The sequence below is a fragment of the Rutidosis leptorrhynchoides genome, chromosome 4 (genome assembly GCF_046630445.1).
Source record: "Rutidosis leptorrhynchoides isolate AG116_Rl617_1_P2 chromosome 4, CSIRO_AGI_Rlap_v1, whole genome shotgun sequence".
In the NCBI taxonomy this organism is placed as follows: domain Eukaryota; kingdom Viridiplantae; phylum Streptophyta; class Magnoliopsida; order Asterales; family Asteraceae; genus Rutidosis; species Rutidosis leptorrhynchoides.
The window spans coordinates 622367034-622439122 of record NC_092336.1 but is presented as its reverse complement, the minus strand read 5'-3'; the positions used below and the strand labels follow the sequence as shown (position 1 = coordinate 622439122).

Genomic DNA, 72089 nt, shown 5'->3' with positions numbered 1-72089 from the left:
ACTCGCCAATGTACATAATACCTTTCACGTCTCAAATCTGAAGAAGTGCTTAGCTAAATAAGATCTCACTATGTGACGACCCGGGAATTTCCGACCAAATTTAAACTTAATCTTTATATGTTTCTGACATGAAAAGCAAAAGTCCGTAATGTTGAGTCTCAAAATATTTGAACTGTTTTCATACAAGCATTTAACCTTCGACTGTTCCCGATAATTCACAAACCATTAATTGTAAATAGATATGTGTATATATATATATATATATATATATATATATATATATACACACATGGAAATTGGAATTATAAATTTGTAATATTATACTGTAATTTATATATATAAATATATATATATATATATATATATCATTAATAATAAATATTAAAGATTCAATATATTATATAAATAGTAAATAGTAATAAATTGTAGTATATTAAATTTAATTACAAGTTTGAATATAAATATCATTACTTTCATTATGAATATTACTAATGATAATATTAATATTAAAATTTGTATTATTTGTATTATTAAATAAAATGAAATTTGACTATTGTTATTATTACTATTGACATTAACAATATTAAGTAGTGTTATTAATATCATTATTAACAATAATATTGTTATCATTCTTATAATGATTATTATTATTAAAGTTATTAAAATTATCATTTTTTTTTCATTATTACCATTAATGATATATTTAATATTATTATTACTATTATTATTATTGATTATTGATTATTGATATTATTATCAGTATAATTAATTTTATTATTACAGTTATGACTAGTAGTAATATTATTATTAAAATATGTATATATTATTAATTATTAATACAGAATATAAACAGATACAAACGCGTACATAAAATTTCTGTTATGTATATATATATAAACAGATAAACTGATATACAGATATTTAAATATATGAACACCGTATATACTTATATAATTACAGCAAGAAACGTATTCTGTTTCCTATCACAATCAACTTTTGCAAAATTCTTCATCTCCTGCTCATGAGTGTATTATATCATATTCAATTCGATCTCCATTCAGATATACAAAACAAAATGTGTCAGATATCAAAATCATAAATTGTACTCCAATATCTTTCTGCTGTATATTCTTGTGTTTTCTTCTTCTTGGCTAGAATATTAGTTGTCGACACCCTTCATTTACTACGAATCAATCAACTCATCTACAGGATGAAATCCACTTTCTGTTAGCTATCAATATCTATCACTATCTATCTTTGAATATATCCCTAGATTCATACATACAAAATAAAAGAAGAGAAACACAGTTCATCAACACCTTCGTTATCAATTTACTCACACTATCTATTTTTTTTCGTTATAAAAATATATACATACACATACATACTGAATATATATATCTACATACCTTCGGTCTCTTTTCTTTTCTTATTTGACATACACGAGCCATTTTTTCTCTCACGACATATTGAAACCATCATCACATACAACCTGCCACCGTAACTGCCATCAAACACACCACCATATACCCTCCTATCTCATGTGCCCTCTTCCATGTTTGAATCGCCACCCTACCACCATAAAACACCGTTGCCATGGTTTCCCAATCATACAATTGTTACATAATTTTCTTTTATGATTCAATCACAACTACAACCATCCACTATGAACACCCACCTTGTTTAACACCCTAAAACCATGCCACCTCATCAAACAGGACACACTTTCATCACCTATAACCGAACCATATATCTCTCTATACTTGTTCGAAAACCAAACCAAAAGCAGCCTATTAAACCGTCATTTTTCTTTCTGTTTTACTGCTGCATACTTCTGCAGTTAATACACCATCGAAGAAACTTTAGACCACCATTGAATATTGATATTGTTGTTACAATTTTTCTGTTATAATCAATAATCAATACGAAATAAACACACAGGACCACATGTATCATCGCTGGGAAACTGCAGACGTTTCTTTTTCTTTTCTGTCAAAGATGACCAACAACCACTTGGTGATATATATAATGATTTTAGTTCATGAGATAAAAGGACCCATTGGAGAAGTGGCAGTAAAAGTGGGTTATTATTTTTGAAATCATACGAGTAATATACTCATTTTGTCCATTGTGATTCAACTGCAAGAAGAAAAAAAAACCAAACATATCGTTTTTCCTTTGGTCCCTACCCGGTAAACAACAAATAACTTTATTAACCACTTGGACGTAAATTGTTTTTCTTTGGTTATTTGTAGGGACATGAATTGGTAAGTGGGATTTAATTACCTTTAGATATTAGGATTAAGTTGATTAATTTGGTGGTACTCTCCTCGAGACAAAAGAAAATAAAGGGCGATGAACCTTTTGGGTTTTGATTTAGTGACTAACTCACAAAAGAAAGATACTCATTTAGTTAATCGTAAAATTAAAAGTGAGGTACACTTACTTGTTGATTTACAAAAGTGAAAAGAAAATTGTGGGACAAGATCACAAGTAGTGGTCGATAAATTAAATCAAGATCATGGTGTCATCTATTAAACCGGTGGGGCGACTTCTTTTTATTAGCCAATCTAGAGTTTTTTTTGTCCCTCCTTTTCTACTTTCCACCGATTGAGGTGATACAAGTTGAGCCTTTACACCTGTTAAACAGCTCCTTATTCGATTCTATTTAAACATTATAACTTCATTTAAACTTGGGCCGAGGATGTATTTAACTGTTGGGCTCATGAAATAGTTGTTGGGCTCCTTAAATCGGGTTAAAGATATTAGGTTACGAATTAATTCAAGAAAACAGAATTGGTGGAGTGGTTTGTGGTGTTATCGGGGTAGCGAGAGGTCACGAGTTCGAGCCCGGGCTGGTGCATTTTTTGAAAACTTGCTACTTTAAGGTAGTAGTCATATTTTATTATTATTATTATTATTATTATTATTATTATTATTATTATTATTATTATTATTATTATTATTATTATTATTATTACAAATATAAAGATTATAGATACAAACATTATTATGAAAATGACTAAAATTACAATTAAACTATAATTTAATGAATTACTAATATTATTATTACTATAATACAATTTTTTTTATTTTATAAACAATAGATATATAAAAATATAACTTAACTATATTAATATTTTTTTTATAAATATTAAGTATTTATTTAAATATATAAAATAAATATAGTTAATTAAGTAATGAAACATTTAATTTATTAATATAAAAAGTATATCACTAATAATATACGAATTTGTTTGATTTCCATTATATGTGTTAATATATATATAAATGATATAGGTTCGTGAATCCAAGGCCAACCCTGCATTGTTCAATATCGTCATATGTATTTTTACTACAAAATACAGTATGGTGAGTTCATTTGATTCCCTTTTACTCTTTACATTTTTGGGACTGAGAATACATGCGCTGTTTTTATAACTGCTTTATTAAGTGCTTTTGAAATATATTTTGAACTGCGAATACATGAAATGCTTTTATAAATATTTGACGAGATAGACACAAGCAAAACATTCCTCGAATGAATTATTATGCAGACAGAAGTTCTGTGAATTATTATTGAATTATGTGGACATGATAATTGCCACCAATTGATGTGAATATTTTCCCCTGATTATTATTGCTTGGTAACCTAAGAATTAGAATCGGGTATGGCCCTAATTCATGCGAATCCTAAAGGTAGCTACCGGGTTTAACACCCCCACCCAGAATCTTCACTAGACGGAAGGGCTAGTGGGCGTGGTGTTTAGTACTTCGAAGTTTATATGATTATTATACAGACGAGATGTTCTGTTTTGGGGATATTATTATGCGCATTATATGTTAAGGTCGGTTACCAAGCCAAGCTATGAAAGAAATGAAAAGTGAATGATATGTTTCGAGAGAATGATTTTATACACAGGTTATGTGTATGTTATTTTTGTGCACGAGATATGTGTACAGTTACTAAGATTTATAAAAGATGATTTCGTACACGAGAAATGTGTACTGTATTTAAAAGATATCATATGTACATTACAGGTGGGTATAGGATTCGGGCCCATTTGTACCATGCACATTTAAATATTGTGGTCTATCAAAATTACAGAATTTTATTGTTTTATGATAAACTTATGAACTCACCAACCTTTTGGTTGATACTTTAAAGCATGTTTATTCTCAGGTATGAAAGAAATCTTCCGCTGTGCATTTGCTCATATTACATGGAGTAGTTCATGGCATATAGAGGTCAGAACCTCGCAATGGGACCAACTGTTTGAAGACTTCGTCCAGATGGATTAGGACGGGTCACTACAGGTGGTATCAGAGTGGTGGTCTTAGCGAACCAGGTCTTGCATTAGTGTGTCTAACTGATAGTTGTTAAGATGCATTAGTGAGTCTGGACTTCGACCGTGTCTGCATGTCAAAAAGTTTTGCTTATCATTTCTAGACGGAAATTATTTATTTACCATCCTTAGGAAATTACCTGCTTATCGTTCTTAGTCTAGACACATCCTATTGTATTGATTGCATAAATAGTGTATAGACAAAATTCATATCTTAGCGTTTCTGCTAATTCATATCTTAGCGTATCTGTTACTGTAAACTTTGCCTGACATATTCCGTAAATTTCTCCGTAATTCCCGAAATCTTTTGCTCTATATATATAGATATTCTATATAGTTAGAATACCATCCGATAGCCAGAAATCATTTCATATCAAAAATCCTTTATCTAACTGTGCAAGATGAATTCTGCAACCAGTTCGAGTCCCTCAGATTTCAATAGCTATTCCGATAGTTATTCTGACAGCTATTCCGACATGGATATTCACCTAAGCTCCGAAAGCGGTGTCATTAGAATGAATCAATCAATCAGCCATCCCCAACTCATCTATTGGGTTCGTAGTTGACTTAATCAATGGAGACGCGAAGAAGGCGATCTTTTCCACCAACCAAATTGCCCTCTTGGCGAAGAACCTGAAACACTTACCGGCGAACCTGTTCGAAACACCATTCTCACATTCATTTCTAGAGTATCTCGCCACGATTATATTCTATCTAAAATTCTAAACCTTATTCATCCGCTCGTTCCGACCGACAATCATTCCGGAATAATAGAAGAAGTCAACGAACTTCGCGCTCAAGTAATCAATTTGGAGAATATGGTGCAAAACTTTCCAACTTCAGCAACATCACCAGCACCAACAGTACCATTAATAACAACACCAGTACCATCAACAATCCATGCCTCAACATCTCATTCTGTACCTCGAGTATGATCATCGTTCTACATGACGTTCTACATCATTTATCTTCGTTCGACATGGCGAATATGTAATCTCTAATGTTTTAGAGATTATATATTCTTGTTCTAACGGTAAAGCAAATGAGATTAATATCATATTAACTCATTAAATCCATGATTACATCTGAAGAAAATATATATGTATATATGTTTTCATAAAGATTGTAATTAAAAATTCTTTTGTACAAACTGATAATAGTGAAAATATTTTAACGGGTAGGTAATAGCCGAGGAATATTTAGTTTCACATTAATAAGTTACAATGTACATTCTTCGAATCTGATTCAACAGTCATTTACTATCCTACTTACATCCGCACATATACGTGTCCGTTCACCAAAGAACAACTATTTTCATTCAAATTTAGTTTCATAATTCGGATTTTGACCGATCAAAATCCAAGTCAAGATTTAACAGAAGACATCACTTTTAGATTCCTACATCCTTTCAAAAGCCATACTTTGAATTCAAAACTGTGCCAGATCCATTGGCGTGTTATCACCGAAAATAACTTTACAATACCTTTCCAAAATTAGCCGATTTTGTCACAGCTCCAGCAAATCAACTCCAACTTTCATTCGAATTAGCCTTATTATAACTTTGATATATAAGTTTGCCACTTGATTTCATCCTAAACAATCATTCGTATCTTGACGATTACCATCCGCGTTTAATCATCTAAAAACACAATTCTCTTGAAACCACCTTGGATTGATAACCGATGATTCAGGTATGGTAGCATTAAATGCAGAGGAAACAGCAAAATTATAGATGGTCTAAATGGCCAAGAGTTTGATGATAAAGAATGGAGTATTGGGAACAATCGATACAAAAATTAGTGCTGAAAAATGGATTGAGCTAACCATGAAGGAGACCAAGGATAAATACAAGGACCAAACTCTATATTCAAAGAATCCAGGTAATTCTGGATCCGATGAAATCTTTAGAGAATATCTTGCTCCCAAGTCATGTTAAAATCTTGCGGAAAATTTTTCTTCATCAACCTTCGAACTTAGAAATTCCAAAATATCATCATAAATATCTTCGATATTTCTGAGGATATTTTCATAAATATTCTTGTCCGAAATTATCTACCTCTTCGTGTTTTCCGTATTCCATTATATTGAAAATTTCTGTAAAATCTAAGTATAAATTATGAATGAATTGTGGAAAAGTGTTGGGAATTGAAGCATGGGTTAGTATAATATAATGACGCTTGGCCAACGTGATTATATTACAGTAAGTCATGCTGAGTTTCTAATAGAACGTGATGATTCATAGATCATACCTTTATCATGTGCCATGTTACATAACTCTTTCATTGTAACTCAACCTCCGAACATATCAAGAAAATGTATTCTTGATAAGTTCTATCTTTTCCCGTGATTTCAGGTAATTTAACAAATGAAGATCGTGCTATTACAATTTCTCTCTTAGAACGTTAGTCATGTTCATTCGAAACTTCATACCTACGAATTCTGGATCATCTTTTGCTTGACTTAAAGTCGGGAAGAGAAAACGAGAGAATGGAACTCCAAAATATAAAGGACACGAAGAGGGTGGAGTTATAATGAAATATCATACAAAGCAATCGAGACAGATCGTCGCATTTAAACAAAGAGGATCCTAATATCCTTAATTTTCAAAGAATCAAATCTTTTATAGATTTCAAAGATTTTCTCTAATTTCCTTGAATTCTGAAAATCAACCATATCTACGTCAAATATTAAGACGAACTTTTATTACCTCATCTCACTCTTTAGTGATAGCTTCACTCGTATTCCTCATATAAACGAATTGTTTTATTCATATTACCCTATAGTAATAAAACTCTATTTTGCAACTCATATTCGTCATAAAACATTTTTATTGTTAGCCATGACCACCTCACTCAAATTTCGGGACGAAATTTCTTTAACGGGTAGGTACTGTGACGACCCGGGAATTTCTGACCAAATTTAAACTTAATCTTTATATGTTTCTGACATGAAAAGCAAAAGTTCGTAATGTTGAGTCTCAAAATATTTGAACTGTTTTCATACAAGCATTTAACCTTCGACTGTTCCCGATGATTCACAAACCATTAATTGTAAATAGATATGTGTGTATATATATATATATATATACACACACATGGAAATTGGAATTATAAATTTGTAATATTATGCTGTAATTTATATATATATATATATATATATATATATATATATATATATATATATATATATATATATATATATATATATATATATATATATCATTAATAATAAATATTAAAGATTCAATATATTATATAAATAGTAAATAGTAATAAATTGTAGTATATTAAATTTAATTACAAGTTTGAATATAAACATCAATACTTTCATTATGAATATTACTAATGATAATATTAATATTAAAATTTGTATTATTTGTATTATTAAATAAAATGAAATTTGACTATTGTTATTATTACTATTGACATTAACAATATTAAGTAGTGTTATTAATATCATTATTAACAATAATATTGTTATCATTCTTATAATGATTATTATTATTAAAGTTATTAAAATTATCATTTTTTTTCATTATTACCATTAATGATATATTTAATATTATTATTATTATTATTATTATTATTATTATTGATTATTGATTATTGATATTATTATCAGTATAATTAATTTTATTATTACAGTTATGACTAGTAGTAATATTATTATTAAAATATATATATATTATTAATTATTAATACAGAATATAAACAGATACAAACGCGTACATAAAATTTCTGTTATATATATATATATATATATATATATATATATATATATATATATATATATATATATATATATATATATATATATATATAAACAGATAAACTGATATACAGATATTTAAATATATGAACACCGTATATACTTATATAATTACAGCAAGAAACGTATTCTGTTTCCTATCACAATCAACTTTTGCAAAATTCTTCATCTCCTGCTCATGAGTGTGTTATATCATATTCAATTCGATCTCCATTCAGAGATACAAAACAAAATGTGTCAGATATCAAAATCATAAATTGTACTCCAATATCTTTCTGCTGTATATTCTTGTGTTTTCTTCTTCTTGGCTAGAATATTAGCTGTCGACACCCTTCATTTACTACGAATCAATCAACTCATCTACAGGATGAAATCCACTTTCTGTTAGCTATCAATATCTATCACTATCTATCTTTGAATATATCCCTAGATGCATACATACAAAATAAAAGAAGAGAAACACAGTTCATCAACACCTTCGTTATCAATTTACTCACACTATATATTTTTTTCGTTATAAAAATATATACATACACATACATACTGAATATATATATCTACATACCTTCTGTCTCTTTTCTTTTCTTATTTGACATACACGAGCCATTTTTTCTCTCACGACATATTGAAACCATCATCACATACAACCTGCCACCGTAACTGCCATCAAACACACCACCATATACCCTCCTATCTCATGTGCCCTCTTCCATGTTTGAATCGCCACCCTACCACCATAAAACACCGTTGCCATGGTTTCCCAATCATACAATTGTTACATAATTTTCTTTTATGATTCAATCACAACTACAACCATCCACTATGAACACCCACCTTGTTTAACAACCTAAAACCATGCCACCTCATCAAACAGGACACACTTTCATCACCTATAACCGAACCATATATCTCTCTATACTTGTTCGAAAACCAAACCAAAAGCAGCCTATTAAACCGTCATTTTTCTTTCTGTTTTACTGCTGCATACTTTTGCAGTTAATACACCATCAAAGAAACTTTAGACCACCATTGAATATTGATATTGTTGTTACAATTTTTCTGTTATAATCAATAATCAATACTAAATAAACACGCAGAACCACATGTATCATCGCTGGGAAACTGCAGACGTTTCTTTTTCTTTTCTGTCAAAGACGACCAACAACCACTTGGTGATATATATAATGATTTTAGTTCATGAGATAAAAGGACCCATTGGAGAAGTGGCAGTAAAAGTGGGTTATTATTTTTGAAATCATACGAGTAATATACTCATTTTGTCCATTGTGATTCAACTGCAAGAAGAAAAAAACCAAACATATCGTTTTTCCTTTGGTCCCTACCCGGTAAACAACAAATAACTTTATTAACCACTTGGACGTAAATTGTTTTTCTTTGGTTATTTGTAGGGACATGAATTGGTAAGTGTGATTTACTTACCTTTAGATATTAGGATTAAGTTGATTAATTTGGTGGTACTCTCCTGGAGATAAAAGAAAATAAAGGGCGATGAACCTTTTGGGTTTTGATTTAGTGACTAACTCACAAAAGAAAGATACTCATTTAGTTAATCGTAAAATTAAAAGTGAGGTACACTTACTTGTTGATTTACAAAAGTGAAAAGAAAATTGTGGGACAAGATCACAAGTAGTGGTCGACAAATTAAATCAAGATCATGGTGTCATCTATTAAACCGGTGGGGGCGACTTCTTTTTATTAGCCAATCTCGAGTTTTTTTTCCCTCCTTTTCTACTTTCCACCGATTGAGGTGATACAATTTGAGCCTTTACACCTGTTAAACAGCTCCTTATTCGATTCTATTTAAACATTATAACTTCATTTAAACTTGGGCCGAGGATGTATTTAACTGTTGGGCTCATGAAATAGTTGTTGGGCTCCTTAAATCGGGTTAAAGATATTAGGTTACGAATTAATTCAAGAAAACAGAATTGGTGGAGTGGTTTGTGGTGTTATCGGGGTAGCGAGAGGTCACGAGTTCGAGCCCGGGCTGGTGCATTTTTTGAAAACTTGCTACTTTAAGGTAGTAGTCATATTTTATTATTATTATTATTATTATTATTATTATTATTATTATTATTATTATTATTATTATTATTATTATTATTATTATTACAAATATAAAGATTATAGATACAAACATTATTATGAAAATGACTAAAATTACAATTAAACTATAATTTAATGAATTACTAATATTATTATTACTATAATACAATTTTTTTTATTTTATAAACAATAGATATATAAAAATATAACTTAACTATATTAATATTTTTTTTATAAATATTAAGTATTTATTTAAATATATAAAATAAATATAGTTAATTAAGTAATGAAACATTTAATTTATTAATATGAAAAGTATATCACTAATAATATACGAATTTGTTTGATTTCCATTATATGTGTTAATATATATATAAATGATATAGGTTTGTGAATCCAAGGCCAACCCTGCATTGTTCAATATCGTCATATGTATTTTTACTACAAAATACAGTATGGTGAGTTCATTTGATTCCCTTTTACTCTTTACATTTTTGGGACTGAGAATACATGCGCTGTTTTTATAACTGCTTTATTAAGTGCTTTTGAAATATATTTTGAACTGCGAATACATGAAATGCTTTTATAAATATTTGACGAGATAGACACAAGCAAAACATTCCTCGAATGAATTATGATGCAGACAGAAGTTCTGTGAATTATTATTGAATTATGTGGACATGATAATTGCCACCAATTTATGTAAATATTTTCCCCTGATTATTATTGCTTGGTAACCTAAGAATTAGAATCGGGTATGGCCCTAATTCACGCGAATCCTAAAGGTAGCTACCGGGTTTAACACCCCCACCCAGAATCTTCACTAGACGGAAGGGCTAGTGGGCGTGGTGTTTAGTACTTCGAAGTTTATATGATTATTATACAGACGAGATATTCTGTTTTGGGGATATTATTATGCGCATTATATGTTAAGGTCGGTTACCAAGCCAAGCTATGAAAGAAATGAAAAGTGAATGTTATGTTTCGAGAGAATGATTTTATACACAGGTTATGTGTATGTTATTTTTGTGCACGAGATATGTGTGCAGTTACTAAGATTTATGAAAGATGATTTCGTACACGAGAAAGGTGTACTGTATTTAAAAGATATCGTATGTACATTACAGGTGGGTATAGGATTCGAGCCCATTTGTACCATGCACATTTAAATCTTGTGGTCTATCAAAATTACAGAATTTTATTGTTTTATGATAAACTTATGAACTCACCAACCTTTTGGTTGACACTTTAAATCATGTTTATTCTCAGGTATGAAAGAAATCTTCCGCTGTGCATTTGCTCATATTACATGGAGTAGTTCATGGCATATAGAGGTCAGAATCTTGCAATGGGACCAACTGTTTGAAGACTTCGTCCAGATGGATTAGGACGGGTCACTACACACTATTCCTTTAGACGAAATTAAAATCAATGAAAAACTACAATTCATTGAAGAACCCGTCGAGATAATGGAACGTGAGGTTAAAAGGCTCAAGCAAAACAAGATACCAATTGTTAAGGTTCGATGGAATGCTCGTAGAGGACCCGAGTTCACCTGGGAACGAGAAGATCAGATGAAGAAGAAATACCCGCATTTATTTCCAGAAGATACGTCAACACTTCCAACTTCTTAAAATTTCGAGACGAAATTTATTTAACGGGTAGGTACTGTAGTGACCCGAACTTTTCCATGTTTATATATATTAAATGAAATTGATATTTATATGATTAAGTGTTTCCAACATGTTAAGCAATCAAACTTGTTAAGACTTGATTAATTTAAATAGGTTTTATATAGACAATTGACCACCCAAGTTGACCGGTGATTCACGAACGTTAAAACTTGTAAAAACTATATGATGTCATATATATGGATATATATATATATATATATATATATATATATATATATATATATATATATATATATATGTATATATATATATATATATATATATATATATATATATATATATAGTTAACATGGTATTATGATAAGTAAACATATCATTATGTATATTAACAATGAACTACATATGTAAAAACAAGACTACTAACTTAATGATTTCGAAACGAGACATATATGTAACGATTATCGTTGTAACGACATTTAATTGTATATATATCATATTAAGATATATTAATATATCATAATATCATGATAATGTAATAATTTAACATCTCATTTGATATAATAAACAATGGGTTAACAACACTTAACATGATCGTTAACCTAAAGGCTTCAAAACAACATTTACATGTAACGACTAACGATGACTTAACGACTCAGTTAAAATGTATATACATGTAGTGTTTTAATATGTATTTATACACTTTGATTTAAAAGTTGTTCTTCTGGGAAAATGATTTTTCTTATGAACATGAAACTATATCCAAAAATCATGATTAAACTCAAAATGGAAGTATGTTTTCCAAAATGGTCATCTAGACGTCGTTCTTTCGACTGAAATGACTACCTTTACAAAAATGACTTGTAACCTGTATTTTTGACTATAAACTTATAATTTTTCTGTATATATTCATAAACTTAAGTTCAATATGAAACCATAGCAATTGGATTCACTCAAAACGGATTTAAAATGAAGAAGTTATGGGTAAAACAAGATTGGATATTTTTACTTGTTGTAGCTATGTGAAAATTGGTAACAAATCTATACAAATCATATCCTAGCTAACTTATATTGTATTATACATGTATTCTAATATATTATGTAATCTTGGGATACCATAGACATGTATGCAAATGTTTTGACATATCATATCGACTCATCTATATATATTATTTGGAACAACCATAGACACTCTATATGCAGTAATGTTGGAGTTAGCTATACAGGGTTGAGGTTGATTCCAAAAATATATATACTTTGAGTTGTGATATAGCCTGAGACATGTATACACTGGGTCGTGGATTGGGTCAAGATAATATATATCAATTTATTTCTGTACATCTAACTATGGACAACTAGTTGTAGGTTACTAACAAGGACAGCTGACTGAAAATATTTAAAACATTAAAACGTATTAAAAAATGTTGTAAATATATTTTGAACATACTTTGATATATATGTACTTATTTGTTATAGGTTCTTGAATCGACCAGTGGCCAAGTCTTACTTCCCGACGAAGTAAAAATCTGTGAAAGTGAGTTATAGTCCCACTTTTAAAATCTATTATTTTTGGGATGAGAATACATGCAGTTTTATAAATGTTTTACAAAATAGACACAAGTGATCAAAATAACATTCTATGGTTGGATTATTAAATCGAATATCTCCCTTCAAGTCTGGTAGCCTAAGAATTTGGGAAATGGCCCCTAATTGACGCGAATCCTAAAGATAGATGTATTGGGCTTAACAACCCCCATTTAGGTTATGGATGGTTTAGTACTTCGAGATTATTATACAGACGAAAGGTTCTGTTTTGGGGATATTCTATGCATTAAGTTAACGTCGGTTACCAGGTGTTCAACATATGAATGATTTTTATCTCTATGCAGTTTGCGAAATGCCTGATAAGAGATGTGTTATAAAAATGAAATCTTGTGGTCTATTATTATGATTTAATAATATGTAGGTTAAACCTATAACTCACCATCAATTTTGTTGACGTTTTAAGCATGTTTATTCTCAGGTGATTATTAAGAGCTTCCGCTGTTGCATACTAAATTAAGGACAAGATTTGGAGTCCATGCTTGTATAATATTGTTTAAAAACTGCATTCGAAGACTTATGTTGATGTGTAATATTATTGTAAACCATTATGTAATGGTCGTGTGAAAAACGCTATATTTTAGATTATCATTATTTGATAATCGTCGTAATATTTTAAAGGTTATGGTTTGTTTTAAAATCGAATGCAGTCTTTGAAAAACGTCTCATATAGAGGTCAAAACCTCGCGACGAAATCAATTAATATGGAACGTTTATAATCAATATGAACGGGACATTTCAGTAGCTACCTTTAGGATTCGCGTCAATTAGGCGTGCACTAATTCTCAAAATTAGTGATGTTCCCTAATTCTTAGGTTACCAAGCAATAATAATCAGGGAAAAAATATTCATATCAATTGTGGCAATTATCACGTCCACATAATTCAATGGTGGCAATTATCACGTCCACATAATTCATTCGAGGAATGTTTTGCTTGTGTCTATCTCGTCAAACATTTATAAAAGCATTTCATGTATTCACAGTTCAAAATGTATTTCAAAAGCATTTAATAAAGCAGTTGTAAAAGTAGCGCATGTATTCTCAGTCCCAAAAATGTAAAGAGTAAAAGGGAATCACCTAATGTATTTTGTAGTAAAAATACATATGACTATATTGAACAATGCAGGGTTGGCCTTGGATTCACGAGCCTATATCAGTTTGCATATATATTAACACATATCCTATTTAATCAACCAAGTTTTCTTATATTTTATAATTTATTAAAATTAGTATCTTTGAATATAATTATACTTATAATAAATATATGATATATAATTTAATTAAAGTTTTATCAATATAAATAGTGATATATTAGTTAAAAACATATTAATATGTAATATTAGTTGTTTTGTAATATATTTTTATATAGATAACATTTGTTTGTTAAAATAATAATTATAATAATACTAAAAATAATAATAAAAATGATAATACTTTTAATAATAATGATAATACTTTTAATAATAATGATAATACTAATAATAAAAGGATAAAAATATATGTTAATAATGATAATAATAATAATAATAAAAGTGATAAAAATAATAGTAATAATAATAATGTTAGTAATGATAAAAAAATAATAATACTTATAATGATAATGAAAATGATAATGATAATGATAATTTTAAAAAATACTTTTGTTAATAATAATAATTTCAACAATGATAATTTTAGAGATAATACTAATAACCATATTATATTAATAATAATAATAATAATAATAATAATAATAATAATAATAATAATAATAATAATAATAATAATAATAATAATAGTAATAATAATCCTAATGCTCATTTTAATGATAATAATAATGAGTATAATATTTACATTGGTGTAATAATAATAATAATATTAATAATAATAATGATAATAATAATAATAATAATATACCTTTAAAATCAAACAAATGGTTGAGTTGGGGATTCGGATTAACACAGAATTATGTAGCATCATTCATCATCACATCGGCATCATCAACATTACATTTAACCTAATCTAATCATAATTATAATCATAACATAACATTATCATTATTTCTCATGATCATCATCGCTACTCCTTATCCAACATCAACGCTTCATAATCACGATTATCACCTTCTTAATTCTTAATCATGATTATCATTACTGTAATCCAAGCTCGCTCACCATAGATAGTTTGGCGATTTAAGTAGGAACGTAATATGGCAGCAGTCTAGGTTCAACAGCAAAGTCTAACAGGCTCTCGGCCCAATGACACATATATAAACACGGCTCAATTTCCCCTTGGCCCAAAATCTGTTTAATAAACCCAACCATTCATAAGCCCAATACTTATTTAAGGTGCATTAACATATATGTGTATTCAATTGGTTAATCGCTCAGGAACAAAAGGTGGGGTTAATATTTGTTGACCATGAAAGGTTCCTAATCCCACTTTTCAATTGATTAAACGTCATGATATCACTCATCTTCTCTCATCGTTAACGTTCTCCGTCGATATCGTCATCATCCTTCTTCATTGTAACAATATTTTGTGATCATCATTAAAGTATCATCATAATCGTGTACTCGTCATCTTCATTGTTTCATAAGTGGTTTCGAGCAGGATAAAACAACAAGGGGTGAGGGTTGTTTGCGAGGGTTAAGGTGATGGTTTTGATGATGGAAATAGAAAATAAATAACGTAGCAGTAGTAGTCATGGGTGGTGACGGTTTTGGATGGTTTGAAAACATAGTTGATGATGGTCGTTGTAACTAAGTTTATTCGAATGTCACCATGGCTGTAGTAGTATGATCACATAGATGCTTAAATGGTGTTTGGATTAGTAGACTGTAACAACCCATGTGAGTTTCGATGTGATGATGTAAGTTGAACATTAAACAACAAGTTAAGTAGCAATACCTAATGGTGGTTTCTTTAGAAACAGAGAGCGTATGCAGCAACCACAATAAATAACAGAAGGTGATATGGGTTTGTGGGTTTCGGTCCACATAGAAAAATATAGTAATATGGTTTCGCATAGCAAAAGGTGGTGTCGGTTTAAAATAGGTACAGGAAGCAAAAAAAAAATGATTTTTGGTGGGTTTAATGCCAAAACAGAGAACAGTTTCTAAACCGAGCAGTTGATGGTAGTTTGTTGTTGTGTTATTCATCGGTTAAGAAACAGAAAACAATTAGTATTGAAATGGTTATGGTGTACGGTGGTGTAAGTGGTGGTGTATGGTGATGGTTTGTTGGTGAACTTGTCTCGTTCGAGTAGCAGGAAGGATATCAAAAAGATGATGACGATGACTGATGGTTTGTGATTGTACCCGAAAACGGTTTGGTTGATGATGATTATGCATGGTGGTTGATGGTGAGATTGTTGAACAAACACTAAGAGTGAAAAAAAAAATGGTGAAGTAGGTATTGGATATGAGGAAGAGAAAGAAATTTAGGTGTGTTATAACATAATCTACAACTTGTATATATATATATATATATATAAATAATCGATGCAGATGTACATATGTATATTTGATAGGCTAAGTCAAAAGCAACACAGTGATAGATATTATAAATAAGGTAAAGGTAATATGAAAACCAAAACACAGTCCACATATCTAATCTAATCTAATAATTGTATATATTATATAATAATAATAATAATAATAATAATAATAATAATAATAATAATAATAATAATAATAATAATAATAATATTATTATTAAATTAAATAGTTACTTAAAACGTGTGACACTAAAACAAGTAGCCCATTTGATCGGTCGACAGTTTTTTTTTTTACGGGTGTTATATCGTGTCCATTGCTAAACAGTTAAAATATAAAAGTGTTCATAAAAATTCTAAATTTTAACTTAATTATATTTATTTATTTTGATCAATATGATATAAAATTCAGTCACTATCTATTAAATAAAAATTACATTAATTATTCACTCCCAACCCTAAGTAAAATATAAAAAGTTTTAAAATTCAACAAATAGTTTCTAAATATAATTTAAATAAGCTTATAATTGATATAACTTATTTTCGGATCACCGTTTATTTTAAATTCATATAAATTCATATTTAGCTTAGTTTAATATCCAATGAATGACAATTGAGTGCTACTGATGATTACAAAAATGAATTTGAAACTATATATACTTATTCAATATACTTTATATAGATATTTTTAAATAATATTTATTTTATTTTATTTTACATAGTAAATTCTAATAATTGAATCATATAACATTTCAAATTAATATATTAAATATGTACATATCTATTTACAAATAGTTGTTCGTGAATCGTCGGGAACAGTCGAAGGGTAAATGAATACATGAACACAGTTCAAAGTTTTTGAGACTCAAGTTAACAGACTTTGCTTATCGTGTCGAAATCATATATAGATTATGTTTAAATTTGGTCGAAAATTCCCGGGTCGTCACACATATCAATATCGTCCTGGTATTCGGGTCGATAAAATGCAGTGTTGCCATATGTTGTCTAATTTGTTTAAGATACGCCAAACTTGGCCCGATTCATTTTGTGACGGTACACATACGTCCGTTTTGTGCAGTATTAGTAATAAGGTATTTTAAATTAGGGGAGGAGAATGAAGTTAAGGTTTTAAGTTTAATGATCGAAGGTGGAGATGAAAGAGATGTGACAAGGAAATGTGAGTTGACAAAAATACCCTCACTTGTCTTGCACATGATTCCACTTAGCGAAACAATATTCACGATCGTTAACTCAAGTACATCCGTGAAATATTTTAATAGCTTGAGTTCAACGAAATAAAGAAAATAGTTTAAGGTCACCTACACTGTTTGGTACAAAGTTGAAGGATCAACTACGAAATTGTGTCTTTTCTTTAAAACTAGTTGTTGAACCCTCGCTTCGCGCCGGGGGTTCGGTTTTCAATGTATTTTATTGCGTTTAGTTTGTAAATTATTCCGTGGCTAAAGAATGATGTCGTTGAAGCGCAACTAGAGACGAACTAAAAGGTATAACCCGTGAAAGATTTAATGTTATTTTAAATTAACAATATATGTCCATCTTCGCGTTTAGCTATGTAATTATCGACTTGTAAAAATTTAACGCAAAATCAATGTGTATGAAAAGTACCCCAAATATTTAGCGTTTTTTAAAAAAACGTCCGTTTTGCGTATAGTTAGTGACATTGTGTTCCTAAAATTATTTCAAGTTTAACGATGGTGTCGGAAAAATTTAACTCGTTGCGAGCGAGAAGATATGACCCGTTGAATATTTGGGTGATGTTTATTTAAGATTTTTTTGTTATTTGACACTTTACCCCCTAGGGGGGTCGATTTGAATATTTGAAAAAAGTGTGAGGGTCTTTATTGGTGTAGTAAAATTTAATTAGAATTAAAAAAAAAAGTAAAAGGATAAAAATGTAGTAATTACTATTCACCATTTTTGTCTATTAAATAATGTAGTAATAGTAAAGTAATAGTAATATCTTATTGTTTGTATTTTTATATTTCCTTATTTTAGTAAAGAAGAAAAGTGTAAGGGCTTATTATGTAACTTATATCGAATCAAATGAGGGGTCGAAACGAATCTACATGGCGATAAGGGTTTTACATACTCTAAAAACCCCGCATTTTAATTTTTGGTTTTCTGCTTCCAATGGCTTGCAGACTCGCAGATTCATGTGTTCTTTTCAAGGTAATTTGTTATTTGTTATGTAAATATTTTATAAGGAAAATCATGCATTAACAACAGACAGTGTTTTGATATTGTTGTTTACTACTATTGATTAATTATAGGGTCCTCAACAACAAAAGCCAATTCATAGGCATAAATTAGTGTCATTGTATCCAACAGGTATGAAACTATGAATACTTGCTCAATAAATGCGAATCCTTCATAACTTTCATGTTCGGGATATTGCTAATTTTAGTGCTTACATGTTTATTCATTATTGTTTTTATAGTAGTCGATAAGCAAATTACAATCCTCTATTGAAAAGTGTAGTAATTATACATTTATGTAAAATTGCATAAACACCTAAAATTAAGTAAGTTAATAGTTGCTTTATTTTCAAGCCACAAGCATTCTTAAATTTTTTATAATTTGGAGATTTGGGGCTTCAGGGTTGCCCATGTGATTACACATGACCTGTTGTTAATATGACAGCTGCTTTAGAGGTAACAATTTGAACCTGTTAACCTGAAAATTGGTCAATGTTAGCCTGTTGACCGATAAATCGGCATGTTGACTGAGAAATTGTTTGTTGACCGATTATTTCAAGTGAGCTGGGAAAAAGTTCTCGGTCGGTCTGTTTTGGCGATATCTCGTCGATAAATATGGAGATCTGCAACCTTGATATCGATAACGTTGAAAATATCTGGTCAAGTGTAGGACAATAGTTGTAATTGAAACTTGCCAATTAGTTCAAAACAGGTCAAAACTGTGTCATCTATTCACCATTTAATACATTTACGCTTACATTTTAAGAGTACTTCCTCTTAAGTTTTCTACGATTGAGAATCTTGTGATAGGAATTGCGTTTGTACGCATTGTTGTCTTAATATAAATTTGTATGAGAATTAAATCCATTAATTTCCATATATATATTTTGTTTTTGGGTTAATTTTTAAACGGAGGATTAACCGACACTTATGGCTCTATGTATTACCATTAGGTAGCCCAATGAGTGTAATTTCGTTAATACCTTAAAATTTTCAACTTCATGCATTGTCACTTTTTTTAATTGATACATGATGTTTTATGATACTTACTGGATTAGACAGGCACATCTTATCTGGCGTGGCAAGCTCTATCCCAATGTAAAACCAAACACCAAAGATATGTAATCCCATTGAAAAGGACTAAAATCATAAAAGCAGTTGCCAGCCCTGTTATTTCACCATTTCCAGCAGACAGTGCAGAAAGGAGACAAGAATTATGTGAAAGTTACGGTTTCAGGCAAATTGGGGAACCGCTCCCAGATAATATCACGTTAAAGAACGTTATCGACACCCTTCCTAAAACGGTACCACATACGCTAAACGCTTAAACATCTGCTTATCTGACTATTACAACTTCAATCTACATACATAAATACAAACACGTACATGTGGTTTTTTCAAGACTGGTTATCTGTATCATGGTTATTTTATTTCACATAATCATTTTTAAAATACAAATCCAAATACCCCCTAACATTTTTTTTATATTAAAGGTGTTTGAGATTGATGATGTTAAAGCATGGAAGTCAGTTTTGATATCTGCCACTTCATATGCACTTGGCCTTTTCATGATCGCCAAATCTCCTTGGTATCTTCTTCCACTGGCTTGGGCATGGACAGGAACTGCAGTTACAGGGGTAAACTATATTATCTTTTCTGCATTTTTGGCATGGTATTATTATTATTATTATTTTCATTAGGCCCTTCGAGATCTTTGGTATTGTTTCCCAAGCCTATATTAGCGCCAAGTTTTTTCATTCATGATTTGATCGCTTTGCGAATGTATTTTATTAGATAACATATTTCTTTTACTAGAAGTAGTAGAGTGTTTTCCCAATCCGGTTCTGGATCCTAGATGAGCTTAATCATTTATTTATTTATTTATTTTATTTTTATTTAATTGAATTATTTGCATTATATTGTATCTTGAATTAATCTAAAGTTAATGTTTGTTTGTCAATTTCCTCTCAAAAGTTCTTTGTGATAGGTCATGATTGTGCACACAAATCTTTCTCGAAGAACAAACTGTTGGAAGATATTGTTGGTACTTTGGCTTTCATGCCATTGATATACCCATATGAGCCTTGGCGATTTAAACATGACCGACATCATGCCAAAACAAACATGTATGTATCAGATCATCCTCTAAATTTTGTGTCAATCGACTTTTGTGCACGTTTTATGTTTGATGGGAGAAACCGTTAAACAAAATTGCTCCATTTTTTTTTATCATATGTGGTAAGTTGTAATACTCTTCCACAATGACAAACAAGTGAATCTTGTGAGCCAAAATCAACGTTTTCTTTACTTTCTAATATTGTCTAAGCATAGAATTCTCACCTTAATGCAGCAAGTGGTTTGTATTAAGCATCTAAATTGGGGACACATGAGCATACACACGCACACATATTAGAGATATATTAGTTTACATCAGTCATTACTTATGGCTAGAGTAATATGATCTTTTTTATTATTATTTTGATGTGTGACTTGTTTTTACTAGGTTATAAATTACCACACTTCTTTGTTTTACATTTGTTAAATCTTTAGGTTGAATGAAGATACGGCTTGGCACCCTGTAATGAAAAAACATTTCGAGGAGTCACCAATTTTCAAGAAGGCAATTGTATTCGGATATGGTCCTATTCGTCCCATCATGTCTATATCACACTGGTAATTGTTCTTATATGTATGATTTTTCATTTTGCATGTTCACTTACGCATTTGTTACGTATGCACAATTGTCCACATTTTTCATCCCGCTAGTTCCCAAAAAGGGTAACGGATATTTCAAGAAAACTCAATAATGGGTACATAAATTAATTTGCATGCTAAAATAAACAAATTCCCAGTTTTTCTCATAAAAATGTAACTTAAAATGAGATGATCGCTGTCAGCAACCCGATATCTTAACTTTTTTGTAAATCTTAACTTTCAATTCTTTATATGAGCAAAATAAAAACTTTAGTTCTTTTAACACGAAAATGAACTTAGTCACTTACGTCCCCCTTACTGAATTTTTTTCGAACTTCCGTTACCTTTTCTTGAAATTTGTCATTTTCATCCTCATCTCTACAGGTGGAAATATCAACACAGTTACTTATGAATGGACTATATGAGTTGTGTTTCATTTGAGATGGGTTGAATCAAAACGTTTAGCTAAAAATTGTAACTGAGTAAGTTGGTCAAACTGGTGAAATAGGTTGTAAATTACTCAGTGACCTCCTGAATTGTACTAGTTAATGGTTCAGAATATTAATTGTTATTATTATTATTATAATTATTATAATTATAATTATAATATAATATTGTCTTTATTCTAAATTAACACTATTATTGCTACAAGTAAATGGACAAAAATGTGCTCCACCACTAGTCATTTGATATCAATGGATCTTGTAGTTATTAACCGTCCTCTTTTCAGGTTAATATGGCATTTTGATTTAAAAAAATTCAGACCAAGTGAAATTGGAAGAGTAAAGATCAGCCTTGCTTGCGTGTTTGCATTTATGGCAATCGGATGGCCATTAATTGTGTACAAGGCGGGGATAGTTGGATGGATAAAGTTCTGGCTAATGCCGTGGCTCGGCTATCATTTTTGGGTATACACTATACTATCCCAATAACCGATAATACAAAATCTTGCAAGTTTACTTTCATGATCATGAATTCAAAGAGCTACACCCGTGTAGCGTTTTGCATTCATATTTGATCTCGGTCAATTGCATTGGAAAAAAACTTATTAACCAGGTCTTCCTTTTCGTATTTAGAAATTATTTTAATTTCTCCATTGAAATGTTTTTGGTTTGATTTACAGATGAGCACTTTCACAATGGTTCACCATACTGCACCGCACATACCTTTTAAATCATCAGAGAAATGGAATGCGGCTCAGGCCCAACTGAGTGGCACCGTGCACTGTGATTATCCTCGCTGGTATCTCTCTTCTACATTTGGGCTCAGGCCTAAATGTAGTGATTTTGGAACACGTGTTTTTCAAGTTAGCTAATGGCTTATTTTACATTTTTTCCATTATTAACAATTTTGATTATTGTATACAATACAGGATAGAAATCCTTTGTCATGATATCAACGTTCATATTCCTCACCATGTTTCCTCAAAGATTCCAAGCTACAATCTGCGAGCAGCTCATAAATCTCTTCAAGAGAATTGGGGAAAAGTAAGATTCGTATATTTAATATACGTTTGGCTAACTGATATCATTTAATTAACATCGTTCTTGTTCGTATAATTATGATTTGTGACGCAGTATATGAATGAGGCGTCATGGAACTGGCGTTTAATGAAGACAATCTTGACGATATGTCATGTATACAACGAGGAGCGTAATTACATCTCATTTGAAGAGGTTGCTCCTGAAATATCCCAACCAATTGCATTCGTTAGAAAAGTAATGCCCGACTACGCGTGATACAATCATTCAGTTTGTTTTCTATACATACATCTATATTTGATTTGTTAATTATTATTAACCCTATATACTAATAGGCACTAGAAATTTTGTAGTTTCAATTGATTTGGTTTGTTTGTAGTTTTGTGTTTGCGTTCACACTGCATTCGGCCCCTTATCTTTGTCTCAATTTAAACAACGACCCCTCAAATTTACATTTTTTCGGGGGTAAAAAATGTAAATATACAATCTTATTAAAATAAAAAAACTAACTCCACATATTTTTTAAGCGGGTCCTATCTTTTCGCTCGGTGCGAGTTAAATTTTTCCGAGCCCACCGTTCAACTCAAAAAAAACTTACGAACACAACGGGACTAACTATACGCGAAACGGACACTTAAAAAAACGCTCAATACCTCGGACTATATTCAATACACATACACACACCTATAACACACTCCGTTAACTATGAATACGCAACTCAAAGGCCCCGCAGCATCGCGCGGGCTCATTTTCTAGTTGGTCATCAATTATAAAGTTCACTTTGTGCAAGACAAGCTGGACACTTTTTAATATGAACTAAGCTTTTCGTTTGTTCATACCTGATACTTGTGGAATACTGCTACTGTATTGGATTAAGATTCATAAATATTAAAGGCAGACATTTTGAATTCGTATGATTGATTGTTTTTGAGATGAAAAGGAAATAATAATTAAAAAAAAACAATGGTAAATTTGGTCAAAGTTAGAATTGCGATATTGTTCAAATTAAATAATTTCAACAACGATTACTCGATTATTCAAACATCATGAAATTGTAGAATTTTTTTTCAAAATAGTAATATATTTATAGGTTTTATAGAAATAGTTTTTAAAATAGGTAAACCGAGCATTGATTTGCCGGTTTGTCTGTTTCGACACCAAACCGGCTATTCAAATGCCGGTTTGGGTGTTTTTATACGAAACTGGCATAAGGTATTTAGGTTTTCGATGTGGACCCGTAGAAATAATCAAACCGGCATTTGAAAGGCCGGTTTGCATGCTATTTTTTTTTTTTTTTTGATTTATTTAAAATTGATGCTAATTCATCCTTTTTTTTTTTTGAGTTTTATTTATTTTTTTTTTTTTTTTTAAATTGCATCTCAAACTATAAGTTGTAATAGGTTTGAGTTATTTCATTATTATTATTGTCATTATTACGAACAACACTTTTATTGAAAACATAAGTACGGTTACAACAACATAACTACGCTTACAACAATTGATCACAAATAACTACGGTTACAACTACTTCATATCTTAACCGAACCTAGTAGGACACGAGTTATGACCTGGTTGTGAGCAAAAACCACACTTAGGTGGACATGTATCTCTGTTGTGCCTTTCATCCATTTCATTATGGTGTCGTCGTGATTGTCTCCTACCCCTATGTGTGATAAGTCGTGTTGGATCGGCCTTCATTGTCCAGTTTGTTGTGGTCCAGTATGTGGCATCTCTTAGTGGATATAAGTGATAACTATATTGTTCCCTCCACGTGGTAGTAGTGTAGCATATACTGATCAAGGTTTTTGGATCTTTATTTCTCATGCGACATACTGCAATGCCATGAGAGCAAGGCATTCTTTGATGAAAGGACCCGTCCTAATCCATCCAGACGAAGTCCATATCGATTATAAACGATTCACAACAGTTGATTACATCGCGAGGTACTTGACCTCTATATGATACATTTTACAAACATTGCATTCGTTTTTGAAAAGACAATCTTTCATTACATCGAAAGTTGACGGCATGCATACCATTTCATAATATATCTAACTATAATTGACTTAATAATAATCTTGATGAAATCGACGACTCAAATGCAACGTCTTTTGAAATATGTCATGAATGACTCCAAGTAATATCTCTAAGATGAGCAAATGTACAGCGGAAGATTTCTTTCATACCTGAGAATAAATATGTTTTAAAGTGTCAACCAAAAGGTTGGTGAATTCATTAGTTTATCATAATAATTCATTTCCAACATTTTAATAGACCACAAGATTTTCATTTTCAGTTCTCATAAGTATACGTCCCATGCATAGAGACAAAAATAATCATTCATATGGATTGAACACCAGGTAACCGACATTAACAAGATGCATATAAGAATATCCCCTATCATTCCGGGAAATCCTTCGGACATGATAAAAACAACATCGAAGTACTAAAGCATCCGGTACTTTGGATGGGGTTCGTTAGGCCCAATAGATCTATCTTTAGGATTCGCGTCAATTAGTAGACTGGTTTACTAATTCTTAGGTTACCAAGTAAAAAGGGGCATATTCGGCTTCGATCATTCACCTATATAATGTAGTTTCATTTACTTGTGTCTATTTCGTAAAACATTTATAAAAGCAGCGCATGTATTCTCAGTCCCAAAAATATATATTGCAAAAGCATTTAAAAAGGGAGCAAATGAAACTCACCTAATGTATTCTGTAGTAAAAAATACATATTACTATATTGAACAACTGAACAATGCAGGGTTGGCCTCGGATTCACGAACCTATATCATTTGTATATTTATTAATATACATAAATGTAATCAAACACACATACACACACACACACACACACTGTAACGACCCGGAAATTTCCGACCAAATTTAAACCTTAATCTTTACATGTTTCCGACATGATAAGCAAAATCTGTAATGTTGAGTCTAGAAAGTCTAAAATCTGTATTCATGAAATCCGTTACCCTTTGACTATGCTCGACGATTCACGAACGGTTGTGTGTAAATAAATATATAAATTGTTATATTGATATTATTACTAATATTATTATTATCAATATTAATATTATAAGTAGTATTATTATTACTACTCTTATTATTATTAAGTATCATTAATATTATTAACATTATTAAGAATTTTATGATTATTATTATCTTTATTAATAGTATTTATCTATTATTAAGACATTTATATTATTGACAATAATACTGAATATAATCAATCAAATGATTTCCAAATTCTGTTATAGGTTGACTTCAGTTTTTATTTTATTTTTATTTCTATCTGTTTTTTTTTATGTCATAGATTGATACTGTTTTGTTTCATATTATATATACATATTTACATATGGGTTTAATGGACACAAACCACCACTATTTGATATTCGATCATTATTGCTAACATATTACTAAATATGTTTAAACATTCCAAGTATAAGACCCACCATCTTCTATTTTTCTGCCCTTACCTTTTCCAATTACTAAACCCACTAACTTAATTTCGCCCGTGATTGAGAATTTGCAATCAAGATTTCTAAGAGGTGTCCCTTTATCATAATTTATATTATATAAATAACTATACATGTATGATCAAACCAAATCAACTCACCACCAATACCTTTCCTGTTTACTAATTTTGGCCACAATATTATCAACAACTTTTGATTTATATAAACCATTTTTTTTTTTTTTTGTGCTGCATCTGTTTCGATAGAAACATATCACCAAACCCCTTTCTTTTGCTATTGCTCTCCTTTGTTTTTATTCCATCTTTTCTATATTTATAGGATCCAAGAATACATTTGAATCACCATCTCTAGCATAAACCATTGCCACTCTTGCAACCATAACTGAGCCACCACTTCATCACACCACCATCTCCAACCCATGACTATCGGATAACCACTTTTGTTAATCACCACCAAAGCTCATCACCATTCAGTGATTTTGTTACAACAACCGGCCACCTCCTTCTACTCTATCTTATTCCTCTTCGGCGATCAAACCACCTTTTCTTCCTTTCTTTTCGTGACCTGCACAAAACGATCATTACCAACATCACATAATTATTCCTGCTTTTCCCGTTAAAACACCACCAACATAAACCACAATGGAAACGTTTATTTTTTTTGTTACCGCAAAAGAACTCAAACAAATTCATTTTTGTTACTGTAACTACGGTTACCATTTTCACAGTTCAAGTTGCAGACTTTACTGCTACTACTCGAATGTTGATGTCAAATAACCTGTTTCTAACTCGCTGTCATAAACAACCCGAACCCTAACACTTACTGCAGGTTACTACAGCTACTTTTCTATTACAAACCATCAACAGACACCAATGAAATACAAGGTACCTGCAACCTTCTACTGATTTTTGTTACACGATAACACCACACTGAGACTATCGAATCTGATTCTTTTCTGCTGCTGTTTACGGTCTCAAATCATCAGCACCTGCAAAAAAAAAAAAAAAAAAAAAAAAAAAAACAATCTTCACAATAACCAAATACCAAGTACACTATTAAGAAATTTCTAAATCTATTTTTTTACTCAAATCTAGAATCCATTGTTGTTGCTGGCAGTTCCTATATTGTTTCGATCTAGAACCAAACAATTTCATCACCTTTTCGATTAACATCATCAATACATCAAGAACAACAATCATCACTACTCTTGTTCGACCCAATTATAAATACAGAAAATTTATTGAGGGATGAAGGAAAATTAAAAGAAAAATTAAATAATAAATTACCTATATCATCGATTGAAAATCGATTACTTGATCGATTGAACGAGGGTGATGACAATCGACGACCTGCTGCCATCGAAGATTGTTGAGTGATCGATTAATTAATCGATGAACCTAGGAATTTTGAAATTCTTCTGCGGTTGTACTCTGTTACTCGATCTGCTTGTGAACACAACCAATAGCCATCGATCCCCTTTAAATTAAGTATTAGGTATTATAATTTTAATAATAATAATAATCATTATTAATTTTTATTACAAATTATTATTATTATTATTATTATTATTATTATTATTATTATTATTATTATTATTATTATTATTATTACTAATATAAATATTATACTCATTATTATTATTATCATTAAAATGAGCAATTGGATTATTATTACTATTATTTTTACTATTTTTATTATTGTTATTTTATATAACATTTTTAACATTTTATTTTCATTAAAAGAATTATCATTATTATTATTATTATTATTATTATTATTATTATTATTATTATTATTATTATTATTATTATTATTATTTTTAGTATTATTGTAATTAATTTTAGCAAACAAATGATATCTATACATGACAACTAGTATTACATACTAATATGTTTTCAACTAATATACTACCAATTATATTAATAAAACTTTAATTAAATTATATATCATATATTTATTATAAGTATGATTATATTTAAAGATACTAATTTCAATAAATTATAAAATATAAGTACACTTATCTGATTACATGGGATGTGTATTAATATATATGCAACTGATATAGGTTCGTGAATCCGAGGCCAACCTTATACGTGTTCAATGATGTTATATGTATTTTTACTACAAAATACAGTATGGTGAGTATATAGTCCCTTTTAAGCTCATATTTTTGGGCTGAGAATACATGCGCTGTTTTTATAAATGATTTACGTTATGGACACAAGTGATAAAAAAATAAATTATACGTTGAGTTGTACCATGGCATATTTCTTTATACTTGGTAGCTAATATTTACATGAGGAGCGTAAACGCGAATCCTGTTGATAGATCTATCGGGCCTGACAACCCCAACCGGGCTGGACGACCAGTTTTAAACGGTTGCACAGTACTTCGTTTCTGTATACTACAATTGGTACGGTGTAGTAGTTATTTAAGAATATGCTGCTGTGATTTAAATGTTAAGTATGGTTACCAAGTGCTCAACAACTTTTCCATACACTTGCGAGTGTATTATGTATGTATATGAAATCTTGTGGTCCATAGTTATAATGCTGCTAGCAATAAAACCTATATCTCACCAACTTTATGTTGACGTTTTAAAGCATGTTATCCTCAGGTACGAATTAAGTCTTCCGCTGTGCATTAGCTCATTTTAAGGACATTACTTGGAGTGGATCATCGCAATGGGACCAAATGTTGAAGATTTCATCTGGATGGATAAGGACGGGTCTTTACAGGTGGTATCAGAGCGTTGGTCTTAGCGAACCAGGTCTTGCATGAGTGTGTCTAAATGGTAGTTGGTTAGATGCACTAGTGAGTCTGGACTTGGACCTAGTGTTGTTAGGTTATATTAGTAAGTCTGGATTAGAACCTGGTGTACGTGTCAAAAGTTTTGCTTATCATATCTTGTCGGAAACCATACTTATCATCTTAAGTCTAGACACGTCTTACTGCATTTAGTGCATCGATAGTGTATAGACAAATTCATATCTTAGCGTATCTGATAATTCATATCTTAGCATATCTGTAGACTTGACTGACATATGCTGTAGATTCCTCTGTGGTTTGGAAATCTTTAGGATTATATATATATATATAGATATTCTATATAATTAGAATATCATTCGATATCCGAAAATCATTTCACATCAAAGATCTCTTCCATCCACCAAATTGCTCACTTGGAGATGAACCTGAAAGCACTTACCGGCGAACCTGTTCGAGAAATCATTTACCCTCTCATTTCTAGAGTATCCTGTCACGATTATATATTATCCTATATTTGAAACTTACTCACCTGCTCATTTCAATCGTCAATCATCTCGACATAATATAAGAAGTTAACGAACTACGTGCTCGAGTAATGACTTTGGAAAAATCTGGTGCGAAGGTTACAAACACCAGCAGCAGCACCAGCAACATAAACCGTACCACCATCATCAACGCCGACAATACTCTTATCACCTCAACCACAATCACGTCATAAATCTCAACGTCACTATCTGTACCTCGGATATCAACATCATACGCCTCAATATCATCATCTGTACTTCAAGTATAATCCTTGTTTTACATATCGTTCTACATCGATTAATTTCGTTCTACGTATTGTTCTACCTCATTTACCTTCGTCCGACATGGCAATTATGTAATCTCTAAAGTTTTGGAGATCATGTAATCAAGTGCTAACAATAAATCAAATGAGTATAAAATCTTATTGACTCATTAAATCCATAATTACATCTGAAGAAAATATATATGCAAGTATATTTTCATAAAGATCGTAATTAAAAATTCTTTCGTACAAACTGTTAATGATGAAAATATTTTAACGGGTGGGTAGTACCCAAGGAATATTTAAAATTCACATTAACAAGTTGCACTGTACATTCTTCGAATCTGATTCAACGGTCATTTACTATTCTACTTATAATCACCGATATACGTATCCGTTCATCACAGAATAACCATTTCCATTCAAATTTCATATTTGGATTTTTACCTATCCGAATCCAACAAGTGGCATAAAAAAAAAAAACATTGGACAAATTAAAAATTGTTAGAAACACACGGATTAACTATGATGAATATTGTTAAGATTCCACGCTAACTGTTCCGGCTAACTGTTCCCAGCTAACTGATTAACATTTAATTTATCGCAATTTACATTCTCGCAATTTTAATTTCTGCACTGTACATACTGTCGGGACACATGTACAACAATACGTCGGATTAATTCTGAGACAACACGTTGTATAATGGGTCATGATATATATTTATTTATTTTACGCATTTAAATAACGGGACACGTATACAAGGTTTCGACTTATCATATTGACCCATCTATATATATATTTCGGAACGACCATAGACACTCTATAGTTGGCTATACAGGGTTGAGGTGGATTCCAAAATACATATATACTTTGAGTTGTGATCAATACTGAGACCGGTGCACGGGTCACGATACGTATTATTTAATTCGAATATTATATATTAAATTATATATGAATCATTGAACTATTGAACTATTGGACTATCGGACTGCTAACTTTGGACAATTAAAATGAATTAAAATATTGATTATAACATATGAAATTAAACAATTCTTCAAGTTTGCCACTTGATTTCATTCTAAACCTCATTTGTACCTCGACAATTACAATTCGCGTTCAAACCTATTATGATTCTTAAAAACACCTCGATCGAGAAATTGAACCAGCCGCACCTCGTCTATGGAAGAAAGATTTATGCATACAGTTATGCACCTGAAAAACTTTCGAAATCGAAGTTATAGTTAAAACGTATCCGCGTCGAATTCCTCATCATTCATTAGCAAAAACAACCTTACAATTTCTTTTCAAAGTAGACAATTTTGTCACAGCTCCACTTCGACTTCTCAGTAAGACTATTCTTATTATAATCTTGATATATATATTTTGTCCTTTCGCCGTCGTTACCGGAGAACCTTTTATATTCCACCATACTACCATCAGCATTTAATCATCTAAAAACACAATTCTCTTGAAACCACCTCAGTTTGAAAACCAATGACCCAGATTCGTTAACTTTGAAAATGCTGACGAAGCAGTATGTTATAGATGGTCATAATGACCAAAAGTTGATGATAAAAGAAGGAAGTGCTAGAAACGCTCGATAGAAAATTTGGTACTGAAAACCGGATTGAGCAAACCATGAAGGAGACTCCGAACAAAATACAAGGACTAAACTTGTACATAAAGAATCATGACGATTCTGTAGCCAACACCTTGCTTCTGAATCTAAACCCTTACGGGTAAAACTTCATCATCATCCTTCGATATTAAAAATTCCAAGATGTTATCGTATCTTTCATTGAACATATCCTCAATAATTCCGAAAATATCTTCAAAGTATTCTCGTCCGATATTAATTATCTTTCTACGCTATCTGCGTTATGACATAAAAGAAACTGTGTTAGTTTCTAAATTCTAAAACCTTCGAGTTTAAAATAGGAATGTTCTGAAGCAGTGTTGGGAACTGATGCATGAATTATTACAATATAATGAAACTTGATCAACTTCATTATATTACAGTAAGTCATGTTAAGTTTCTAATGGAATGTGATGATTCATAGTACCGTCATCATGTGCCATGTTACACGGCTCTTACATTCTATATAAATTCTAAAAATATCAAGAAAATATTTCTTGATGATTCGGTCTTTCCAGGATATTCTGGTAATTCGACAAATCAAAATCGTGTCATTACCAATTCTTTCTTAGAACATTAACTATGTTCATTTCGAATTTCGTACCTACGAATTTCGGATCATTGCTCGCTTGACTTGAGGACTGGAAGATATAAAACCCAACAACCACCCAGAAATTACAAACCGTGTATATCAATACGTATTGCAACGTAAAGACACGGGAGAATTAAAAACATTATAATTCCAAGGAAATAATAGAAGTGAATAGATCCTTCTGGCAATAGATGAAAGAGAAGAATGACAGATATAAAAGTTAGAAGTATAACAAGAATCAGAACGGGATGGAGCATTTTAAAGAATACTTTAAGGTATGAATTGAGGGAGAAAGGATAGAAGATGTGAGGTATGGAAGTAAGGAAGGGAAGGAGGTGAATTTATAGTGAAATATCCGACAGGGAAATCAAGACACATTGCCGCAGTAAATCAAAGAAAATCCTGATCGCCGAAGAACCAAATTTTATTACATAAGATTTTCTTTAGATCCCTTAAATTCCGAAAATTAATCCTAACCACATCACCGGTTAAAATAATTCTCTATTTACTCGTTTCATCCATTTGTGATAGCTTCACTCGTACGCTTCATATAATCAAATCGTTTTATCTATATCTCTCAATAATGATAAAACTCCATTATTACCTCATATTCGTCATGAAAACATTCCTATTGTTATCCATGACAACCTCTATCAAATTTCGGGGACGAAATTTCTTTAACGGGTGGGTACTGTAACGACCCGGAAATTTCCGACCAAATTTAAACCTTAATCTTTACATGTTTCCGACATGATAAGCAAAATCTGTAATGTTGAGTCTAGAAAGTCTAAAATCTGTATTCATGAAATCCGTTACCCTTTGACTATGCTCGACGATTCACGAACGGTTGTGTGTAAATAAATATATAAATTGTTATATTGATATTATTACTAATATTATTATTATCAATATTAATATTATAAGTAGTATTATTATTACTACTCTTATTATTATTAAGTATCATTAATATTATTAACATTATTAAGAATTTTATGATTATTATTATCTTTATTAATAGTATTTATCTATTATTAAGACATTTATATTATTGACAATAATACTGAATATAATCAATCAAATGATTTCCAAATTCTGTTATAGGTTGACTTCAGTTTTTATTTTATTTTTATTTCTATCTGTTTTTTTTATGTCATAGATTGATACTGTTTTGTTTCATATTATATATACATATTTACATATGGGTTTAATGGACACAAACCACCACTATTTGATATTCGATCATTATTGCTAACATATTACTAAATATGTTTAAACATTCCAAGTATAAGACCCACCATCTTCTATTTTTCTGCCCTTACCTTTTCCAATTACTAAACCCACTAACTTAATTTCGCCCGTGATTGAGAATTTGCAATCAAGATTTCTAAGAGGTGTCCCTTTATCATAATTTATATTATATAAATAACTATACATGTATGATCAAACCAAATCAACTCACCACCAATACCTTTCCTGTTTACTAATTTTGGCCACAATATTATCAACAACTTTTGATTTATATAAACCATTTTTTTTTTGTTTGTTTTTGTGCTGCATCTGTTTCGATAGAAACATATCACCAAACCCCTTTCTTTTGCTATTGCTCTCCTTTGTTTTTATTCCATCTTTTCTATATTTATAGGATCCAAGAATACATTTGAATCACCATCTCTAGCATAAACCATTGCCACTCTTGCAACCATAACTGAGCCACCACTTCATCACACCACCATCTCCAACCCATGACTATCGGATAACCACTTTTGTTAATCACCACCAAAGCTCATCACCATTCAGTGATTTTGTTACAACAACCGGCCACCTCCTTCTACTCTATCTTATTCCTCTTCGGCGATCAAACCACCTTTTCTTCCTTTCTTTTCGTGACCTGCACAAAACGATCATTACCAACATCACATAATTATTCCTGCTTTTCCCGTTAAAACACCACCAACATAAACCACAATGGAAACGTTTATTTTTTTTGTTACCGCAAAAGAACTCAAACAAATTCATTTTTGTTACTGTAACTACGGTTACCATTTTCACAGTTCAAGTTGCAGACTTTACTGCTACTACTCGAATGTTGATGTCAAATAACCTGTTTCTAACTCGCTGTCATAAACAACCCGAACCCTAACACTTACTGCAGGTTACTACAGCTACTTTTCTATTACAAACCATCAACAGACACCAATGAAATACAAGGTACCTGCAACCTTCTACTGATTTTTGTTACACGATAACACCACACTGAGACTATCGAATCTGATTCTTTTCTGCTGCTGTTTACGGTCTCAAATCATCAGCACCTGCAAAAAAAAAAAAAAAAAAAAAAAAAAAAAACAATCTTCACAATAACCAAATACCAAGTACACTATTAAGAAATTTCTAAATCTATTTTTTTACTCAAATCTAGAATCCATTGTTGTTGCTGGCAGTTCCTATATTGTTTCGATCTAGAACCAAACAATTTCATCACCTTTTCGATTAACATCATCAATACATCAAGAACAACAATCATCACTACTCTTGTTCGACCCAATTATAAATACAGAAAATTTATTGAGGGATGAAGGAAAATTAAAAGAAAAATTAAATAATAAATTACCTATATCATCGATTGAAAATCGATTACTTGATCGATTGAACGAGGGTGATGACAATCGACGACCTGCTGCCATCGAAGATTGTTGAGTGATCGATTAATTAATCGATGAACCTAGGAATTTTGAAATTCTTCTGCGGTTGTACTCTGTTACTCGATCTGCTTGTGAACACAACCAATAGCCATCGATCCCCTTTAAATTAAGTATTAGGTATTATAATTTTAATAATAATAATTATCATTATTAATTTTTATTACAAATTATTATTATTATTATTATTATTATTATTATTATTATTATTATTATTATTATTATTATTATTACTAATATAAATATTATACTCATTATTATTATTATCATTAAAATGAGCAATTGGATTATTATTACTATTATTTTTACTATTTTTATTATTGTTATTTTATATAACATTTTTAACATTTTATTTTCATTAAAAGAATTATCATTATTATTATTATTATTATTATTATTATTATTATTATTATTATTATTATTATTATTATTATTATTATTTTTAGTATTATTGTAATTAATTTTAGCAAACAAATGATATCTATACATGACAACTAGTATTACATACTAATATGTTTTCAACTAATATACTACCAATTATATTAATAAAACTTTAATTAAATTATATATCATATATTTATTATAAGTATGATTATATTTAAAGATACTAATTTCAATAAATTATAAAATATAAGTACACTTATCTGATTACATGGGATGTGTATTAATATATATGCAACTGATATAGGTTCGTGAATCCGAGGCCAACCTTATACGTGTTCAATGATGTTATATGTATTTTTACTACAAAATACAGTATGGTGAGTATATAGTCCCTTTTAAGCTCATATTTTTGGGCTGAGAATACATGCGCTGTTTTTATAAATGATTTACGTTATGGACACAAGTGATAAAAAAATAAATTATACGTTGAGTTGTACCATGGCATATTTCTTTATACTTGGTAGCTAATATTTACATGAGGAGCGTAAACGCGAATCCTGTTGATAGATCTATCGGGCCTGACAACCCCAACCGGGCTGGACGACCAGTTTTAAACGGTTGCACAGTACTTCGTTTCTGTATACTACAATTGGTACGGTGTAGTAGTTATTTAAGAATATGCTGCTGTGATTTAAATGTTAAGTATGGTTACCAAGTGCTCAACGACTTTTCCATACACTTGCGAGTGTATTATGTATGTATATGAAATCTTGTGGTCCATAGTTATAATGCTGCTAGCAATAAAACCTATATCTCACCAACTTTATGTTGACGTTTTAAAGCATGTTATCCTCAGGTACGAATTAAGTCTTCCGCTGTGCATTAGCTCATTTTAAGGACATTACTTGGAGTGGATCATCGCAATGGGACCAAATGTTGAAGATTTCGTCTGGATGGATAAGGACGGGTCTTTACACACACACACACACACACACACACACACACACACACACACACATATATATATATATATATATATATATATATATATATATATATATATATATATATATATATAAATTTATTAGTTATATCCTTTTTATATATCTTTGTAGTTATTTAGGATTTATTCTAAACTTCATTAGAAACATATTCTTTATTTATGTAAATCATATCTTAACTTATATATTATATGAGATATTATTTTAATTATAGTAAATGTAATAAGTATCTTTTACGAAACTAATATTTATTTGATAAAAATGGTAGTTTTGAAAATAATGATTTACTAATAATAATAATAATAATAATAATAATAATAATAATAATAATAATAATAACTTTATTAATAATGATAATACTAATAATAAAAATGATATTGTTAATAATGATACTTATGTTAATAATAATAATAATAATAATAATAATAATAATGCTAATGATGATAAAAATGATATTAATACTTATGTTAAAAATAATAATTTGTATTGTTTTTAAAATAATAATAATAATATTAAGTTATTTTATTTTTATAATAAAATCAATAATATTGATACTAATACCTAATACTAATACTAATACTAAGTAATAACAATACTAATTATGATAATAATGATAAAAATAATAATTTTACTAATAATGTTAGTCTTAATGAAATGACAATTTTAGTTAATAATAATGATAATAATAATACTTACATTCCTAGTAATAATAATAATAATAATAAAAATAAATAAATAAAAAGAAAGCTACCTCCTAAGCCCTTCATAAAAAGAAATGCCTCGAGCAGAGCTCGAACCCGCGACCTCTCGCTTAACAATTACTACTTACTTAACTGATTTAATCCCATCCTAAATCTAATTAATCCTTATTTTTCTATTTCACTTTCTTCTTCCTCATCTTCATCTCAATCATCATTTAATATCATCATAGAACCTCAAATATACGTATTATCATCACAGCTCATTACCTTCGTTGTACAAAGAAACAGATACGAGTAACAGCAACACAACAGAATCATCATCGTACCCTATTCCTTATCTTCTTCATTCTTCATCAACATCGTTACCATCAATAATATGAAATTTCTATCATCATCATAACTATTCATCAACTTATCATTCATCATAAGTTTTATTATAACATCATCATAAACTTAATCTAATTCTAATCCAAACATCCTCGTTACTAATTCTTACATAAAATCACGATACTTATCATCTAATCTTATCAATAAACACGATCACTTCACCATCACCATTATCATGATATCAACATCAACGATCTTATGGTACGTATCCCTTGCCATCACAGTCCCGAAAATCTTGTACCATAATATCATTTTTTTTTAATAATAAACAATAACCACTTGATCACAATTATGCGTGATTATAAAAAATAATGGACATCGAATTTTTTTTTTTTTTGTGACCCATTTCGTCAACCATGTAGTGCCAATGATCGACCCACTAGCTTGATTATAATACGCCTTTAATTGGAATCCTAGAACCAATTGTCACAATTGTCGGTCACAAATGATTTCCTAGTCCCCACTTGATTATTCATTATCACCATTTATATATACTTACTTAACAAAGTTTGTCAAACTTAGAATTCTATCTTGTTGCTTCTTTAAACAGCTCAACCAAAAAAGAAAAAAAAAAGGCTGCAGTGGTTCGTAGATATGTGGCTTGTTCACGGTTCAAAACAGAAAACATAAGACAGCATCGACTAGCAAAAAAATGAGGTGGGTTTCGTGATTTTTTATCGTGTGATCAGTTAACGAAGAAGAAAGAAAGAAAAGAAATATATGAGGTGGTGATTCTTTGAGAGCTTAGTCGATCAACAATATCTAGCAGTTAAAAGTGATTATGGTAGCGGATTCACTTAAAGAAGAATTAAGGTTCAGTGGTGGATTTCGATATGATGAGTTTTGGTTTTTTTGTTGTTTACGAAGAGAGAAACAAGGAAATAGTGTAGTTGTGGTGCTCGAGAGTGATTTGTGGTGGCGAAGTAGTTTTAGATTAATTGCTAAACTCATTAGGTGTAAAAGGTATTATGAATTTGTTAGTTGATAACATAAGGTCAATTGGTTCCCTTTAACTACTGGAATTGATCAGATTAATTAATATTTGATTGTCGACAGGTTTACTCACTCGGGTACAAAAAGGAAGAGAAAAAATTTAAAAAAAAATAAAAGTTGATATCAACCCCTAACTGATTTTGGATATAAGTGTGTTTGATTTCGAATCTTACTATATGATTGGGGACATGAAACAAATTGGAGTACAGTTGGATTGACAAATTTTGATTCCCTAATAGTACGCAAGATTTTATATATTAGAAATTGATAATTAATTAAAAAATTTAAAAAATATTAATAATATAATTAATAATAATAAATATAATATTATCAAATAATACTAAAATTTGATATTAATAATATTATTAAAGTTAAATGTAATAAATTGTATTATTTTCTAATAACTATAATAATGATAATAATAAATTTATATTAATAATGATATTTCTTAATGATAATAGTAATAATATCTAATAATAATAACTATAATTAATAACAATTATAATAGTAATTATAACATTGATAATTATAATAATAACTATAAATAATAACAATTATAATAGTTCCAAAATCTCTGAGACTCAACATTACAGACTTTGCTTAACATGTCGAAATCATAAAAAGATTAAGTTTAAATTTAGTCGGAAATTCCCGGGTCGTCACAGTACCTACCCGTTAAAGAAATTTCGTCCCGAAATTTGAGTGAGGTGGTCATGGCTAATAATAAAAATGTTTTCATGACGAATATGATTTGATAAATAGAGTTTTATCATCATTGAGTAATATGGATAAAACAATTCGATTATTCGAAGAGTACGAGTGAAGCTATCACAAAAGAATGAAATGAAGAAATAGAGATTTGCTTTAACTTTTGACGTAGACTGGTTTGAATTCCGAAATTCCAGGGATTTAAAGAAAATCTTCGAAATCTAAAAGATTTGATTCTTCGGTAATTAAGGAAATTAGGATCCTCTTCGATTAAATGCGATATTCCGTCCCGATTGCTCTGTCGGACCTGTCGCTATAAATTCACTCCCTTTGTTTCCTTATTTCCATACTCCCATCTTCTATACTTTTTTTCCCAATTCGTATTTTTAAAACATTTTTCAATATGCTCCATCGAGTTCTGATTCTTGATCTACTCCTAACTTTTATATCTGTCTTTCTTCTTTTTCATCTGCCACCGAAAGAATCTATTTACTTCTACTATACTCTTGGATTTATAGTGTTTTTAGTTCTCCCGTGTCTTTACGTTGCATTAAATATTGATATACACGATTTGTAATTGATGTGTTGTTATCGGGCTTTATATTCTCCCTTTTATTTCGGAGTTCCATGCTTTTGTTTCTTCTTCCCGATTTCAAGTCAAGCGAATAATGGTACAGAATTTGTAGGTATGAAGTTTCGAATGAACCTGACTAATGTTCTAAGAAATAAATTGTATTAGCACAATTTGACTTGTGAAATTTCCAGAATTCAAGAGAAAAGCTAGAACTATCAAGAGAATATGTTCTTGATATATTTAGGGATTAGGTAGAATGTAAGAGTCGTGTAAATGGCACATGATGACGTTATAGTCTGTGAATCATCACGTCCCATTAGAAACTCAGCATGACTTACTGTAATATAATTACGTTGATCAAGTGTCATTATATTATACTAATTCATGCATCAATTTCTTTACATTTCTCCAGAATTCATTCATAAATTAAACTTAGATTTTACAGAAGTTTCCAATATAATGAAACACAGGAAACACGAAGAGGTATATAATTTCGGACAAGAATATTTATGAAAATATCCTCAGAAATATCGAAGATATTTATGATGATATTTTGGAATTTCCAAGTTCGAAGGTTGATGAAGAAAAATTTTTCGCAAGATTTTAACATGACTTCGGAGCAAGATATTCTCTAGAGATTTCAAGGATCCAGAATTACCTGGATTCTTTGAATATAGGGTATGGTCCTTGTATTTGTCCTTGGTCTCCTTCGTGGTTAACTCAATCCTTTTTCCAGTTCCAACTTTTCTGAGCTTTTTCAACATACTATTCTTTATCATCAAACTTCCGATGATTAAGGTCGCTTACGGTTGTCTACGGTTTTTACTGCTTCATTCAGCTTTTTTTCAATATTCAGAGTATTGATTTGTAGACTGAGTGCTTTTCAGAATTTCAGAATGAAAGATCATAATTCTAAGTGATAAATGTCATACATATAACTATTGATGTAGATATGCTGTGAGTTTTCAAAGTACTGATTGCTGATTTCAGGTAATTGGTATGGCAGTTCTCGTTACAAGATGCGGATGAGTATATGATAGGGTTTCAACGAATAAATATAATGATTTATCATAGAGATTTAAGCCAAGAAGCAACGAGGTTGCTGGTACGTCTGCTGGTAATATGGTGGAATATAAAAGGTTCCCTGGTAACAATAAAAGAGCATGCATATAAATCAAGGTGATAATAAGGTTGTTTCGAACGAAAAGTCGAAGTTGACTTGCTGGAGATGTGACAAAATTTGCTACTTTAAAAGGAATTACCAAGTTATTTTGGGTAATAATAATACTAAAGGAATTAGCACAGATACGTGTTAAACTTTTACTCAGATTCCAAGAGTTTTCAAGTGCATAACTATATTCATCAATCTCTTCTTACGTAGATGAAGTGCGGTTGCTTCATCCTCTCATTTGAGGTGTTTTCAAGAATCATAAAAGGTTTTAACGCAGATTGTAATCGTCAAGATACAAATGAGGTTTAAGATGAAATCAAATGGTAAACTTGAAGAATTATTTAGTTTCATATGTAATAATCAATATTTTAATTCATTTTAATTTGTCCAATGTTGGCAGTCCACAGTTGATAGTCCACAGTTAACAGTCCAATAATTCATATATAGTTTAAATTATAATATTCAAATTAATTAATACGTATCGTGACCCGTGTACATGTCTCAGACTCGATCACAACTCAAAGTATATATATTATTATAGAATCAACCTCAACCCTGTATAGAGAACTCGATCATTACTGCATATAGAGTGTCTATGGTTATTCCAAATAATATATATATATATATATATATATATATATATATATATATATATATATATATATATATATATATATATATATATATATATGATATGTCAAAACCTTGTATACGTGTCCCGATATTTAAAGTGCGTAAAATAAATACAGAAATTAAATGACGATAAATAAAATGCGTAAAGTAAATAACAGAAATTAATTGACGATAAATAAAATTGCGATAAATAAACTGCGATAAATAAAATGTAATCAGTTAGCTAGGAACAGTTAGCTAGGATTTTGTTAGCGTGGATTCTTAACAAAATGTTCTCATGGTTAATTTGTTTGTTTCTAACAAATTTTTATTTTTGTCCAATGTTTTCTTCATTATGCCATTTGTTGGATTATGATAAGTCAAAATCCAAATATGAAATTGAATGAAAATGGTTATTCTGCGGTGAACGGATACGTATATCGATGGATGTAAGTAGGATCGTAAATGACTGTTGAATTAGATTCGAAGAATGTACAGTATAACATGTTAATATGAAAGTTAAATATTTTCTCGGGTATTACCTACCCGTTAAAATATTTTCACCATTAACAGTTTGTACAAAAGAATTTTTAATTACCATCCTTATGAAAAACATATATACATGTATATTTTCTTCAGATGTAATCATGGATTTATGAGTTAATATGATATTAATCTCATTTGCTTTTTGGTTTGAGCTAAAATAAATAATCTCTAAAACTTTAGAGATTACATAATCACCGCATAATAGTTCTCCAATGAAGTTATGAATCAATATTTCATCGTTGATTCTTATTAGTACTCCTTGGTATCTATGGTAAATACGATGTTGATGCTCGAGGTACAGATTGTGATGTCGAGGTGTGGGATGCGGATGTTGCTGTTGGTGTACTGGTGTTGCCGGTTGTAATGACCCGGAAAATTTCGACTTATTTAAACCAATTCTCTATACGATTTATTATTTTGACACGTTAAACAAAGTCTGTTAGATTGAGTCTCAAAAATTTTAGAACTGTTTCATATATACAATTACCTTTGACTACTCTCGACGATTCATGAACAATTATATGTATGTATGTATATATATATATATATATATATATATATATATATATATATATATATATATATATATATATATATATATTATAAGATGTACAAGTAAAAACGACTTTTCTACAGTAAAAATGACTTTGCTACAGTAAAACACTATTTGCTACAGTAAACACTATTTGCTACAGTGAAACCGTACTTTGCTACAGTGCTACAGTAAACACTATTTGCTGCAGTGAACAGTATTTGCTACAGTACACACTATTTGCTATAGTAAATACTATTTGATGTCGACGAACTAGCAAACAAAAACGGATAAGGCGGCCATGCGATCGCATGGCAAAAACACTGAAAACTCATGCGATCGCATGAGCTACAGTAAATGGAAATATGCCTATAAAAGGCCAGTTTGCTCGACGAAGTAATACACATTTCAATCTCTCTGATTCTTACTTATATTTATATTATATTTATATTTTTAATTTTTAATTTTAAGTTTAATAATAATAAAGTATATTCGAGGGTGTTTTAATTCGGGTTTCAAACCGCTTTAAGCTAAGGAAATATTGGGTATTGTTCGGGGTATTGTTCTTGAATCCAAGGCCAACCATATAGTCGTCTACCATCATTACGTCTACGCAATTTACCTACAATATTGAGTCTCAATATTGAACCGTGAGTTTATAGTCTCCCTTTTTAAATGCTTTAAATATTTTTGGGCTGAGAATACGTGCAATTTATTTTAAACGCAATAAGACACAAGTACATACTAAATTCTACACTGAGTTAAACCGAAAATCCCCTAGCTTTGGTAACTAGTAGCTTCCAGTACATAGGATATGGACTGGTGGGCGCGAATAATTGTATATGGATCCATAGGGCTTGACATCCCCGTCCGAGCTAGAGCGCTAGCCTTTTAACGGACGTATGTTATTTGAGTTTATGACACGTTGGTTTGCGTGTATTAAAACGAATGGGGTAATTATCCTTATAGCGTTAAGTTTAGTTACCAGGGTGCTCTGTTACGTAGAATCTATTGATAAACTTTTGATGAAATCTTGTGGTATATCTTTATATATTTATGACTCGAGCAATTAAACCTATAACTCACTAACATTCGTGTTGACCTTTTTATCATGTTTTATTCTCAGGTCCTTAGACTGCTTCCGCTGTGATGTGCTTGTTGCCTGCATGAAGTCTTTCATGCTTTGTATAAAGTTTATTGCATTCTAAATAAAACTGCGTTGTGTAATAAATAATTGGAATGTGATGTCAACCTGTAAATTAAATACTTATGTATTTTGGGGTTTTGCTTATACCTAAGCACTCGCCCACATGATTATGACTTTCTATGTTTAGAAAGTCACGTATTTTAATGAATGCAATATTTTATCAAAACGTATCATATAGAGGTCAAAACCTCACTGTGGAATCAATGATTAACGTGTCGCGTCAATAGAAATTTTGACGGATCGTTACAGTTGGTATCCGAGCTTGAGGTCATAGGGAACCAGAAATAACATTAGTGTGTTTAACTGGTAATTGTTAGGATGCATTAGTGAGTCTGGACTATGACCATATCTGTTTTTACTGATTTTTGTTTATCATTTGGTCAAAAACATTATATGTGATATATTTATATGCTAACATAATTGTTGTTTCAATTATGTTATAGATGACTTCTTCTAATCCTATCATTTTGTACGACTCGGAATCGGACACTGAATCTATTATATCCACAACTGAAAAGGGCGTTCCAATACCTATTAAAGAAGAAATTGTGTTAGCCGGGGAATCTCAACTTCAGGTTAACCCAGAGGAGGTTCCAGCTCCACCCCGCTCTAGTTTTCCAGAGCCACAGTATCGTTGGCATGGACCCATGATCCCTGGAATAAACGAAGATCGTCCATTTCTAAATGAACATGGACATTGGGCCAGATACACCGCCGACGGGCGGGTTGTGCAAATTACGCCTGGCAGATTTCGATTCATGACCACCGGTACATATTCTCGTACACATGATTCAGACAGTACGTCATCATATTCTCCTACACATGACTCAGACAGTTCGTCATCAGACGAGATCAGTAAGGAAGAGGATTTCGCTAATGAAATAAAAGAAGTCACTAAGGAGAAATTCCAACTTGCTATAGATAATAAAAACAACTACAATAATAAAATGTCCTTAATTATTAAAAAGGAACAGGACCATTCGATCCGTAACCACCCTTATTGTATTAAACCCACTGAGGCAACGGGTACCTCAAAACCCCAACCAAAAATTAAATACACTGTGATGTCGAACGAGGTGTATATAAAATAGCTTATATTTTACTAGTAAAAACTATTAAATACGATACAATTTTACACAAGATATTTATTTATTTATAGAATGGATATACTTAAACCTTGCTACAACACTTATAGGCAGTGTACCTAATCGTACAGTAGTGTAGTTTTTAGTAAGTCCGGTTCGTTCCACAGGGAAATCTTTAAACAAAGCTCAACGCTATATTAGTTTACTTTTATAAAAATACAAATATATATATAAGTGATATTATTATTATAAAGGGGGGTTTTTTACCGTTTAATGACCGGTTTGTCGATTTTAAAACTTTAGTCGCAGTTAAAACCTAATGTAAAATATAAAATAAATACAAGACTTTAAATTAAAGCGTAAAGTAAATAACGATAATGAAATTGCGAATAATAAAAATGCGATAAAATTAAATTGCGATAATTAAAAGTACGATAATTAAAAGTGCGATTAAATAAAATAACAATAAATAAAAGTGCGATAATTAGAAGTGCAATTAAATATAAAATAAAGGAAATTAAATATGAAATAAAAGAATTATGCTTATTTAAACTTCCGTAATCATGATGTTTGACGTGTTGATTTTAGTTTTATGCCCATGGGTTAATTGTCCTTTGTCCTGGATTATTCAATATGTCCGTCTGGTTTTTGTCCATAACAGTCCATCAGTCATAAATATAAATTGCAAGTGTCCTTGTCAAATTATTATTATACCCGAAGTTAAATATTCCAACTAATTGGGGATTCGAATTGTAACAAGGTTTTAATACTTTGTTTAATGAATACACCAGGTTATCGACTGCGTGTAAACCAAGGTTTTACTACTTTGTTAACAATTACACCAATTACCCTTGAATGTAATTTCACCCCTGTTTTAATTATTCTAGTGGCTATTAATCCATTCCCGTGTCCGGTTAAATGAACGATTATTCGTACATATAAATACCCCGCCCATCGTGTCCGATCGAGTGTATATGGTAATTTATAGGGACGCCCAATTGTAAATCTTTATATTAACATTAACAAACTTTCATTTAGTTAAACAAATATAAAGCCCATTAATAGCCCATAGTCTAATTTCCACAAGTGTCGTTCTTTTGTTCAAACCCCAATTATGGTACAAAGCCCAATTACCCAATTTTAGTAATTAGCCCAACATCATGATTACTTCGTTTTAAATAAGCATAATAATAACTTAGCTACGAGACATTAATATAAATAGGTTGAACATAACTTACAATGATTAAAAATAGCGTAGCGTTACACGGACAGAATTTCGACTTACACCCTTACAACATTCGCTAACATACCCTTATTATTAGAATTATAATTAAAATTAAAATATAAATTATAAATATAAATATATTTACGTATGAAGAGGAAGAAAAAAGATGATTAAAACTCGGTACAAAACTGGCTTTATATAGGACCTGACCAGCAATCTCACTCCATGCGACTCGCATGGTTTTGTGCCTTTGGCCATGCGAGTCGCATGGCCACCCTGGATCCAGCCAAATTGGTTTGTTTTCTTCTTGCCGACGTAATATAATAATAATAATATATATAATATATAATTATATATAATTATATATATATTATATTATATTCTTGTGCATAGTAGACTAGATATTTTTGGTCCGTTGCGTCGGGCGTTTCTTCTTGGCTCAGGTCCCGGTTCCGGATTTTCGGACGTCTTCGCGTATTATTTTATATCGCGTACTTTGCGTCTTGTAACTTGTACTCTTGTCATTTTGAGACGTTCCTCATCAATATTTTGAACCTTTTTAGTTGTATCTTGTACTTTTTAGCTCTTTGGACCTTTTTGTCTTCAATTTGTCGAATCTGCCTTTTGTCTTCACTTTTTAATATTTAAACGAATATTGCTTGTAAATCGAACAATTGCAACTAAAAGCTTGTCTTTCTTGAGGAGTAATGCTATGAAATATATGTTCGTTTTTAGCATTATCAAATATTCCCACACTTGAGCGTTGCTTGTCCTCAAGCAATATTGTCTTGAAATACTAGAATCACTTCTTTATTCTTCACACTTTGTACATCAGTGATTTCTATACGGCGGTATAAACAATGACAGTAATGATGGTTAAAGGTGGGTGTGTCATCCACAGTTGCCTTGGGTTTAGGTCAACGACACTTGCAATCAAATAGCCGATTTACTTTCGGTTTCCAAAGCAAAGTGCACATTTGAAAGGCGGTTTACAGTCCCACATGACTATAAAAATTTAGATCCTTTAGGAAATAGGATCTTTATGAAAACATTTGATCTTTTGAAAATTCAATCTAGCTTTTACCCTAGATAAGTTTTCCGGAATAACCCTTTACCGGTGTTTGCAAAATATTTTTGTGGGTTTGGTGGGTTTCAGATTTGAAAATTTTAGCTCAAAACTTGCGGTTTTGTGTCACCCACTTGCTAACCTTGTATTTGGAAAGCAACACGTCCAGTTTACTTGTTCCGTATATTACCTTTCGGCAAACTACCGTCCGGTTGTAAAGGAAAGTGTTGAACAAGCAACTGTTAAGGCAATGTCCCGTGACATGCTTTTGATTATGGTCTATAACGTGTCGGACGCAATTACTATCCTTGGTAGGAGCAATAGTAAAGCTTACCCTTATAATTTGTCGGTTTGGCACAAGGTCCTGTCTTTGACCATGCTATGCAACCACCGTTCTTACGGTTGACACCCGATTTAGTTCAGGTGACCTAATAAATTCCAGGTGAATTCCTAGGATTTTACGTTCAATGGTAATGAACGCATTGAAAATAGGGTTTTTAGAAAACAAATCGGTTTGTAATTTGATCAAAATATTTTCTCGTTTAAGCTCGAGTTTAGATATCATTGAATTCCATGAGTTTGAATTCTCAATCTTTAAGGTCAATCTCTAGGATTGAGTAATATCAGTCTTAAAAGCTGATTTTTAATCTTTAAGGAGATTATCCTTTCTGGGGATCTGATTCATTAGTCTTATCCAGCTAATTTGCATGGTGCCCCCCATTGTACGAGATAAATCCTTCTCATGGTTAGGATAAATCTGACCACTTGGCGACCCTGTTTAATGCTGAGGTCCGTGGATTTCCTGCTGATTTTAGTGATGACTTTTCTAGATTTTTCGTCAACCTACAGCTGGTCTGAACGACAACTTCATGACCTAAATCAAGAAGCGCGTGTCTTTTTCGGAAGACTTTACTTCCTTTTAGTGATGGAATTGATTCATCGTGTAGATCCATCTCTTCTTTTCTTTCATTGGGTAAAACAGTTTAGTTTAGTCCAAAGCAAAAGTATTTTCAGTTATTTGTTACAAATATATGTGGCATATGTTTAAAATAACTTGGTAAATTTTCCCACACTTGGCTTTTTATTTTTCTTTTTATCGTCCTCTATTCCATTTTAAATGAATTTTAACATTTTAGTTTGTTTCTCAATTTATGTCCTTTCCGAGGTAACAATAATTTCGGTGTTAAAACCTAGTTTTATCGTTCATAAATATGTATAAACATGATTTTGAATTCATTTAATTGAAAATTTTTAAAAATTTTACTAGAATTGGGTAGTCAGTATATAAGACTAGGGCTGTTCTTTTTTATCAGAGAGCACTAGATTCTAATACAACTACTGCTTTACTAGTATTTTTAATGGTAACCAAGTGTATAAAGTAAAAATTTTAAAATCCGAAAGAATTTAACCCCTTCCCACACTTAAGATCTTGCAATGCCCTCATTTGCAAGAAATCAGTAACAATTACAATTATTGAGGGTGATTTGTGTGAAAATGATTAAATTTTTACCAAAGTTTCCAAATATATTGGCGTTTGTTTGCTGAATGATAAATGGTGCACGTCATTTGTTCATTCCGTCTTGTTGTTATTTCACATATATTTTGCATCATTGTCGTCAAAATTACTTGCTTTTGCTGAACTTAATGCCAGTCTTTGAAAACGCGTTGTTTTACCCTGTTTTGTGCATAAAAGAGAATACATACAATACAAATATAATCATACATGCAATTTGAAATGGAACTTTGGCATCCCACTTTCAAACTATAAGAAAAATATTAGTACACAATAATAATAGAAATATCAAACATTACATAAATGTAATTAAAATGTTAAGTGTTTAAAATAAAAATAAAAATTACCAACTTATCTCTACTGATCAGGAGGTGGGTTAGGAGGATAATTAGGATAGGGATCCCAATTCATGTTCGCGTCCGGGTTCCATGGCTGATTATAGGTGAACTGGTATGCTGCGTCATAATCATATGAATCATAGGGTGGTCTCATTTCTGGCTGATGTGCGGGATAGTATGCGGGTCGGGTCGGATAATACATCTCGCCAGGCTGCAACTGGCTTATAATTTGGCGCTGATGATAATCCCATCGGCCATGCTCTCGTTGCCGGGAATGCTCGTAGTCATTCCGACGTTGCCATGCCTCGTACTGCATATGCCTATCATAGTTCGTCATGTATTCATCCTCCATACGAACGCCTAAATCAAGAGCAGTCTCCCGAACAACTCCTATAATGTTGTTCGCCTCCTCCATCTCGTCATCCGAACCTCTCTCTACCTGTCGCTGAGGTCCCTCGTATCGATATACCCGACCACGTCTCATCAATAATACCCTTGCACCGTGATAAAGGTTTGAACTTATAGTTTCACCTCCGTCCTCTATTTCGTTCATTGGACCCCCTTGGTGCTTATCTACACCTAAATACTCTCCAATGAGAGTAATGAAAATACCACCACCTATAATACTCCCCGATTTCATCCCCGAAACTACATTAGCGAGATAATAACCAACACAATAGGGAATGTTAACGAAACTCCTCGGGTCTCTAATACACTTGAGGTAGAACAAATCGTTTACGGTCAATTTCTCCTTATTTCTTCCCCTTTGTGTAATTGTGTTTGCTAAGAATCTATGAATCACCCGGAGTTCAGCTCTGTCTATATCTAAGTATGTATGATTTCCACTGGCGTGAAATTCATTAAAGTGGGACATACGCCTCCAGACAGCGTTAATATCAAATTCCCTATCTACCCTTTCTCCTTGGGCAATCAAGCTATTACAGTCGGGGCTCAAAAGTTCAGCAGGGGTGTAAATCTGTAAGGCTCTAACTAAATCTATCATGGACATTCTGTACATTCGTCCACCTAACAGAAATCTAATAAAGCTTCTATCATCTATCCTCCTAACATCACTGTTTAACTTAATAGTACTAAGTAATTCTATACACCATTCCCTATATATGGTTCTACGAATGGAAAATAGGCGCATCCAATCGTTAAACTGAGAATTACCATACCTTTGCACCAATAATTCCCGAATCGGTTCGGCAAGGTCAACTGTTTCCAAAGGTACCCAGTCAATTGCCCTTGGCATTTCAACAACCTTAAAGTAGAGAATGTGCATGTTCTTTTGATAATCTGGATACTCTATCCAACATCGATCAAATCTCAGATTTGGGTGTAACTGATCTTCATTAATGTCTAAGCTCAGAATCCTTTGATGTGGAGCGAATTGACGAAACTGATTCACGAATAATTGATCTTGATCGTGATAAGGAATATGTTGCTCCTCCTGTTCTTCTTCTTCTTGTTGCATATGTTGTTCTTGTTCATGAAACATTTCCGGTTCGGGCTCTGGTTGCCTGGATGATGATGCTCCTGAACCTCCAGTATCGGCTTTCTTTCTCCTGAAGGGGTTGAGACTACTGAATCTAGGCATGATTATTGTGAAGTTTTGCAAGAAATTTGATGAAAAATGATGAATTTTTGAGAGGGTTTTGTAGATGGTTCGTGTTTGTGTATGTGTGTTTGTGAAAAAGAGCAGCTCGGCTGAATATTTGATCCTGTCCAGTTTTTAACAGCCATGCGAGTCGCATGGTTTCATGCCCATCCCCATGCGACTCGCATGGGGTTAAATTCCAGTTATATATATATATATTTTTTTTTTTTTTTTTTTTTTTTTTTATAAAATCTTATACTTTTAAAACATAAATAAATAAAATTTTAAAAATTTTGTTTCTTTTTAGGACGAGGTCGTTTCGGGACGATGCCCTAGTCCGTCCTTCGACAAAATTTTAAAATTTGTCAATTTCAAGCAATTGTTTTAAAAGCTTAGATTTTTGGGTTTTTTAATGTTTTTGGCATACTTTAAATCAATAAGATTAAAAATAATGATAATAAAAGTTCTCGTCCCTCCCTCGGGTAAAGCAATTTCGGTTCAAAGACCTAGTCTTCAACTTACGACGAATTTTAAAAATCATATTTTTAACTTAATGAGATAAAGTAAATTTTTGTTTTTAAATTCACACAACTTAAATATAAAATTCAAAATTAATAATAATCACACCAAACTTAAAATTTGAAATGCATAAAATTAAAAATTCATATTTTAAAAATTAAAAATTCACACCAAACTTAATTTAAAAATTCATATTATAAATTCACACCAAACTTATATTAATTTTTCAAATATTTACAATTTTAAATATATTGTTTTTATAAAGTTTACAATATTAACTTAAGATTTAAATATTAATTTTAAAAACATGGTAAAAATAAATTTAAAAATCTTTTTGTCTTTTTATCCCACTTTTATCAATCAAATATTATCAAAAATATGCGCCCCTCTTTTCGGTAAAGTAATTTCGGTTCCAAGACCTAATTTAACTCATGACGAATTTTTGAAATATTTTGGGTTGATTGATTAAAGATATTTATACCTTAAGAATAAACGTTAAATTTCGCAGTGATGTAATAAATTTTTGAATGATATCAATAATTTCGGTCGCCAAACCTAATTTTATTCAATACCAATTTAATACTTTTTAGCGAACAAATTAGCGTTTATTATCAAAAGGTTAAAAATAAAAATAAAAATAAAAACTGTACAGACATACCTGTGAAATAGATTTCTTAGTTATATGATCTATTATATTCATAAGATAGTCGGTTTAATTGATTTTCCATGGCTGCATAGGCGTAACCTCGAGCATTCATTGTCTTTTCTTCTAAACATATGAACGGTCCGTCTCTGCATAAAGTAACAAATTCGGTATTTGAATAGGTTTGATTATTTGAACATTTACCTCCATGTGACCATTTTCCGCATTTGTGACATCGTTCTAGGTGTCGTGCTCTTCTTTTCGCTGCGGATTTTGATTTTCCTTTACCAAATTGTAACTTATTATCTTCGCATCTGGATCCTTTTCTAACTCCGTCCATTCTTTCTCTGATTACTGATACTATTTCACTCGGTAGTATGTCATTATTACGTTTAGTGATCAAAGCGTGTAGCATTAGACCATGGTTTAGTTCACAGGCAGTCTTCATTTCGTAAAAACCTAAAAAAAATAAAAATTCAGAATGGGGGGAGAAGACTAGTTCTTTAGGGTCTGCTAGGGAAAGACCATACGTGTTCCATTTTCGAGAACTACACGAAAACAGACAATCTAACTCTAACAGAAATACATATTATCCTTTACAGACTTGATTCTCCCCACACTTAGTTAGCTGTGGTGTCGAAATTGTGATTAACTTCGTTGTCGACTTCCATCGGACCATGTATGTAATGTTTAACTCTGTGACCATTAACTTTAAATTCAATCCCATTTGAATTTATTAATTCTATCGTTCCGTATGGGAAAACTCTTTTGACTATGAATGGTCCAGACCATCTTGATTTCAATTTTCCAGGAAATAGCTTGAATCGTGAATTGAAAAGAAGAACTCTGTCTCCTTCTTTGAATTCTTTTGAACTTCTGATTCTTTTATCATGCCATTTCTTCGTTCTTTCTTTATAGATTAACGAATTTTCGTATGCTTCATGTCTTAATTCTTCTAATTCGTTTAGTTGACTTAATCGTAGACGTCCAGCTTCATGTAAATCAAGATTACATGTCTTCAAAGCCCAAAATGCTTTGTGTTCAATTTCTACTGGAAGATGACATGCTTTTCCATACACAAGTCTAAAAGGTGTGGTTCCAATTGGAGTTTTGTAGGCTGTTCTAAAAGCCCAGAGTGCATCCTCCAATTTAATGGACCATTCCTTCGGATTTGATCCTACGGTTTTCTCTAGAATACGTTTTAAAGCTCGGTTGGTATTTTCAACTTGTCCACTTGTTTGTGGATGATATGCGGTGGAGATTTTATGAGTTACTCCATATCTTTTAAGAACTTTCTCAAGTTGATTATTACAAAAATGAGTACCCCGATCACTTATTAAAGCTTTCGGTGTTCCAAACCTTGCAAAAAGACGTTTTAAAAAGTTGACTACAACTCGTGCATCGTTAGTTGGGAGAGCTTGTGCTTCCGCCCATTTAGATACATAATCAATGGCTACGAGTATATATAAATTATTATGAGATTTTGGAAATGGACCCATAAAGTCAATACCCCAAATGTCAAATACTTCACATACTTGGATGACATTTTGTGGCATTTCATCACGTTGACTTATTTTTCCGGCCCTTTGACATGCATCACAGGATTTGCAAAGAAGGTGTGCGTCTTTGTAAATTGTAGGCCAATAGAATCCAGCTTCATAAACTTTTCTTGCTGTTAGTTGAGGCCCATAATGCCCTCCTGTTGGTCCTGTGTGACAATGGTTTAATATTTTACTAGCTTCATCTCCAAATACACATCGGCGTATTATTCCATCAGGACAACTTTTAAACAGATGTGGATCTTCCCAGAAATAGTGTTTTATATCACTGAAGAATTTCTTTCGTCTTTGGTATGATAATCCTTTTTCAAGGAATCCACATACTAAATAATTTGCATAGTCTGCAAACCATGGGATTTCTTTATAATCTATCTTCAATAGATATTCATCAGGAAAGTTGTCTTGTATGGCTGATTCATTTAGAACTTCTAATTCGGGATTTTCAAGACGAGAAAGATGATCAGCGGCGAGATTTTCTGCTCCCTTTTTATCTCGGATTTCAATATCAAACTCTTGTAAGAGTAAGATCCAACGGATTAATCTTGGTTTAGCATCTTGTTTTGAAAATAGGTATCTAAGAGCAGAATGGTCGGTATAGACCACCGTTTTTGCTAGAACGAGATATGATCGAAATTTGTCAAAAGCAAAGACAATAGCAAGGAGTTCTTTTTCAGTAGTTGTATAGTTCGTTTGTGCTCCTTGTAATGTCTTACTAGCATAATATATAGGTTGAAATCGTTTTTCAATCCTTTGTCCTAAAACGGCTCCCATTGCAAAATCACTTGCATCGCACATTAGTTCAAATGGTAGATTCCAATTTGGTGTTATCATGATCGGTGCATTAGTGAGTTTTTCTTTAAGAATATTAAAAGATTTGATACATTCATCTGAAAAGATGAATGGCGCATCCTTTTCTAGGAGTTTATTCATAGGAGTGGCAATTTTAGAAAAATCTTTTATGAAACGTCGGTAAAAACCGGCATGCCCTAGAAAACTCCTAACTCCTCTAACATTGGTGGGATGTGGAAGTTTAGCAATTACATCTACTTTAGCTCTATCCACTTCAATTCCTTCTTTTGAAATTTTATGTCCAAGAACGATGCCTTTTTTAACCATGAAATGGCATTTCTCCCAATTAAGTACTAGATTTGATTTTTCGCATCTAATTAGCATTCGTTCCAGATTAACTAGACATGATTTAAATGTATCACCGAAGACTGAAAAGTCATCCATGAATACTTCCATGCATTCTTCTATCATGTCGTGAAAAATCGCCATCATACACCTTTGAAAGGTTGCAGGGGCGTTACAAAGTCCAAATGGCATTCTTTTGTAAGCAAAAGTACCATAAGGGCACGTGAATGTGGTTTTCTCTTGATCTTCGGGTGCTATTGGAATTTGAAAATATCCGGAAAATCCATCTAGAAAACAGTAGTAACTATTTCCGGCTAATCTTTCCAACATTTGATCTATGAAAGGTAAGGGAAAGTGATCTTTTCTGGTGGCTTCATTTAATTTTCTATAATCAATACATACACGCCATCCTGTTACAGTCCTAGTAGGAATAAGCTCATTTTTCTCATTTGTGATGACAGTCATGCCACCCTTCTTAGGCACGCATTGAACTGGGCTTACCCATGGACTATCAGAAATTGGATATATCAAACCTGCATCTAGCAGTTTAATAATCTCTTTCTTAACTACATCTTGCATATTAGGATTTAGTCTTCGTTGGCGTTGCACATACGTTTTATGACCTTCTTCCATAAGGATTTTATGTGTGCAATACGAAGGACTTATTCCTTTAATATCATGAATCTTCCATGCAATGGCTGGTTTATGAGCTTTCAACACAGAAATGAGTTGTGATTTCTCATTTTCAGTAAGAGAAGACGATATTATTACAGGTAATTCAGATTCACCATGTAAATAAGCGTATTCCAAATGGTTTGGAAGTGGCTTTAACTCTAATTTCGGAGGTTCTTCTATCGATGATTTATATCGATATCTATCTTCTTCTTTTAGCATTTGAATTTCTTCTGTTGTTGGTTCATATCCATTAGCTATAAGTGTAGCTAACATTTCAGCTTCATCAATTGGTTCATTACCTTCTCCTAAAGAACATTCTCCTGTTCCTTGTAATTCTGGAAATTCTTCTAATAATTCTGCATGTGCATCTATAGTTTGAATATAATAACATGTATCATCTGCAGATTGTGGTTGTTGCATTGATCTATCCACTGAAAAGGTAACACTCTCATCCTCTATACTTAGGGTCAGTTTCTTACCGAACACGTCTATCATTGCTTTAGCCGTGTTTAAGAATGGTCTTCCTAATATGAGAGGAACTTGAGAATCTTCTTCCATGTCCAAAACAACAAAATCTACTGGAAATACTAAAGTACCAACTTTAACTAGCATGTTCTCCATTATCCCTCTAGGATATTTTATTGATCTATCGGCTAGTTGTATGCTTATTCTGGTTGGTTTTAATTCTCCAAGGTCTAGTTTAGCGTATAGTGAATACGGCATTAGATTTATACTAGCACCTAAATCTGCTAATGCTTCTATTGAACTAAGACTACCCAGAAAACATGGAATTGTGAAACTTCCTGGATCAGATAGTTTTTCTGGTATCTTATTCAACAGCACTGCTGAACAATTAGCATTCATAGTAACAGCCGAAAGTTCTTCCATTTTCTTTCTATTTGTGATTAGATCTTTCAAGAATTTAGCATATCTTGGCATTCCTGAAATCACATCAATGAAAGGAAGATTTACATTTATTTGTTTAAACATATCCAAGAATTTGGATTGCTCGGCTTCAAGTTTTTCTTTCTTCATTTTACTCGGGTAAGGAAGTGGTGGTTGGTATGGTTTAACATAAGGTTTATCCTTAACTGTGTTATTTTCATTAACCTTTTCAACTACCGGTTCTTTTTCATTATCTTGATCAGGTTGTGGTTCTTGTGTAGTAGGAATAGTTTCATCAGAAGTTATAGGTATTTCAGGTGGTTTAAGTGTTGTTCCACTTCTTGTGGTAATAGCTTTAGCTGTTTCATTCCGGGGGTTAGCATTTGTATCACTAGGTAAACTTCCCGGTTTTCTTTCACCTATTAACCTTGCTAGGTTACTTACTTCTTGTTCCAGATTTTGAATAGAAGCTTGTTGATTTCTAAATGCTTGAGCATTTTGTTCATTGGTTTGTTTTTGAGATGTGAAAAACTGCGTTTGAGTTTCAACTAGCTTCGTCATCATATCTTCTAAATTCGGCTTTTTATCATCGGTTTGTTGTGGTGGCTTGTTTTGAAAATTCGGTCTTTGCTGATTATAAGTATTATTGGATACTTGTTGATTGCTAGGACCTTGTTGGTTGTTGTATGGAATATTTCGGTTATAATTCTGGTTTTGATTGTAAATCGGTCTTGGCGGTTGATAATTATTCTGATAATTATTTCCAGGCCTTTGGTTTATGTATGAAATATTCTCTCTTTGTTCCATTGTTAATTCAATACTGAGACAATCTTTTGTCAAATGTGGTCCTCCACACTGCTCACAACTAATTCGTATTGAGTGAATATCCTTAGTCATCTTTTCCATTCGTCTCTCGAAAGCATCTATCTTTGCCGAAATGGAATCTAAGTCATGGCTAGAATCGGCTCTAGCTGCTTTAGATGATCTAATGATATCTTTTTCTTGGTGCCACTCATGCGAGTGGGAAGCAGTATTATCAATAATTTTGTAAGCATCAGTTTCGGTTTTCTTCATAATAGAACCACCAGCTGCTATATCTATGTCTTTTCTTGTAGTGATGTCGCATCCTCGGTAAAATATTTGTACTATTTGACAGGTGTCTAAACCATGTTGCGGACATCCTCTTAATAACTTTCCATATCTTGTCCACGCCTCATATAGAGTTTCATTTGGTTTCTGTGTGAACGTAACAATTTCTGCTTGAAGTCTTACGGCTTTAGATGCGGGAAAGAATTGTTTAAGAAATTTGTCAACTAAAACGTCCCATGTATCAATCGCCCCTTCAGGTAATGATTCCAACCAATCTTTGGCTTCTCCCTTTAAAGTCCAGGGAAATAACATGAGATATATCTGTTCATCCTCCACTTCTCGGATTTTAAATAGTGTGCAGATCCTATTAAAGGTACGTAGATGTTCATTTGGATCTTCCTTCGGCGCACCACTAAATTGGCATTGATTGGTCACCATGTGTAAAATTTGTCCTTTGATTTCATAATCTGGCGCATTAATGTCTGGATGAGTAATTGCGTGACCTTGGCCAGTGCGTTTAGCTCTCATTCGGTCTTCCATACTTAAAGGTTCCAGGTTCTCCATAATTGAATTTGTTGAATCGGTATCACTAGATGATTCTGATTTAATAGTTCGTTCCTCAACAATCTCTGTTTGAATGATTGGTGGTTCCGGAGGAAAGTTTAGTGGTTCAGGATCTACGAACCGTTCCTGAATATTTTCTGGATTCTCAATTGTGAGGTCGGGTTCAAAAAATGGATTATCGGAAATTTGAACTGAAGTACTTGGTCGACTGGATGACGATTCTAAAGAAAAATCAACGGCGGTTATATTTGTTAAACGATGTCTTGATCGAGTTACAGGTGGTGAACGTACAAAAGGTGATGAACGTCTTGCTCGGTGCATTCACTGAATATCCTATTAGTTTTTAAAAGGAAAGAAAAATTATAATAAGTTATCCAATCAATAGACTTTTCTGATTTTGCCCACGTTTCGAATAGCCAAAAGATGCAGCAGAGGGGCAGGATTCGTTTGGTCTCAATATAATTGAGGACTGTTTGGCTCCAATAACCCGGTCCACGTACAAATCCAACTATTACTACGAACCAGAAAATTTTGATGTCTATTAATTTAACTACTTAAAATAAATTTTCGTAATTTTAAGAAATTTAGATAAGAAGTAGAATAAAAATCTATGTCCTAAAACTAGAATAGCGAGAAATAAGAGAGAAAAAGAGTTCGTCGAAAAAGGTCGAAAAAGAAAAAAATGGTTGAAAAATAAAAGGTGACGGAAAAATAAAAGAAACTTATAAAAACTTAAAAATACTTAACTAACCTAACCTTATTACTACAACTAACTTAAAATTATAATCGCAAATTGAAATTACTAATTGGAATGATAATTGGTACATAGTAAAAGATCTAAAAATATTAAAGCTTACAGGAAAAACTAAATCCCAAATGGAAATAACTTAAAAAGAAACTAAAACTTAAAAAGGCGTCGCAAAATTCTAAAGCACCTAAATCTTAGTCTAAAGAAAAAGCACTTAAGGAATTCTACGGCAAAGCCTAAAAATCTAGGAGTAAAAATAACTATAGCAAAAACTAATTTTAAAATTAAATATGAGCTAAAAATACAAATATTACACTACAACGATTAAAAAGGGACAAAATATTAAAAGAAATAAAAAATGATAAAAAATTACAATTTTTATTAAAATATTATTTTTATATTAATTATATTAAAGTATTAAGTTTTAAATATAATAAAACTAATTAAAAGTAATTAATTAAACTAAAAACTTAATTAAGAATAATAAAATCAATTAGGGTTTAATTATAATAATATATTATACTCCGTAATAAATGCGTTATTAGGGTTTGTTTGTGGCCCTGTCAGACCCCTCATGCGACTCGCATGGGGTTTAGTTGAATTATCATGCGACTCGCATGGTGTTCGGATCCAGGCCAAAAGTTGGGCTGCTACAGTACCTTGGCCCGATTACTTATTATTTTTTTTTTTTTTTCTGTTTTTCTAAATAAATAAAAGATTTAAAATAAAACTTATATTTTTATAAACTTAAAATAGAAATAAAGAAACTTATAAAACTTAAATATTTACAAAATCTTAAAAATACTAATATTTTTGTTTTTCTTTTTATATTTTTCGAATTTTTAAAAAAAAAACGTATTTTTACAAAAACGACTTTTAATAAAAGTAACTAAAAAAATTTTTTATTTTTATTTTTATATTAGCGTTGCGCTTCCGGCGTTTAAGAGTTAGTTCCCCGGCAGCGGCGCCAAAAATACTTGATGTCGAACGAGGTGTATATAAAATAGCTTATATTTTACTAGTAAAATACTATTAAATACGATACAATTTTACACAAGATATTTATTTATTTATAGAATGGATATACTTAAACCTTGCTACAACACTTATAGGCAGTGTACCTAATCGTACAGTAGTGTAGTTTTTAGTAAGTCCGGTTCGTTCCACAGGGAAATCTTTAAACAAAGCTCAACGCTATATTAGTTTACTTTTATAAAAATACAAATATATATATAAGTGATATTATTATTATAAAGGGGGGTTTTTTACCGTTTAATGACCGGTTTGTCGATTTTAAAACTTTAGTCGCAGTTAAAACCTAATGTAAAATATAAAATAAATACAAGACTTTAAATTAAAGCGTAAAGTAAATAACGATAATGAAATTGCGAATAATAAAAATGCGATAAAATTAAATTGCGATAATTAAAAGTACGATAATTAAAAGTGCGATTAAATAAAATAACAATAAATAAAAGTGCGATAATTAGAAGTGCAATTAAATATAAAATAAAGGAAATTAAATATGAAATAAAAGAATTATGCTTATTTAAACTTCCGTAATCATGATGTTTGACGTGTTGATTTTAGTTTTATGCCCATGGGTTAATTGTCCTTTGTCCTGGATTATTCAATATGTCCGTCTGGTTTTTGTCCATAACAGTCCATCAGTCATAAATATAAATTGCAAGTGTCCTTGTCAAATTATTATTATACCCGAAGTTAAATATTCCAACTAATTGGGGATTCGAATTGTAACAAGGTTTTAATACTTTGTTTAATGAATACACCAGGTTATCGACTGCGTGTAAACCAAGGTTTTACTACTTTGTTAACAATTACACCAATTACCCTTGAATGTAATTTCACCCCTGTTTTAATTATTCTAGTGGCTATTAATCCATTCCCGTGTCCGGTTAAATGAACGATTATTCGTACATATAAATACCCCGCCCATCGTGTCCGATCGAGTGTATATGGTAATTTATAGGGACGCCCAATTGTAAATCTTTATATTAACATTAACAAACTTTCATTTAGTTAAACAAATATAAAGCCCATTAATAGCCCATAGTCTAATTTCCACAAGTGTCGTTCTTTTGTTCAAACCCCAATTATGGTACAAAGCCCAATTACCCAATTTTAGTAATTAGCCCAACATCATGATTACTTCGTTTTAAATAAGCATAATAATAACTTAGCTACGAGACATTAATATAAAAAGGTTGAACATAACTTACAATGATTAAAAATAGCGTAGCGTTACACGGACAGAATTTCGACTTACACCCTTACAACATTCGCTAACATACCCTTATTATTAGAATTATAATTAAAATTAAAATATAAATTATAAATATAAATATATTTACGTATGAAGAGGAAGAAAAAAGATGATTAAAACTCGGTACAAAACTGGCTTTATATAGGACCTGACCAGCAATCTCACTCCATGCGACTCGCATGGTTTTGTGCCTTTGGCCATGCGAGTCGCATGGCCACCCTGGATCCAGCCAAATTGGTTTGTTTTCTTCTTGCCGACGTAATATAATAATAATAATATATATAATATATAATTATATATAATTATATATATATTATATTATATTCTTGTGCATAGTAGACTAGATATTTTTGGTCCGTTGCGTCGGGCGTTTCTTCTTGGCTCAGGTCCCGGTTCCGGATTTTCGGACGTCTTCGCGTATTATTTTATATCGCGTACTTTGCGTCTTGTAACTTGTACTCTTGTCATTTTGAGACGTTCCTCATCAATATTTTGAACCTTTTTAGTTGTATCTTGTACTTTTTAGCTCTTTGGACCTTTTTGTCTTCAATTTGTCGAATCTGCCTTTTGTCTTCACTTTTTAATATTTAAACGAATATTGCTTGTAAATCGAACAATTGCAACTAAAAGCTTGTCTTTCTTGAGGAGTAATGCTATGAAATATATGTTCGTTTTTAGCATTATCACACTGCCAGAATGTCTGTCGGACCATGCATACACAAACAATTGGCAGAGAGAACCAAATGGGAAGAAGTTTCTGATAGTTCTGAATAAACGACCTCGCAACCATAAATTTTCCATGCGCTATTCTATTGCTTATATGTGCTACTCTATCTTGTTATGTAAAATAAGCATATGTAAAATATCAGTATTGTATGGTATTGTATTATTTTGGTTTATTAATAATAGAAGCATGGAATGATTATTTGTATTATTAATACTTATTATTATTATTACATAATAATGTAGTAACTCGCTATAATTTTTCATAGTGGAATATTATTAGGATTTTAGTAGTTAATTCCTTGTACTAGTTATTATGTATGAACTTAACGGGTAGGTAATACCCTATAAATAATTATAAAATGCTAATAAGAAGAAAAAGCTTTTATAATAATTGGTTCATATTATTAATATGCTACGATTAACTATTGACAACTCATTTTACCTATAATATTCTATATGATTAAATTATATCTGTTGTGTTTATTGAAGAAACATGTCTCAAATGTCGGATGCTGAGTTTGAGGAACTAGTCGAGAAACGTGTGAATGAAAGAATTGCTGCAACTGAGGCAGCAAAAGCAACAGCCAAAGCAGCAGCCAAAGCAGTAGCCGTAAACATAAACTCACGAAACGGATGCTCATACAAAACTTTTCAAGGATGCAAACCACAGACGTTTAGTGGAACCGAGGGACCAGTCTGTCTAACCCGATGGTTTGAAAAGATGGAGTCCGTTTTCAAAATCAGTAATTGTGCGAACGGAGACAAGTCAAAGTATGCTTCGTGCACGTTACAAGACGGTGCACTTACTTGGTGGAACAATTATGCTAAAGCAGAAGGAATAGATACGGCATATGATATCTCTTGGGAAGAACTGAAAAAGATGCTAATCGAGGAGTACTGTCCTCGAAACGAGATCAGAAAAATGGAATCTGAGTTACGTAATCTGAAGGTTTTCGATGTGAATCTCAATAACTATGAAAAGCGTTTCATGGAACTAGCCTTGTTTTGTCTCGAATTGGTGCCAAACGAGAAACGAAAGATAGAAATGTATATTGACGGTTTATCGATCAATATCAAAGGAAATGTTACATCGTCCAAACCGAATACGATGCAGGAAGCCATGACAATGGCACACCAACTCATGGACTAGATCACAGAGAGTTCAATTAAGGCACCAATTACCGAAGTTAAGACAACTGAAGGAAAGAGGAAATGGGAAGACTATAAGGGCAAAAGTACTCACCTGAAGAAACAAGAAACTTTTAAAGGTAAACAAGATGGGGCAACTGCAAGTCCAAACTATAAGGGACCCCATCCGTTCTGCAAAAGATGTTACACACATCATGCAGGTTATTTCCAAGTGGTCTGTGATAAGTGCAACAAGAAAGGAAATGTGGCGAAAGATTGTTATGCCACCGTTTCTGAAGTAAAGACAAAACCGACCGATGTCAAGAAATGTTTTGGATGCGGGAAGTCTGGTCACTTTATAAATCAATGCCCTGATAAGGAGAAGAACAAAGAACCCGCACTTGGGAGGGCATTTAATGTTAGTGCCAGTGAAGCACGTGAGGATCCTAATCTTGTCACGGGTACGTTTACCGTTAATAATCAACTAGCTTCTATTATGTTTGATACGGGTGATGATAGAAGTTATATGTGTAAAGACTTTAGTTCTAAACTAAAATGTGCATCATTGCCTCTAGACGATAAATATACTATTGAATTAGCTAATGGTAAACTGATAAAAACCGATAAAATTTGCCATGGTTGCGAATTAAATCTCGCTGGTGAAACCTTCAAAATCGATTTGATACCCATAGAATTAGGAAGTTTTGACGTAATCGTTGGCATGAACTGGATGTCCAAAACAAGAGCGGAAGTTGTTTGCACTGAAAAAGCAATCCGCATCCCTCGTAAGGATGAAACGTCATTAATGATTTATGGGGAGAAAAGCAACTCGAAGCTGAACCTTATCAGCTGTATGAAGGCCCAGAAACTTATAAGAAAAGGTTGTTATGCTATTCTGGCACACGTAAAGAAGATCGATACTGAAGAAAGAAGCATTGATGACATGCCGGTTGTAAGAGAATATCCCGGAGTATTTTCAGAAGAATTACCGGGGCTACCTCCACACAGATGTGTAGAATTCCAGATTGATCTCGTACCAGGAGACGCACCTGTAGCGCGATCCCCATATAGACTTGCACCTTCAGAAATGCAAGAATTACAAAATCAGTTGCAAGAATTATCGGACCGTGGATTTATTCGTCCTAGTTTTTCACCATGGGGTGCTCCTATTCTGTTCGTCAAGAAGAAGGATGGATCTATGAGAATGTGCATAGATTACCGAGAATTAAACAAATTAACGATCAAGAATCGGTACCCATTACCGAGGATTAATGATTTGTTTGATCAATTGCAAGGATCAAGTGTTTATTCTAAGATTGATCTACGCTCCGGATATCATCAGCTGAGAGTGAAGGAAGAAGATGTTCCTAAAACCACATTCAGAACCTGTTACGGTCACTATGAGTTTCTAGTCATGCCTTTTGGATTAACTAATGCTCCAGCAGTATTCATGGATCTAATGAATCGCATCTGTAGACCGTATTTAGACAAATTTGTCATTGTTTTTATCGATGACATATTGATTTACTCAAAGAACAAGGAAGAACATGAGCAACACTTAAGACTGGTACTAGAGATACTCAAGAAAGAAGAATTGTACGCAAAAATTTTCGAAGTGTGATTTCTGGTTACAAGAAGTACAATTTTTAGGCCATGTTGTCAGTAAACATGGAATTAAAGTTGACCCTGCCAAGATCGAAGCCATTAGTAAATGGGAAACACCGAAGACTCCAACACAAATTCGCCAATTCTTAGGTCTTGCTGGTTACTACCGAAGATTCATTCAAGATTTCTCTAGAATCGCCAAACCCTTAACTGCATTGACTCAAAAGGGAAAGAAGTATGATTGGTCCACGGAACAAGAATCCTCATTTCAGTTATTAAAGAAGAAGTTAGCGTCTGCACCTATTTTGTCATTACCGGAAGGAAATGATGATTTCTTGATCTATTGTGACGCTTCGCGCCAAGGTTTTGGATGTGTATTAATGCAACGCACAAAAGTTATCGCATACGCCTCACGACAACTAAAAATTCATGAAAAGAACTATACAACGCACGATTTAGAACTTGGAGCAGTAGTTTTTGCACTCAAAATATGGAGACACTATCTATATGGAACCAAGTGTATAGTGTACACCGACCATAAGAGTCTTCAGCATATTTTTGATCAAAAACAACTCAATATGAGGCAACGTCGCTGGGTAGAGTTGTTAAATGATTACGATTGTGAAATCCGTTACCACCCCGGAAAGGCTAATGTTGTAGTTGATGCCCTAAGTCGGAAAGAAAGAGTAAAACCTCTTAGGGTCCGAGCTTTGAATATTATAATTCATACTGATCACACAAATCAAATTCAAGCAGCACAGTTAGAGGCTTTAAAAGAAGAAAATGAAAAAGGCGAAATGAGCAAAGGGTTAGAAAAACAACATGAAGTAAAAGACGATGGAACCCTGTATTTTGCTGGTAGGATATGGGTACCAAAACATGGTAACCTAAGACAACTAATACTGGATGAAGCACACAAAACGAGGTACTCAATTCACCCAGGAAACGGAAAAATGTACCACGATCTCAAGAAATTCTATTGGTGGCCTAATATGAAGACAGAAATTGCTACTTATGTAAGCAAATGTTTGACATGTGCGAAGGTCAAAGCTGAGCACCAAAAGCCGTCAGGATTACTACAACAACCAGAAATTCCGCAGTGGAAATGAGAAAGAATAACCATGGATTTCATTACGAAATTACCAAGGACTGCAAGTAGTCATGATACTATTTGGGTGATAGTTGATCGTCTAACTAAATCAGCTCACTTTCTACCAATAAAGGAGACAGGCAGTATGGAGAAATTAGCACGTCTATATTTGAAGGAAGTAGTTTCCAGGCATGGTGTACCCATCTCTATCATATCTGATCGAGACACCCGATTCACAACACGTTTCTGGCAGTCATTACAAAAAGCATTGGGAACTCGATTAGATATGAGCACCGCTTATCATCCACAGACAGATGGTCAAAGTGAAAGAACAATACAAACATTGGAAGACATGTTATGGGCATGCGTAATTGACTTTGGAACCAGTTGGGATCGACACTTACCGTTGGCAGAATTTTCATACAATAACAGCTATCATACGAGCATCAACGCAGCGCCATTTGAAGCACTTTACGGTAGAAAGTGCAGATCTCCTATCTGTTGGAGTGAAGTAGGAGAAAGACAACTTACTGGACCAGAAATTATTCATGAAACCACCGACAAGATCATTCAAATACAACAGCGATTGAAAACGGCCATGAGTCGCCAAAAGAGTTATGCTGATGTAAGAAGAAAACTGCTAGAATTTTAAGTGGGCGACAAAGTCATGTTGAAAGTGTCACCCTGGAAAGGCGTTGTACGATTCGGTAAACGAGGAAAGCTAAGTCCTAGGTACGTAGGACCCTTTGAAATCACCGAAAGAATTGGAGCAGTTGCTTATCGATTAAAGCTACCGCAAGAACTTAGTAGTGTTCACGACACATTTTACGTGTCAAATTTGAAGAAATGTTTAGCTGAAGAGGATGTCGTAATTCCTCTTGACGAAATACGAATCAATGATAAACTCCATTTTGTCGAAGAACCTGTTGAAATCATGGACCGTGAGGTCAAACAATTAAAACAAAGCAAAATACCGATAGTTAGAGTTCGTTGGAACGCAAGACGAGGACCCGAGTTTACTTAGGAACGTGAACATCAAATGAAGCAAAAGTATCCACATTTGTTCACTGATATCGCTCATAAAACAGGTACTGTAATGACCCGGAAAATTTAGACTTATTTAAACCAATTCTCTATACGATTTATTATTTTGACACGTTAAACAAAGTCTGTTAGATTGAGTCTCAAAATTTTTAGAACTGTTTCATATATACAATTACCTTTGACTACTCTCGACGATTCATGAACAATTATATGTATGTATATATATATTATAAGATATACAAGTAAAAATGACTTTCCTATAGTAAAAACGACTTTGCTACAGTAAACACTATTTGCTACAGTGAAACCGTACTTTGCTACAGTGAAAACGACTTTGCTACAGTGAAAACGACTTTGCTACAGTAAAACACTATTTGCTACATTGAACACTATTTGCTACAGTAAAAACTATTTGATGTCGACGAACTAGCAAACAAAAACGGATAAGGCGGCCATGCGATCGCATGGCAAAAACACTGAAAACTCATGCGATCGCATGAGCTACAGTAAATGGAAATATGCGTATAAAAGCCCAGTTTGCTCGACGAAGTAATACACATTTCAATCTCTCTGATTCTTACTTATATTTATATTATATTTATAATTTTAATTTTTAATTTTAAGTTTAATAATAATAAATTATATTCGAGAGTGTTTTAATTCGGGTTTCAAACCGCTTTAAGCTAAGGACATATTGGGTATTGTTCGGGGTATTGTTCTTGAATCCAAGGCCAACCATACATTCGTCTACCATCATTACGTCTATGCAATTTGCCTACAATATTGAGTCTCAATTGTAAGACCCAAATATTTACTGTACATAATGTATTTATGGTGTACGATGTGTGTATGAAGTGTACGTGTTGCTTGCTCGAACGTCGAAGGAAACTGGACGTTGTCTGAAGTGACAAGGTGTGTACGTATCTTTTCAACCCCAAATAAAGTTTGTGTTGATGTTTCAAAGCCTTACCATTGGAAAGGAAATCTTATTACGTTTCCAACGATATTTGATTCATCGAAAACGGAGTTACGGTCGAAAAGTTATGGCCAAAACAAGTTGCTGAAACCTGTTTTGGGCTCGACCACAATTTCCAGTTATTTGGAGCGGCGCTCCACCTTCTGGCGCGGCGCGCTGATTGCTGCAGAGGCAATTTTCAGCCTTTTTAAAAGGTTTAAATGAGGGGTTCTTTGGTCTTTTCAATTAGGGTCGGTTTGAGGTCATCAAGACTGACCTAGAACTCCATGGGAGCTCATTTCTCACCCACACAAACACTCCCATCCTCAAACCGTAGAGAGAGATTGAGTTCTAGTGAGAGAGAACTCCATTTGGAGAAGAAGGAGGTTGTTTCGGGTCAAACCTCAAGCATTAAAGTTGTCCTACTCGTCAACGGCATCATTTTGGCGGTATTGGTAAGTTCTAACTCCGAATTTCATTGTTGATTTTGCTATTCAAAGTTAGGGTTTGAACTTGATTTGTTGATAAACCCATTTAGACTCATGAAGTGGGTTTAGTGATGCTAGTAATCGGGTTTATTGTTAGTGTTGGTGGATTTTGGGTTGGTGAACAAATTGGCCTTGATTAGGACTCGTAATTGGGTTTAATCACTAGGTTTAGTGATTATGGAAGTGTTGGAACACTTTTAGGTGTGTTGGTTGACTAATTTTGACTTTGGGTCAAAATTAGGGTTTGGTGATGATTATGACCCAATTGTCGAATTAATAAGGTTTATAAACTTAAAATGGATTAGGTTGAAGCATAGAACCGAGTTAAATATGTTTTGGTGTCAAAACTTGCTAATGGCGTGATATTGACTTCTTATGGGTCAAATTAGGGTTTAAGTGTCATTTTGGGCAAGATAGGTATTTAACACCTATGATGGGGTTTAATTGGCGTATTAAGACCATTCTCAATTGTGTTAGTGATTATTGGTTAATTTTGAGCGCGGTTTGTACTTGGAAGTGCATTTGGGTCAAATTTGCACTAAGTGTCAAATTGGGTTGGTTTGTAAATCCAATCTAAGTGTGTTGTTGAATTTGTGATAATGGAATAGGTACTTTCCATTGATGAGTTGCAGATTATTCGGTAGCATTCTTCAAGGCGACAAGGTGAGTGTTAATATCCTATGTGCTTATGTATGTGTAGGATGGGTGTGGGTCGGGTGAAGTGATTCTCGGCTATAGAGCTCACTTCACATATAGGTGGATTTGATGGACTTGTGTATGGGTCCAATTGGCACGGTTGTGCGTTTTGGTTGACCACATTTGATGAGGTGCACACTTTGTGTGTACGTTAACACATGGGCGTGTGATGTGGATTATATAACCCCAATGGCGAAGGGTTGATATTGTGAGTGGGATAAATATGCATTTATGTTTATGGCGTATTTGTTTGTGGATGTTATGGTATGAACCACGTGCCGGTAGTACCATAACATGTATGTGATGGAAGTAATTGATGTGAACCACGTGCCAGTAGCATCGAGTGTGAACCACGTGCCGGTAGCACTATAAAGATGATGATGTGAACCACGTGCCGGTAGCATCGAGTGTGAACCACGTGCCGGTAGCACTATAAAATGAGGCATGAACCACGTGCCGGTAGCGTCAAAGTGTGAACCATGTGCCGGTAGCACTATAAACGAGTGAGACTCAAATGCGTATGGTGTGAACCACGTGCCGGTAGCACCATAGCGTTATGGTTAACCATATTGTGTTGTGATTGTATAGCATGTTATATATATATTGTGATGAGTACATGCTAAGGTGGTTTTGGGATGGTGTACGACTTGTTAGTATTTACGAGTATGTTGATATACTAATTGTGTTACAAGTTCATATGAGGTATTTGATATTTGTGTGGAGTGTCCATTTTATACATATATATGTATGTAGTATGTTATCATTCACTAAGCGTTAGCTTACCCTCTCGTTGTTGACTTTTTTATAGATTGCATGGATGCGGAGGCTCGGATAAGCGGGGACTAGTGGACTCGCGTAGTTGCTTTAGAAGGCTTGCTTTTGGAATGATTAGGATTGGGTAGCGTATCCACAATCGCCATGCTCGACCTTTATTTTGTATTACAAATCATGTGGTTGAAAACTTGTATTTTCGTACGAAAGTCGTAAAATGGCCAATGTGGGCCCGGTCTTCGTAAAACTAATTTTATTAATGGAACGTGTTAGTTCTACATATATTAGTGTATGGTTAAAAGCGTTTTGTCTAAATACGTCGGGAAGTGGTCAAACATTTTCGCATTTCATGACTTTTTGGACAGGCCACTTTGGCGCGCCGCGCCATGTGCTGTACCAGCAAAATATTTTTTTTCTGCGTTATTGGTTGGTTAACGGGTTGGGTTGTTACAAGTGGTATCAGAGCATGGTCTAAGGGATTTAGGTGACTTGAGATAGGTGCCTAGACTTAGACTTGTGTGTGTGCTTAATTATTGCGGGACTTGTAGGATTACGGGTCGGAATGGGTTTAGTTAGTGCCTTGTTTATAGATTGACTAACGTGTATATTAGTAATACGGATATTATTAATATATTATTGTGATGTGATAATAATTCTCGAGTGTGTTTATATCGCGTAGGATTTTGTTTGTGCTTTGTTTATGTTGCGGTTGCATATATCATCGAGCGAGGCGGTCGTTGTACTAACAAGTTGATACGGCGTGTATGCGTAATAAGGACTTTCAAACCTTATTACGGGTGCAAATCATGTCTAACAAGTTATGTACGACGAGTGTTTAGCAAGATGGAACGGTGTTGTGCGTATGGTTTACACGCTCGTGATCTAATCGTTTGCATTCCTTAGAATGAAAACGGAAGATGGATGTGGAACGAGTGAGCCTATTCACGAAGGGAAGAATGAGTTAACGTTAAGGATTGAGGCCGAGTTCGAACGCTATATTTCGATTTTCGCCGACAAGGTTAAACAAGTTCTTCAAGAGTCGTTCAAGGGAATAGTGACCGAGATGGTCCGAGACCAAGTGCCTAAGGTCGTGAAGGGAGAGTTAGAAAAGAGGTTTCCTAAACCTCAAGGTGTCGGTGACAAAGGAGCAACTATGGGGATTAAATCTCATGCTCCAAAATTTGCGGATCACTCTTTGGGTAAGAGAAAGTTGGAATCAAGAGGTGCTCCTAGTAAGAGGGCGAGAAGTACGCCCGAAGGTGTTGAAAAGGTGAAGAAGAGGATTAAGGGAGGTTATGGGCCTACGTGCTTTAGGTGTGGAGGACGAGGTCATTTGGAACGGGATAGTACGAGTGTACCTTTAAGCACAATCAAGTGCTTTATTTGCCAAAAGAAGGGACACCGTAAGTCGGAGTGCTCCGAATCATTTGTCGATCGGGTTAGGAGGTTAGAGCGTGACTATCTGAGGGTCAGTGAAGCGCAAGGGTCTAACGACGATGTTTCAGGTATTTTCGTCTTTGGTACAAATATGCCTTATTATTGTTTATTGTGTGCCGATGGATTCATGTATGTATTAGAGACTTAAACTTTGTTTCGTGGTCTAATTAGTCTCAAGTGAGTGTATGTTTCAAAGGTACCCATAAGGGTGCGGGATTAGTGAACTCGGTGAAGATTCGGTTTGTTAGCGATTTTGATGATAGTGCACCGGGGTAGCTTTTGAGTCGTTGACTCGTGGAAATGCGCCCTGGGGACGAATGCATGGCGGTAATACGTAGTATTAGTATGGGTGGCATTCCTAATGGAAACACCCTATGATGACGTTTGGTTGTCGGGCGAAGGGCGTAAGACTTGGTGCAACCAAGCATTCTTTAGTGTTAGGAAATGTTTCTACCAAGCCATAGGTATGTGCATTGGTGTTCGATTATTAGAGCGTTTTGCTTTCGTGTTGAAGTTGTTGAACCATGAGGTTCGACGGGTGGATAGAACCCTTGAGATCGAGTGTTTTGGGTCTCGATGTATGTTGGAAATGGAGTCTACGGGACGCAATGTTAGGTGCCTCTTTCATACCTACTAGCGTGGTATTCGACTCCGATGGTGTTGCGGTTACATTGTACTTAGGGTACCGGATAGAAACCCTTAGGTACATGAGTGACTAGGTGGAAATTTGACAAACTATAGCAATTGAATTATTGCAAGTGTAAGGTTTGTGTAAATTGTGGTAGACTCTTCGTTCAAAGAGTTTAAGGATAGCTTAAATTCCTTCGTATGCTCAAGGTTGGAGCAAGATTATGGTAACATGCGTATTAAGAGATGCAAGACGGGTGAACCTCGTCTCTCTCATAGGAGTTACGGTAATGCGATTTGGCGCATTAGTTGTTAGGTTAGTGGTCACTCTTTCTGCGAAAGTGAGCATGTGTTTATCGTCGGAATTTATTGTTAAGGACGAATTCGCGAGAATTCAAGGACTATGACCAATGAGGATATTGGTTGTGTATGTTGATAAGTGGTCATTCCACGGGATGCTCTTATTCGATGATGTGGTTACGAAGCGGAGTTCTAAGTGGGGGAGTTTGTACTCTTGCACGAAGGTG

At 32.5% G+C, this 72089-nt stretch overlaps 1 protein-coding gene across 1 annotated transcript; it reads left to right on the top strand.

Annotated features, from left to right (window-relative positions):
- The first annotated feature begins 18993 nt into the window (after window positions 1–18993).
- LOC139904152 (omega-6 fatty acid desaturase, chloroplastic) lies at window positions 18994–24171 on the top strand. Its single transcript, XM_071886092.1, has 11 exons — window positions 18994–19080; window positions 19182–19239; window positions 20169–20410; window positions 20600–20743; window positions 21081–21232; window positions 21657–21779; window positions 22531–22708; window positions 22924–23042; window positions 23173–23287; window positions 23378–23592; window positions 24040–24171. The coding sequence occupies exons 1-10, from the start codon at window positions 19042–19044 to the stop codon at window positions 23537–23539; spliced, it is 1332 nt and encodes a 443-aa protein (XP_071742193.1). The 5' UTR covers window positions 18994–19041; the 3' UTR covers window positions 23540–23592; window positions 24040–24171.
- Window positions 24172–72089: the final 47918 nt, after the last annotated feature.

Coding starts and splice junctions, on each gene's coding strand:
- LOC139904152 (XM_071886092.1), top strand. CDS start 19,042: ATGGCTTGCAGACTCGCAGATTCATGTGTTCTTTTCAAG. Junction 19,240..20,168: donor AGTGTCATTGTATCCAACAG/GTATGAAACTAT, acceptor TGGATTAGACAG/GCACATCTTATCTGGCGTGG. Junction 22,709..22,923: donor GGCTCGGCTATCATTTTTGG/GTATACACTATA, acceptor TTTGATTTACAG/ATGAGCACTTTCACAATGGT.